At 41.5% G+C, this 72089-nt stretch overlaps 1 protein-coding gene across 2 annotated transcripts; it reads left to right on the top strand.

Annotated features, from left to right (window-relative positions):
* The first annotated feature begins 2386 nt into the window (after nt 1-2386).
* olfm1b (olfactomedin 1b) lies at nt 2387-29327 on the top strand. 2 transcript variants are annotated; one of them, XM_049560015.1, is made up of 6 exons: nt 2387-2910; nt 9343-9492; nt 11080-11235; nt 14847-15066; nt 23191-23297; nt 28454-29327. In XM_049560015.1, exons 1-6 carry the CDS (start codon nt 2845-2847, stop codon nt 29126-29128), a joined length of 1374 nt encoding a protein of 457 aa, XP_049415972.1. In that variant the 5' UTR covers nt 2387-2844; the 3' UTR covers nt 29129-29327. The 2 variants fall into 2 exon arrangements, with proteins under 2 accessions (XP_049415972.1, XP_049415971.1); XM_049560014.1 differs by lacking the exon at nt 2387-2910 and adding an exon at nt 7294-7945.
* Nucleotides 29328-72089: the final 42762 nt, after the last annotated feature.

Below are 72089 nucleotides of genomic sequence, written 5' to 3' on the forward strand. Positions count from 1 at the left end.
ATGATTGGCTAGACTGTGAAATGTTGTTCATCCAATCATAGCAAAGAAACGTTTGGAGAGCAGGGACACAAAGTCCCTGACAAAAAATGACAAAGTCCACAGTTCCACATCCAAAGGTATGTGGGCATTGGAGGAAAGCCGATAGAGGGCCCTTGGAGGTGGGCATGGATTTCGCCAAACTCTTGGCCGCCCTCTGGTTTTCTGGCAGAGGAGCAGAGCACAGCCTGGGTCAGTGGGAATGCTGGAGGCTGCTTAGGGGCTGTGGGATTGAGCCAGGCGGCTGAGAGTCAAGTCAGGGCCCCCGGAGCATGCTAGAGAAACAGAGAGTGGGTAGAAAGTCCACTGGATTTGGGCCCACTGCGGAGAACCACTGTCCGCTCTCCTCCAGTGTCCACACAACTCTGGATGTAGAGCCTCCAACATGCTCTGTGGGCCCAGGGCCTCCTCTCATTTGCTATGACAGCGTCTCCAGCGCTGGTCAAGCCTATAGATCTTTACAAACAAAACATATATGAAGACAAATTAAACTAACCGTGATGATAGCAGGAAAAGCTTAGTGGCTTTGGTCAAAATCATCCCTTATGCATTTTTGACTTTGGGGTGAATGTCCCTTTAAGTACATTGTGCTGTCACTACTTTTGTACATAAGTAAAACTTATGAATGCATGAATTTTACCAGTAATGGATTGATTTAATGGTGTTGTATTACTATTTTACTTAAATAGAAGATGGAAATACTTCTGCCACCACTGCTGATTTTAGCACTTTGTCAAACTAACTCCAACTCCAAGCATAGGTGTAGATTATATTTAGAACATGTGCACTTTTCACCATCAATAAAATCATTTAAGTAGCAGAGGAGTTTTAATTTGACAAAATGTAAGACATTTCTACTATAAATGATTGCATAAAATGCACAAATTGGTGCAAAACCATTAACCAGAGTGCAGAAAATTAAGTGTCTACTATTAGAAATAATCTAGCGGAGGACCCCCAAACCCCCTGTTTCATATGTCTTCCCCCCACAAGTTGACACAAAACCTTCGTACCTCCTTGACTCCACCCACCCAGCACCCAATGTGAAATTCTGTTTGGAACAAAAATTGGTCTGACGATATTTTAAATGCCTAACAAAATTAGAATTTGATGTGTGGATGTAAACATTATGACATTTTGCAGACATTGGGATTTGTTGTCTACACCTTACGACTAAATGTTGTTATTCTACGTCAAGATTATGTTGGCATGAGACGCTTGGAAGATGTTGGATTTTAGATACTTAGTAAACACAACAAAATATCAATGTCATCTGTTGACAGTATTCTGTGTCAAATTGACGTTGACATTGGCAATTGTGGTCATCTGACCTCTCAACTGATATTCAACCAAATATTAATGTCTAATGACGTTGGTGGCCAGCTGGGCTATGCACTGTATAAATAATGGACATAACTAGAATGATGTCACCTATTGGTTTGTGGACTTCCTTTTGAAGCTTTGAGTTTGGGATTTCAGCCATCGTCATCTTGGTTTTTGGAGCCGGAAGTGACCATATTTGGATGAGAGGCTGGTGTTTTGGTGGAGCGAGGGGTGGATCTGACTGCAGGAACCATTAGACAGCCTGTCAATCAAGGGCCCCACATTTAAATATGAGTAACTTTGGGCCTTAAAAAAATGTAAACATGTGAGTTATTAAAAAAAAAGAAAAAAAAAAGACCCTTGTACAGTTGTCATGAATTTTGAAATTAGCTAAAGGACTGAAACTGTTTTGTTGTTGTTGTTGTTGTTGTTTTGTAATATCAGGCTTTAAACATGTTAATTTCTGCTGTAAAGTTTGGCATTTTAACATGGGAGTCCATGGGGATTTGCTTTGTTGTGGAGCCAGCCTCAAGTTTTTGGCACTTCCACAATGGCTTCATCTCTCAGCCTCAGAGGTTGCCGCTTGGGCAAGCCCTCAAAATCACAGCAGTGGACTTTGAAAAATTTTGTTTAAGAGTTGTAACTACTGCAGATTATACCATTTTTCTCTTTATATTTCTTTTTTTTCCCATATAAAGATGAATTTCTTTTGAAGGGAAGTATACTGCATTTTTTTTTTTTTACACAAATACATGAGCCACTTAAGATTTACCATGTGTACATACACTGTACATTGCTTTATTTTTGTATTTTTACGCAGCCAAAAAGTAAAGTAGTTTATTTTTTGTCATTAAATTGTTTTCTAAGATCAGCTGCCATGAATTAAAGTGAAATGCAAAGCTCAGGGGAATAAATGCTGATTAGGAAACTTTTGTTCATGATGGACTAACTCACAGCAAATCCTGTTGGAAAGGTTTCTCCCTCCTGTCTGCCTGCCAATTTAAATCTCCCTCTCTTGGCGATGCTACTTCCGTTTTCAGCACCATGTACAGCGCCGTCACTCTCATTTTTTCATCGAGAGCTTATACGGCAGCTTGAGGCGGGGAGGTAAACTTTTGGCAATATCAGAGAGAAGGTTTATAGCAGTGTATACGACAGTGTTTGCGCGTCTTCAGCCCAATGTTCATCACAGTCCGTCGCAGCGATAAATAAGTGCGGCCACGAAGACCAGAGGGGAGAGGCAACCGAAGATAGGCTCCCGATATGAAATGAATATGCACAGAGACGAGTCCGCCAAACAGATCTATCGCTTTCTGCTACTGGGTTGCTGAGGGATAAAATAATAATAATCATAAGAAAAGAGAGAGAATCGAGCGACTTGCAACGCGAAAGAGAGCCGGGGAGGAGAGGACTGCTGTGCGGGGGGACGCAAAGGGACTCGATCTGCATGTGAGACCGCTGGTCCACACACACCGGAGGCAAGAGATGCAGCCTGCGAGCAAGCTCCTGACTCTGATTCTCCTCATCTTCATGGGCACAGAACTCACCCAAGTAGGTCTTTAACGCCATTTTCCACCTCCTGTATTTAAAGAAAAAGCTAAAAAAGCAGCGGTTAATTGGCTTCGGATCCACCGAGAGATTACCCGTTTACCTCGCATAAAGAGCCCCCGTGAATTAGCCCTCTACCCCCGTTTAAACAGATTAACGGGTGGGATTACATGATGTGAATACATTGTGCTTGACGGGCGCGGATAGATCCAGCAGAGCCCTGCTCAGTATCCCCACCGCCGGGGATGACAAACCGGCCAGATACAGGGGAATTATTGCATGATGTGTCAGTTTCCTCATTAGCAAATGGTCACATTAATCAACTGCAGGGCTTTTCTGATACACCATGTTGCCCGTGGCTTTCTCTCAAAAGGCCATTGTTGAATTATGGGCTGCTGCTCTTAAATCAGGGCTCCACAATCAAATGCAGTGTCTCAAAGAAGGTGTTTTGAGCATGCTCAATGACCACAGTGTGACTTACTGTTGCCTCTGTGAGGGGGGGTTGTGGAGGGGAGGGGAAGGGGGGGGACATTTAGTCCAACAATGTAAAGCCACCTAGCTCAGCAGTAGTAAACAAATTTACAGATCAATAAAATGCATCTCTGTGATCCTTTAGTGGATCTAGTAATTACTTCCTGCTATCTAAAAAGGCCATTTGCAGCAATACATATAATAGTTACTGTTGCATTAAAGTGTCGCCTTTATAAATTCTCACAGCCAGTGTCATGGTGGAGGAGAGGGAGCGAGGGAGGGAGTTTATTTATTACTAGGCCCTGCCACCACTGGATTGAGGAATTTGATGATTTAATTGCCCTTCCTCGAGCAGAGAGTCATATTTCATGGACTTGTGTGAATCCAATTGTGGGAGGTAATTGGAGCGTCAAAAAAAAAAATCAAATGTGCCACAGAGATGTTATCAATAAATTAATCCCTGTGTATCTGTAATATACTCCTCTCCAAGTGACTAACTCAATACAATGTGTTGGAAGTAGGTTGCTGCAACCCCTGCTGGCCCTGATAACTAATGTGTTAGAACAATATTGATGTAATAGCCTATTGCCTTGACACAAATATGCCAGCGATGGATTTGAGTGAAATTTATGAGAAATGTCAGCGTGCTGTGCGCAGGACATTTTTTATTCATAGAGCAACAACATTGATGTGGAATTACACTCAGTTATTGCTGGATTTTTTATCTCCTTATGTTAAAGCATCAAATGTGTAAGCCTGTAATCTCAACTGGACATAGAGTGCAAGCAGCAGAGTGCACAAAAAATGCTGACACAATGGAACAATGGGGCTATTTGCACTGATTGATGGAAGCCATCAGTCAGAGAGGAGGAAGGAAAAGAGAGTGTGTTTCACTTTGGGTTTCATGACAGTCGGGTTCTGGTCTTGCGCGTGCGGGTCAGGGGCCCCGCGTTACAGTGGCAGTGTTTCAGTGATGGCCTGAGAGTGCGTGTCATCTGCTTGAAGGTAAGTCGATATAAGTGCACAGCCTCGCCTGTCTGCTCCCTTCCAGGAGAATAGAAAAGCAAGAGACACTGACAGGCTGTATTTACACAGCCTCTGCTATAGAAACCTACATTTCACTGTGGGAAGGCCAGGCCTCGCCACATCTCATCTCTGTTTGAAGATATAAAAAAGTGAGTGGTGTATCCAGAGATAGAGAGCCTTTTATTGCAAGATCACTCAGGAAAAAGAAAGAGCCATGCGGGCAGTATGGCCTCGACCTTTGGTGCTGAACAATGACGCTCTCTTAATGACCACATTAACCACCTTGCTTCAAAAGTCTCACACAGTTTTCAGACGGTGTGGGGGCAGCTGCGGCTCTTTTCTTAACATCTGGCCGAGGGAGCGAGGAGGCGCCTGATTAGTAGCACACTCTCCTCTTTAATTCCGCTCGCGTTTATTCACCTCTATCCCCTCGGCTGAGGGATTTGGCTACTGCTTGGTGTTCACACAGAGAAGAATAGCAAGCAGCCAGAGCGGCATCTGTTCCTCACCTAGTGGCTCCCCCATGGCTTCAGGCCCACATCCTAAAGCATCTCACAGACACCTGACAACACAGATGGCACTGCTTATAGCCGCCCCTGTGACACCCTGCAACCCACATGCCATAGCTCATCCTACAAACAACCACCATGCAAAGGATTACTGTAAACACTTGCACATGTCAGGGACTTAGATTGCATGCATAATTACAAAACAGCTTTGATTTCACATAAAGAAAATAAATCTACTTTGCTCACACATCCACGTCTCAAGCTGAGACTACAAGGGTTCCAGTAAGGGGACATTCTTGAAACGGTTCAGGGTTTTTAATGTATAAAACCAGCAGAATCAATCCGGTTTTATGTGAGAAACTGAGACGGAGTTGAGCTGAATTGCAATACGCGTGGTGTGATTGGCAGCCGGGGTTGAAGCTATTTATTATTCAGTATGGTTGGTGGAGCGACGAAGCAAGCGGGGGGAGAGAGAGAAAGCGAGCAGAAGAGGAGTAGGTGGAGATACGGTGCATTTTGTAGTTCACTCGCAGGCTGGGAATGTGATTTTTCGCTACTTTATGAGTATTTATTACAGTGGAGACTGAGTGTGTCAATGTGGTTAACCTACTGTATATATACAATCCAAACACCTGTTCACTAGAATGCAATACAGTATGATAGCCCCGTCAGAAATACTACTTTCATGAAGCTTCATTTCATTATTATATTGCATCATATTTTAAGATGTGCTTGCTCGTTTGTCCCTCCATGCACGTCTACACCTTTCACCTTCAATCATAATGTGTCTTTAAGGCTGTTGTAAAGTGAAAATAACTTAAAAGGCACACGCTACATTCTCTTAAGGTTACCATATAATTTGATCAACACCTCTCTTACACACTAATGTATGCAGGGCAATTATATCTGCCTGCGTGACCAATCACTGTGCATGCTTTTATGGTGTTTGCACATTTGAGAGCTTGTATACAGAATTAAAAACCAATCCCTCTGCAATAAGTGTTGTACTGCAATTCTAATGAGTGGTTTAAATTGACAAATCTCTCTATAAATCACTCCTGATGACTCACCTGTCTGATTGATTCATCAATTTTTTTCAGAGTCCAGTGTCTTTTATCAGTCTGGCATTCCCCCTGGTGCTGCTGTGTTAAATACTGACTTTATAGCAGAGGTGGGACCTTAACATTTGATTTGTTTCATCCCCGTTAAAACCCCAAATTGGATCCACACCTGTGAAGCTTAGAGAACTAACTCTACTATTGAAAGCTGTGTCATTAGAGGCCGCTGCGTCGCACTGAACTGCACCATATTACACAAGACCAGACAGGACCCTGGACAGCAGCGCACAGCGGTGAGCTGACCCCTGCCGATACTTCACAGTAATCCGCGGAGCCATCACTACTGTGGGCTCTCACCTCAAAGGTCATAAAGAAGTGGGAGAGATAAGAGAGGCGAGAGAGAGGAAAGGAGAGGGGAGAGATATGTAGGTGCACTGAGTGCAAACTTCCCCTCCATCTTTCAGTTTACCAGAAAAATGCATTATGAAGCTGACAGAAATAGCTGTGGCCACAGAGCCACTCATGATGTTCTGGGGTCCTCATGTATCATGCAGTGCTGCAATTTGGGCCATCGTCTGGAGCATTAGCCTTTCGGCCTGTTGGTGAATTAGTTTCTGGGAATGAATAAACAGCATTTGAAACAAAATGCACCACCTCACTGCACCTAATGCCCCCAAAGTTTTGAGTCTAATAACCATGCATTCAGTGCATCAACGTGACATTTATTTAATGTAAAATCAATAGAAATGGACTAGTTGCCTTCTTAATTATGATGGGTTTTGTTTAGATTTAAAATCTCTACATAGCTGCATATGTTGTGTAGCTTCATAGCATGTTCCAAGCACGTCCCTTTTGATTTCAGCAACGCCCAAATCAGCTACACGATGGCGCCAGAGTCACACAAATTAAAAGCTCACCCTGTGTTTGAGCCCAAGGCATCCCATCAATAAAACATACTCTGAGCCCTCACACCCCTCTGTCATTGAAATGCGCCATTCTGCATAAGAGTTTGGTGCGTATTTTGACATGTGGGCCGTGCAGTCATACATCGCAGTGATTAGGCTATTTTTTAGTTTGAATGAGCTTTACCATGCATGATCCGGAGCAGGCTCGACCATATGATAGAGAGCCCTCTTGTCCTTACGGGGCAGTGGAGAAAGACATGTCACTGTCCGTTATAAATAATCCTTCAACATCAGTGTCGGCCGACCTCAGCCGCACTGCTCATTGTCATTCCCCCTGGGGGCCGTCAGTGTCGGGCTGCTATGGGCGAATCAGGCGCAATCGCCAGATATTACCATGAACGGACCCCAACCTGGCTGACATCATTGCGTCTGGCGATATAGATAGATCCGTAGTACCTCCTCCTTCCTCCTCTCATCCATTTGGAGCAGCCTGTGTGTGTAGTCAGTGGCACTTAATCACAGAGCGCACCAAGGCAGGAGGCGGACCGTCGGGCGTGAACGAAATAGTAACGGTGATCCGGAGAGGCAGCAGTGTGCGGGACAACGCAGGCAGAGGAGCTATCCAGAGGACGTTTCCTGCAGCCGCTCTCGGGTTTTCCACATCTTTATCCAGCACTGGAGCAAGTGTTGCAGTTTTTATCTCCGTCCAGACCATCCCGTTCAGGTCTTCTCTGCCGCGTCCGACTCGTTCGCAGCCAGTGCTTCGTTGGAGATGTCCAAAAAAAGACCAGCCGAGCCGGAGTCCCGGGTGAAACAGCAAGCCGCACTGGGCAACATGACTCGCCAGCCTTGCTTCTCACCGGAGTCTGTAGAATGAAGACGGCTTAAAAAAAAAAAAAAGTCCAAGCAGCGCGCAAAGATGTCGGTGCCTTTGCTGAAGATCGGCGTCGTGCTCAGCACCATGGCGATGATTACCAACTGGATGTCGCAGACCCTCCCCTCTCTGGTGGGGCTCAATACTACCAAGCTCACGGCGGCACAGGGAGGGTACCCAGATCGGAGCACAGGAGTAAGTGCGCAAGTTTCGCATATTTCCTGCGGCTGTTTTTTTTCTGAATGAATGTTGCAATTTAATCCCAAACCACAGATGCGCAACATATGTGCGCCTTGGCTCATAAATAACAGAAGGAATCCTGTTAGGCGCTCGCAAGGCGCATGCAAAAGTAAAAAAGACTTGGAGAGACATCATAGATCTGGTCCTCCTGCGTTTGATGCTGCTCCAGCTGCCACTGGGCTGCTGTCCCTGTCGGTATGAGTAGTTTGCACTAAGTGGAAAGTTATCCATCGGTTCTCTTTTTCTCGTGCATTGATAAAAATAAGAGATCCAAGGTGGAAAATTAGGCGTTTGACGTGACAAATTTCAAGGCAGTGTTTTTTTCCCCCACCCCGTCTGAAACAGCGGGAGTCCTCATTCTTCCTTTCACAGTCTGTGTGAATGAGAGAGGCGTTCAAAGCCAGTGCACTGTTGTAGAGTCAAGACGAAGCGTTTCTTTGTTTCTCTGTCAGGATTTTGGCAGATTCTGAGCTGTCTCTGTGCCAGGATAATAATGTGAGCGCTCTGTCAAGTGGAGGCTCTGCACTGAAATTTAGAACAATGGATGTTGAAGGCAGAGAAATGGATAAATAGTAAAACGCAGTGAAGTGGTCTTTCCTCACTTATCCTCAATGTGATATGTTTGTTTCATGATTTTGAGAAGACTGAAGCGTTTTTACATGATATTTGATTTGATCAAGGTTTGTCAGTGAGCGGTGTGAGTACTGACTGAGTAGATACACACTGAGATACCAAGGCAGGTGCACCATATTTTCTTTGTCTTGTCAGCACATCCTTTGGCAGAGAGCAGTGCAGCTGACTGTCAGTCGCTCCTTTTGGATTTTGTGAAGTCTCACCTTCTCACTAATTGACTCAATCAGCAGATCTGTCCAGTCAAATTTTTTTTTATCGCTGATGCAGTGATGAATATCCTTTTCAAAGTCACTCATTCTCATCTGATCAGCAGGTTACTCTATCTCTGAAAAAAAAAACCAACTTTCTGACGTCACACACATCACACTTTACACTCTGAGCTTTCACACACCCAGCCCACTGAATAATGTGAGTAGCTTGAGCTGTCTTGATTGGCTGCATCCTCCCTTTGTGTGGCTTTAGAATATAATGTATGATGGTGCAAAACGGGTGGAGCCTGGTGGTTTAGATGATGATAAATGCAGCTTTAGCATCAAACAGACACACTTAATGGGCAAATAGCAGCAAAGTGACCTTTATTATTTTATAGACAAGGATGTGGCTTTGCAACGTCCTTTTTCTGTTTTAGTCTGAGCTGTTTGTATTTTCCTGCTCCCCTCTCACCCAGCATCACCATTCAGCTTCTCTCCTTCTCTATTCATCTGCTCCTTTGTCCTCAGGTGTTGCCAGCGAACCCAGAGGAGTCGTGGCAGGTGTACAGTTCAGCCCAGGATAGTGAGGGGAGGTGTGTCTGCACTGTGGTGGCGCCCCAGCAGTCCATGTGTTCACGGGATGCCCGCACCAAACAACTGAGGCAGCTGTTAGAGAAGGTAATTACCGCTTAACTCCTTGGCAACTCAAAAACCATAGCAATCAAAGTCATACAATACCCAGAGTGACCGGCGTTGCATATTTCACCTACCGTACTTCACGCACAAAGACATGTGTGGGCATATAGGCTCACCCGTGTTTGCGGTCTGCCCATCAGACAAGAATAGGAATCATGCTCTAATGAGCTCCCTGGAAACCCAACAGGCGTCATGGGAGGCAGCCATACACTTACACTCTGTGAGTTTCTATTGTGCTGCACACATCCGAAGCAACACATCGAATGATGCAACCCGGCTCAATACACATAGACCGGATGATAAGGCTGCCCCATTTACACAAAAGGGACATTTAAAGCTACAGTAGGTTACTTTTTAGCAAATATGACAACTGTCACTAATTCCTGACAGTAGTGCATGAGGCAGATAATATGTGAAAAAAATCATGCTCCTCTGCCTCCTCCTATTGCTCCTAATGGCATTTGGAAGAATCCAGAAAAAACCCAATCAGAGCTGAGGAATCCCTGACGCAGCTGTCATTCATGTCAGTCACGGCTCAGCTGCAGTCAGACTCAAACTAGGCAACAGTGATTAAATATGAATCAAGATCCTGTTACTGTATTGCTTATATTTCACGTCAGATGTTATCAGAAACATATTTTAGTGCACTGTTTAGCTGTAAAATATGAAAGTTTGCTCCAGCTGGTGGGTGGTGCTTCATTTTGGCTTGACTATTTTCAACATGGGTCACAAACTTTCTCATTTACAGCTAAACAGTACACTAAAATATGTTTCTGAAAATATCTGAGGTGAGAAGTAGGCAGTGCAGTAACAGAAACTTTATTGCCTAGTTTGACTGTTTGATCGCAGTTTACAAGCAGTGTCTGCAAGCAAGTACTGACAACTTTTCGGCTCTTATTGTGTGTTTTTGTGATTCTTGCAAATGCCATTAAGAGCACTAGGAGGAGGCAGAGAAACCTGTTGTTTTTTTGTTTTTTTGCTTTATGTGCTACTTTCAGGATATATTGAGAGTCTAAAGTCTGAAAACAGAGCCAAGCAGAGGTGCAGAAGGCTGGTGTTCCCTTAGACCACTTGAACTGCAATATGCTCAATGGTTATTTTGGGAGTTTTGCCTAATGACGCCAGAATTAAAATGCCTACCTGAGCTTTAAGAACATTTATGAAAAAGAAAATAACTTTATAACTTTTAAGATTTTTCAAAGATTTAGAGAAAAAGAAAGAGTTAATCCCCAAATAATGAAGAGTTGCTGATTCACACAAAAAATTGAGACATCAACAGATCTCTCCTGATTTAAGAAGATGTGCCAAGTTTATGGAGTTTTCTGCACCACAGTATTGGAGAAACCAAATGTCTTAACAGTATGTATTCTACACTTCCACCATGTGTCTGAGGCCCCTGACTAGTTGGCCTGATGTCAGAGTTTGTGAGTCATTGCAGCAAGAAAGCCAAGCGAAAGCAACATATTGAAAGTCTGTTGCATCCTGTCTCCATCTCATCGCTCTAATAAGACTGTAATAAATAGAGATTTATTCCATGACTCAGTCTGATGTGTCCATATGGCGTCTCAGGTCCAGAACATGACCCAGTCCATCCAGGTCCTGGACCAGCGAACCCAGAGGGACCTGCAGTATGTGGAGAAGATGGAGGTCCAGCTCCGTGGTCTGGAGACCAAGTTCAGGCAGGTGGAGGAGAACCACAAGCAGAACATCGCCAAGCAATACAAGGTACAGAGCCAGATCTCCAGCCATCGACCCAACCGCCATTCTGTCACAGCTGCTCTGTAGCCCATTATACACATTCTGTGTTTGTGTGTTCCCACTGTGAAGATGTTTGAGGACTGACTTAACCACCATACCGCATATCAAGAAATCCATAATGCATGAATGATCAAAGAAGTTTAGTAACTGGATACATAAACTCAGCTGCAAGAATTCATATCCTTATTTCACACCAACTCACTTTATAAAACATGTGATGGAATCCTAAATTAACTTGAAAATAAAGTTATAATAAAACATTTTATATTTATCGCCATTATGGTGCAATGTGGCACAACCAAGATATCTGCACATGGGACACACATCCATAATCTAACCTGATAAAAGACGAGACACTAAATCTTTGTTACTTCAAAGGTTTACTGTCCAATCAAAATAGACTAAAGCTATTTTGAATTACTGTTTTGCAGGTAGGGTGGGGTATCATTTAAAATATCTTGAAACTATAGTGCTGATATACCTGTTTTTCCACAGATACCAAAGTGATCCTTTTTTTCTTTAGAAATATTTTTTCTGGACCACAAATATATATATATATTCATTTTTTCGTAACCAATATGCTGATTGTTGGCTTAGGTCACTGATTAACTGTTTGACTTATAAGATAGTGAGAAATACCAATCACATTTTTTCAATGACCAATTTGACATCAGCTGATGACTAAGTTGTCCGACAGTCAAAGACAGAGAAAAGCAGCAAAGCAAAAAGCAATTTAACTTAATTTAACTCAAAGAATGAACCATTTTTCAAAATAGTTGGCAGTTATTTTGCTGCTGATAGACTAATTGCATATTCAACTAATTATTTCAGGTCTCAATTTAACAAAATACTAAAAGTTATCTGAACAGAAGCAGCCGTACGAGAACTTCAAAGGTCCAGTGTGTAGGATTCAGGGGTATATAGTGGCAGAAATGAAATATAATATTCATAACTATGTTAGTATGGATTTATAATCACCTGGAACTAGGAATGGTTGTGTTTTTGTTCCCTTAGAATGAGCTGTTTATATCTACATACAGAGTGGGTCCTCTCCCACTGAGTCCACCATGTTGTTTCTACAGTAGCCCAAAATGGACACATCAAACACTAGCCCTAGACTGGGCCATTTCCATTTTTGTGTTGGCCACCGTAGTTTTCTAAAAGGCTTGGCACATAGGAAAAGTTTCAGCTGCTTGCAATCTGCAACTTTATTGCTAGATCCCACTAAATCCTAAACGTTAGACCTTTAAAGAACACACAATAAGTAAACAGGATTACGTATTTCTTGAGACATTCAGTGCTACCTATTAGTACCTAAAGGTGTACTATACAGGATTGCTTGCAAAAATAAAAGTGAAAGCCACTCCCAGATTTGCTCTTGTTCTGAAAAAGTTTTGCCACTTACCTTTTCACCTAATTTGCAGGTTTCTTTTTATGTGCTGTGTTCCAGATTTTTGTAGCTTCCAGTTGGATGCATGCTGTGCACGGTCTGGCGCCTGTTTGCTACCTTTTTATAAAGTCCTAACCATACCTGTGCGCTGTGCCCAAAAACATCATGAACATACCAAAATAAGAGTAAAACTAGAAAAGCACTCGGAGAGCACAGACCTCCACCAAGCAGCTCAGATTTCCCGACATTTTATTATTTTATCTACTTCACTTCAACCGATCATCACCAAAATTTACCATCTGTTCCTTGTCCCATTATCAACCTTTCCTGAAAATTTCATCAAAATACGTTCAGAACTTTTTGAGTTATTTTGCAGACAAACAAACAGACCAACGCTGGCAAAAACATAACCTCCTTGGTGGAGGTAATAAGAAAATACAGAGCAGGAACACTGCTCAGCCTTGCTTCTTATTATTCCCAGTGGCCATTCACAGTATTGCAGTGAAAACAATCCCATGCTGCCCAAAAAGCATTTTCCCATAGACCACCACTGTAAAAGAGACATTTGTAAAACTGTTGACAGGAGACCTCAAACTGCAAACTAGGTCAATAATGCCTATGACTCATTGTATTATTTGTAAAACTTTCCTCGAGCTGAGAAAAGCGATTTAAAAATCTGTGACATCATCTTGATGTTAATTCTATGAGCCCAGTGGGAGAAACACTGCTCAGCATATTCAGTGGGCAGCATACCCTGGAAGTACCACTGGAAGCTAGAAACTCTTTTGGCGTATGCGCCAGGCAAACCAGTCTCACTGGACTGAATAGGCACCATATTGGGGTCTGGTATCCAGATCTAATTATACATTCAGAGGGCAGAGTCTCTGCAGGAAAATACACTTCCACACACTTCTAATGGGTCGTAAGTGATGATTGAGAGGTAGTACTTTTATATGTGTCTGTACATTATTTTTAAGGAAAATCCTGTATAGTATACCTTTAAGTTTGGTTTTATTCCCTCCTACAAACACCCTCGAGATAGCACCAAAAAAGCCTTTAGGTCTGATACCCAGCCCTATTTGCAGTTACTCACACAAATGCATTGCCTCAGCCTACCTGTATCCTTACCTTTAGTACACTTCAGTGTTTGTGTCATCGTACCTGCACCAATACATTTGTGTGATCCTGCCAACGATGCATGTTCAAACCCCCATGCACCCAACCAACGCCACATTCAGTGCATGTCTGCAAATTTCTGTAACATGTCTCAAGTGCAAATACTAAGTGTGTGTGTGCGTTTGTTTGTGTGTCTTGTTAGCTAGGTTAGCAAGCTGTAGCCCCTGTCAACAGTTTGTCATTTTCTTGCTTGCAGGGCTAACTTTAAGACATGTAAAGAGAGCCACAGGGAAGAAGAGGCAGGTCAATTCCAGATTCCCCTGAACTGGGCCACAGTACTGAGAGCATTTGGGCGTCAAACAGTTAATTTACCTTTAGCACCATTAAGACTAAGAAACCCCACCCTTCTCCCAAACCAACCCACCACTGATCTCTTCCTGCATGTTACTGCTGTCAAAGTTTTCCATTTAAAAGCTTTTTTCAAACGTAAATACATTTATTATTATTATTATTACTATTATTATTATTACTATTATTATTATTATTATTATTATTAATTGTTGTTATTCATTTTCTTTTTCTTTTGGCTTTTGTCTATGCATATTTGGTTACTCAACAAATCTCTACGTAAAAACTATAGACGTAAAATTCGAGACACTTTGTTGTGTGTGACATGTAAAAGCATGTAACCCTTAATACGATGTTGCATTTTAAACGATGATGACCAATAAAGAGCTTTCCCAATTGTTGTCGGTGTACCGAGGGCTTGCTTTTTAACGGCTGGTCACTGCCAGGGACGGAGCCACCTGCTCTGCTCGTCCAGCGGGGCGGAGAATAAAATCTGGGTTTGTTTGCTCACACACCTGCACAGACAAAAACACAGCTGCTCACACAAAAACACTGAACACAGACACAAACAGGGGCTCATCGTGTCAGTGGAGAGGCAGGATAGAGTCAGAGTAGTCAGGTTCAGACAGGTGTTTTTCTTTTTTTTTTTCTTTTCTTTTTCTTTTATGGACAGTCTCCTTTTGTCGCGCATGACACTCAACCGAGCTTATTCTAATCCTTTCAGGCCATAAAAGCGAAAATGGAGGAGCTTAGACCGTTGATACCAGTGTTGGAGGAGTACAAAGCCGATGCCAAATTGGTATTGCAGTTTAAGGAGGAGGTCCAGAATCTGACGTCAGTTCTAAGCGAACTTCAGGAGGAGATGGGGGCCTATGACTACGAGGAGCTCCACAACAGAGTGTCAAATCTTGAGGAGAGACTCCGAGCATGCATGCAAAAATTAGGTAGGCACAGAAAGTTGTTGGCACACACTTTCCTTCAAACATGTGCATGCACAAACACCCCCACTAACATATAGTGTTTGAGAGTGGCCAGACAGAGATCCTTAGGCATATTCACACAATTCAGAACATCACAGGAACATTATGTGTGGCCGAGATACTCCAGCACTCAAACGCCTTTTGCACAGACTTACAACACACTTGCCATTCACACATTATGGTTGTGTTATGTATGTGCTGGCCCTCTAATGGACTTTACTAAAGGTATACTCTTACACAATCAAGGTAAACTGATGCTAAAGTCAATTAGAGGGCTACATGTACTCATAGAACTGGAGTTACATCCATGTAGCTTCTATAGGGGAGACCAGGTATGGGTGTAACAAAGGGGTGGTTGTAACAGCACCACTTTTACCAAGAAGGCATGACCTATGAGTTGTGTAATACATTTATTGTATGGAAACTGCCTTCCTGACCTTGCATGTGAAACTTTGTAGCTGTGTGAAGAAGTGTGCAGATTTTACAGCCAAACTACAGAGTTTCGGGTATGAAAGACATTTTTGGACCACATCTTTTGATTAGCACTGATACTGTTAAAAATAGAAAAGTTTAACTCAGATTAGAGAGTAGTGTCTCAGGTAAATTATGAAGCATTTTGTCTTTGCTCATTTCAAAACACCACACAGCTACAGCTAGCTAAACACTGGCTGACAGCTGTGGGAACTAACCCCAAAACAACTGAAGAGATTTTACCTATGTATAGTACTCTCTTTTTCAGCATGCCAAGACAGTTGGTGGGAAAACTGATAGGGGTGTGCTTGCACATGTACTAAAGTGCACATCAGGTGAGGTGAGGCAGGGAAAGACAGTAAGGTCTGTCCCCAAGGAATACTCTATCTGCCATGTGACATTAAGCAGATACTGCAAGAAATTACAAAACCTCAGAGAAAGAGGATCAACACAGCTGCCCAGGGTTGGCTTCGTATTTTTTCCTGATTCTATATTATTTCAATTCTATGGACAACAATACAATATTTGCCTTTATTACAAAGTTTGCCAAAATGGACCATGGCCCCTGAATTGAATCAAATATCATTTTGATTCAATTCAGGGGCCTGCGATCGATATGAGACAATATCATGCTATCAAGCTGCCACCCCTTTCTTTTGTGCTTTTGGCCATTCAAGAAAAAAAAAACAACACATAATTCATTTTAAGTAATTGTAACCGATTAAGTTTTCCTGCCAAACCATGATCTTCTTCCTAAAGCCCAGTTCAGACCAAAGATTCCCAACGAGACAAGTTGAAAGAGGCAGCTACTTGCAATGCGCCGCTCTGCAACGTTTCGAAAAACCTGCAAGTTCACAATAGTGGAACTAGATGAGACGGTGTATCATCTCTATGCAACAACTCGCTGTAATTCTATTCTGATTTCCAGCTTTTCAGGCCTATTTTGTAGCTGAGTATAATTTGTAGCTTCTTAAAATATGAATGAGGATAGTGATAGTGAGATACTGGCTACAGGTGCATTTGTAGTAGTGATGACACGCTGAAAAACATGAATAAAACAAGCATCAGATGGACTGTATTCATGATGAATACGCCACAATAACATAAACTAGCAGCAATTAATCAGTCAAAGACAATGTATGTGTGGGGGACATAAGCACATACAGCTAGCGGCAGCAGTGACCTATGGGGACACAGGTCTTTCCTGGGACGGAACACCTGCTGCAACAAGCGAACATGCCGTCTGCGGTCAATTTGAATTGACCAGCAGACTTTACTACAAGCTGATTGGCTGTAGAAACAGGTGACGTGCTTTACGTTCTAATAACACCATCAGCCAGCTTGAGTCAAGCTCAGACCGGCCAGCTCACACAGCTGCAACTTTTCTCTGTAACATTCTGAAACAGTTTAATCTCGTTGCGAATATTTGGTCTGAACTGGGCTTAAAACTTTAGTTATGTGGGTTAAAGGTTTGAAGGCAGACTTCTCCCAACAGCCATTGAACACAGATTAACAAGATTTAACAAAATTATTAAAATTAAGTATAAAATTCAGCTCAATAATAACTGTCAAAGTTCATGGACGAAACAGTTGTTTTTGCTAGTCAACCATTATTAGCTTCAGCACTTTAACAGCGGCTAGCAGACTTTTCCTCTACTCATAGCTAAACAAATTACATCTATTATTTCTACTTTTTTCTTAATCATCATTGATTTAAGTCACTGCATCAGCACAGTTGGATTTTAGCCAGCATGCATGTTTTTTTAGCCTAACATTGTTGGAACAGAACAGCTGATGTTGCCATAGAGAGACAATGGTAAAGTGAGATGCCAGCCAGGCAGGTACGTCATGTTTCTCAAGTATTTGATCTCATAACAGCATGTGGTTTGTTTGTTGACCTGTGTTTTCTCCAAAATCCAAAATATTCTCACACTGCTGCTTTATTCCTGAGAAAAAAAAAATCATCTTGCTCTTGGCAGCTTGCCATTATCTGCCTGACGCCATTTGATGGTGACACAAAATTTTAAAATAATCCTAAAGATGATGATAGGGACTGATGTTTTCACTTTGCATTGATGATATTGGATCATTTATCTTATACTGTAACTGCAGACAAAAAAGCTTTAATGCGCAGCACGAGAATATCCTGACTGGTTACTTGTCTGAGGCAGCAGACTTGTATTTTGGATCCACTCCATACAAATTTTTATTCCTTCACATTTATTCTTACAACTTACCCCAGGCTGAGTTACAACTCAGAGCGGTTATGGGGCAGGTTGTAACAATGGAACTCTTTGTATTTGACATCAGTTAATGAATTCTGTTATATAGCTGGAGAAGTTTGATACACTGGTATTTGTAGTAGACCAGTAAAAGTATTTTGTGTCAAAATCTTGGAGCTCTAACACAAAAATTCAGTGAGTTACTGGTACTGGGACAAAAAGTCTTACATACCACACCTGGTCTGTCCTGTCTCCTATACTATTTCCTGCAAAGAAAACCCATTAGTCAGAAAATGAACACACATTTTAATATATTCCAGCCTCTCACATTTGGGGATGTGTTGCTTTTCTTGGTTTTATGTAATCGCAAATTGAACATTATTGGGTCTTGGTCCATTTATTGAACAAAACAAATAATTTTAAGACGCCACTCTGGGTTGTGGAAAATTGCAATAGACTTTCTCCACTGTTTTATGACATTTCATCGAATAAAACATTTATCAACACTGAAAATGGTGGCAGTCAAGGGCCACCTTTTTACTTGTAATTTCAACACTTGGGCAAATTTCATTCTGTAGAATTCTGTATGAATCTATGGGAGCACCCACAAAACTGGCTTCCTGTGATGAAATAGATGGGATGTTTAAATACATGATGAGGCATGAGGTGTTTTACACAGTTTCACAGATACACACACACACACACACCAATGAATAGCATACAGAGAGAGGAGAGCTGCTGACAGCAACAGTCTTATCTTTGCTTTTAGCCCCTGTCTCAGTCTCTTCACACCTCTGTCACAGCCCACAGTGCTAATAGATGCACACCCACGCTACAGTGACTAAGATATATTACAAGAGCAGAGACACTTACACGCCGCACATCACGGGTATATTGTGTCCCTGTTTCGAATTATTCACAGTGCAAGATGACAGAAAGAAATTGGGAGTAAAAAAAAACTTTTGGTTACAATGCCTACTGTTCGTTTTGGACAGCTCGTAGAGAACCAGTGATTGTGTTTAAATTGAACATGTCGAGCACAAAAAGCAGACGCCTAATCTCAGCTCCACAGCTACTTCCTCTGTCATTATTTCTCTTTATCTTTGCGCACACAGTTTTTTTTTCACTGGCCACATCTGCTGTCACTACCCACCGGACTGGAGTTTTGTCCGTGTTTTTACTCTCAGTTCAATACACATGCCGCAGCTCACATCTGTGGTCAGACTGACAAAGACAGGAGAGCGGGGAACTGCGGGAGTTACTCCAGTGTGTGTGCGCGCGAGATCAGATGAGATAAAGGCGAGGTCACCCAGCGAGGGACTGGCTCAGGCAGAACAGAGGGTGGCGATTCCTTTCATCTTCACACGATTGCAGAGGCACTCATGCACAGTGCACACAAATACACTCCACTACACTCCCGTTATTGAGATTAAACTTGGGAAGGTCACTAGACAAATTTGCATTAGCAGATCAACAACAGGGGAAAAAAAAAAAAGAAAAATAAAGAGGGCTTGAGAAATTTGAGTATTGAATAATAGATAGGAGGAATTGATAGAAGGTGGTGAGGGGGAAGGAGAAAGAGTGATAAAGTGAAGGCGAGCTGGGAAAGTGAAAGAGAGTAACTGGGGTCCCTGCAGAGCTGTCCTTCAAGCTGTTTTGTGCCGGGGAGACTAACAGGCTGGCGGCTGCTGGGACACAATGGCCATCGATCAAGGGGACATGCCAGCTTGCTGGGCAATAATCAAATAAATAAATCACCCTGTGTCGTGCCCCAGCAACGTGGAGGCACAGAGAGCTTCAGGCAAATCCAGTCCCCTCACACCGAAACACTGATGAATGGAGCAAGAAAGTCATACTAGCACATAAATCCCTCTGCTGAGTGCTTTGCAACCATTGTTCTCACCTTCCATTTCCTCCGTAGAGAATAAAATTATAAGGCATAATGTTATAGCCAGGTTTACATGAGACAGAATCAATACTTCTCTCATCACAAATAACCTCAACATACCTCTTTGCTAATGAATTTTCCCTCTCTCACTCTCATCTTTATTTAAGAATAATTGGTTTATTGTAGTGAATGTTTGCAGTTTGGGCTATTGTTCCTTCTCAATTGCTGAGATCTGGGAACATGAGAACATCACTTCATAAAAGTCACACAATGTCACAGTGGTGACACTATATATCACTCTAATTCAAATGTTGCTAAATTGGTGCAAAGATGTATGTGACATCAGCTTTTCCCAGTGAAGCCACACCCACTTCAAAGCGGTGAGAAAAGCACATAGAAGCCTCATCTGAGCCAAGAAAATTGTTTTCACTTTGGCAGAAAAATAGCGTGATTATGTAGGACCCCGTCACTCACAGTAAGAGGCTGATTGACAAAATAAGTTGTCAGGGCCTTTAAACTAAGCTGTGGGTCAGGCAGACTTATTCTAAGGAAAAAAAGCTAAACAGTAAAATTATCACACAACTGCCAGTTCTAAAGTTCCACCACAGTTTTTAGATAAGCGTCCTGGTTTAATGTACGTACGTACGGCGTCATCAACAGCTCCTCTCACAAGTCTTCAACAGCCCCTCCCATTGTGGAAGGCTGCCTCGGTCTGTTTAAACGAAAAAGGTTCCGCCAATATGACTACCCTACGAGGCGGAAAATTGGGCACCTCGGATCAACTCGCCAATCCGGCTCTGAAAATTCGCGGAAAATCTGGCAGTGTAAAAGGGGCTTTAGTGTCTGACAACTTAGGGAAAGGATCCCTACAGAGATAGACATTTTTGTTAAAGAGTACGATCCCTCTTTGTTTAACCAGAAACCGCCCAGAAATCACTAGCACCATTTTCATTAACACTAATTTTAGCGTGTAAGCCTATTTTCACATTTAACTGGGTGAATTAAGGGTTGGAGACCAGACTTGGAAAGAAAACCAAGACAGTTTTTGTGAGTTTTAATTTGTTCAAATTAAATGTTTTTATGATGATGAAACTGATAAATTCATTTCAGAAATGATAAGTTTAAACAGTTATAGATAAATGTGATGGATAAATGATTAAAAAGTAGCTACAAATAATAAATGTATACAGTTCAAAAGCATCACGTTAGTTCATGCAAGACAGGGAAGTCACCCGCCCCAGCTGTAATGAGCTGACAGCCTACTAATTGAATCATCGTTTCTAATCAGTCACACACCAATCACAGCCCATTCTCACAACAAGAAGGTCCATTGACTTCCTGCGCATTGCTCCCTGCTACATCAGTGTTGTCACACACTGCTGCCGCGGGTGCTTCTGCTGCTGGCAAAGCTTCCTCCACCCAGCCTCCATCTTTGTAGCTCAGAGTCCTAACATGTTTAAAGGTCAAAATGGTATTTAATGGCTTGTATTGCACCTACTCTTGTATACCCGTGAGGGTAGGGGAGGTTCTGCATTGCGCTCTCTGTTTTTGCTTAGCATGCTGCTCATGTAACCCAGGGAGCATCTTAAGAGCGACGCCATCAGCGCCAAGCATAACTGTATTTCCATTTGTTGTTATAAATGGTTAAATCTATGATGACAGTGTTCCTAACTGAATTAAAAGTAATGGATATGCAATTGAAATAGCTTAAAGTAATGGCTAAATGGTTGAAATAGGTGGTCGTCCAGCTTCTGCCAGTGGTAATACAAACGCAAACTCGACCAGACTAACAGAAATAACAGTTTAATTGTATGAAAAAAATACGGTAACAATATTGTAAAATATTGTAAAAACTGAATGAAAAAACACTGTGATGATGAATTCAAATGAGCACATTTGAAACGGGTGGTGTTAATGAAGGGGTACTTGAGCACATCTGACAGGAGTGTGGGGATACGTCTCAAAGAAAAGCCTGGGAAACTCTGACTAAGATAATTACAAGCTGTCTGATTATCTCACCACTCCTGTTTCTTGCCCTGTTGAACTTTGGCCTCGCCATGACAGCATTGTTGCAGCGTTCCCAAATCTCACCAGTTATTTTGGTGAATTCAATGTTATCAAAACCGATTAAAGAATTATAACTACAAAAAAGACTCAGGTTGGAATGAAGCAAAATTATCCTTAAAAAAAAAAAAACCCTGAATATTCCTCCTCCTCGTGAATTGAGTGTCCATACTATATTATCTAAATCCTCACATTTCGGGGTAGAGGCTGATGATTTTCTTGTTACATCAGCTCCAGTTCCCATTAGGTTTTTCCATTCGCTCTGCCCTCTGCTCCGGCCCTGGCAAATTCAGGCCAAAAGGGGATTAGACCCTGTGTGCATCTCCAGAATGCAGATCCATCAGCGGGCTCCCCAGTAGTAGTGTCATCTAAAGATAGAGGGCATGATTAGAGAACAGAAAAAAATAAATAAATCAATGGCCAGTGTATTACTGTGGGCTCTAATCCCACTGAGAGTTACATAAGGGACTCAACCCCCACGAGAAATAGTAGATGCTGCTCATGTGACCATGTGTTTGTCTCTCAGCCCAGCGAGGTGTGATGCCCACACATATTCATTGGCACGACATATGTTGCACACACAAACACTCATTATACACAATTATCATTATGTAAGAAAGAAATTTCACCAGATGAGACAATGTCGGAGACAGATAACTGAATGAGACAAGCAGAGGAAGTCAAATGTGAATTTTATGACTTCAAGGGAAGACGATATTTTGCAACAATTAAGAGTAAGAGAGATGATATAAAGAAAGAGAGATGATAAAGGGTTAATGGATGCAATGCTTCACAGAGAAAGATGTTAATGAAAACCTAAAATGAGCCAGCGTCACAGTCCTACACTTTAAATTAGCACATCAGAGCGACTCATTACATTCATGGGATAAAATTAACTCATCAAAATCATCTAATTGACTTTTGTCTCATCGAAGCATCAGCCGAAAAATGACCTAAATGAATGCATGTGCTGCAGTGGGGCTTATGTGTTAAAGTCTCTCATTGTGTGCGCTCATTTGAAAGGGTACATCAATCTGACCAGCTCTCAGTCAGAGGAGGGGCCCAGAACCCAGTGTTAGTTTTGTCAAATTCACATTAACACCTCAATCAACACTAATTAACACTACAGCAGCTTACAAGCGACACGCTGGAGCAGAATACACAGGGACTCACCCTTTTCTATTCCCTCTTCCTCTCACTTTCTCACACATCCACACAGAGAGAGTAAAAAAGGCATTAGCATGTGTGAACGGAATAATAAGCACCTCGTGTTACAGTACATCACGCAAAGAGAGAGGCATTGCAACGAACCGGACATCCACTCCCTCAATCTTCAGGCAAACTCATTTGGATTTAAAGTAAATCCTTGTAATAGATTTTGAATTAACACCTTAACGGGTGTTGCGCTGGATGTTCCCATCTCACTTTTTTCCCCCCTTGCAGCATGCGGCAAGCTGACGGGCATCAGTGATCCCATCACCATCAAGACGTCTGGATCCAGGTTCGGCTCCTGGATGACTGACCCTCTGGCACCTGAGGGAGATACACGGGTATGTACCGCTGCACACACTCTGTCACACAGCATGGATGGGAGTCATCTCCTAATATGATGTTGAATTAGTAGCATAAGCTGATGTGGAATGAGTCTCTTATTCTGTTGAGGCAAAGTTTTTGCATAGCTGCTTGTGTTTGGACAGCATTTAACACCTGAGGTTTGGTGTCCTTTGAGAAAAGAAGAAAAAGGTTTTGTGGAAAAAAACATGAAAATAATGGGTGTAGACACCATGATATCACCCACTGGTTTGGGGAATCCTGTTCTGAAGCCTTGAGTCTGGCATTTTGCCCATCCCCATCTTGGATTTTTAGAGACAGAAGTGACCATATTTGGAAGAAAGGGTGACATAACCCGAACGTTAGTTGCTAGGTTGGTTAGCACAGTGCATTTACAGTCTATGGTTAACTGTGACAATGCTAATATGCTAATGCTAATTTTTGTGAGTGAAAAACAGGCATAAAACCATAAAAACAAAATTACTTACTGGAAAAACTTAACAGCTGACTTCTCCGAGACTTTTAGCACAACCAAAGGCTGAACAAAACTTTTTGTAACAATTAACTCCCATTAACTGAAAACATAATGAAACAGGGACAGCTACGCCTATACTCTGTAAATCTGGGTTTATACCATGGTTATGTTACCTAACCAATGTTGTCGCCGTGGTAGCCACATTTGATTTGATTTGATGTCAACGGACGACACTCACTTTTCACTCAAAGCAGCCACACCCTTAATTATGCATCACTTTAAGCCTTAATAACATTTAAACAGGTGAGTTATATAAAAATTCACCCCCGTACAGTTGTCAAGAAGGGGGAAATTAGCTATACACACCAAGACTTTTTTTTGTACCAGGCTTTAAACATCTTTATTTCTGCTTTAAAGTTGGGCAGTTTGGGGACTGACTCTCTTTTGGAGCAAGTCTCAAGCAGCCATTCAAGGAAGGAATTCAAGTTTTTGGCACTTCCACCTAGGCTTCATTATTCAGCCCTGGAGGTTGCCCTTTGGGAAAAACATGTTCATTTTCTCAAAGTAAGGTAGCAAAAAATCTTAACCTACTCTTAGAGCTGCTAAAATCAGTATTTTCATTTACTCAAATGACCATGTGAAATGTGAAAGTGGTTCCCCTCAGCTATATGGAGCATTTTAGTGTCTTTGAGCTCTTTGTTTTGATTTTACGCCACAAAACCAGGTTTTACAGCACAATCTAACCTGCATCAAATGGCAAACAAAATTAGTAACTGGCTGGTGAACACAGTGGAGCATTTAGCCTCTAAAAAGCATGCCATTTCCCAGTCCAGGGGTCTTATTTAGAAAACAGTGTGTAGGATCCATACTAAAAATGTATGTAGGGACAAAATCCAAAAATAGCATGTGCCAAAACATAATCCACAATGTCTACAATCAGGCTTCCACCTCACCATCTGCGTCGCCAATTTCTCATCTCCAAAATGTTGGTAAGCATGGGTCAAAGTTTCCCCCATCAAGTTTGTTTTTATAGACCACAACTTTTGCCTGGGAAGTGGCATACACCTCTTTCAGACCTCATTTTGTGCATTCACATTGTTTATAAATGAGACCCCAGGTCTGAATTACAGAGAGCAGAGTACATATTTCTTTCAACAGGTGGCCAGAAAAAATAATTCCAAACAAATGCTAATGTCTCTGTCTGCTGGATTTATTAATAGGCAACTGTTTGCTGACTTGTTTGCCATATTAGCTTTATAAAGTGTATATATATATATATATATATATATATATACACACACACTGAACAAAAATATAAACGCAACACTTTTGTTTTTGCTCCCATGTTAGTGAGCACTTCTCCTTTGCCAAGATAATCCATCCCACCTCACAGGTGTGGCATATCAAGATGCTGATTAGACAGCATGAATATTGCACAGGTGTGCCTTAGGCTGGCCACAATAAAAGGACACTCTGAAATGTGCAGTTTTGCTTTATTGGGGGGGTCTAGGGGGGTCAGAAAACCAGTCAGTATCTGGTGTGACCACCATTTGTCTCACACACTGCAACACATCTCCTTCGCATAGAGTTGATCAGGTTGTTGATTGTGGCCTGTGGAATGTTGGTCCACTCCTCTTCAATGGCTGTGCGAAGTTGCTGGATATTGGCAGGAACTGGAACACGCTGTCATATACGCCGATCCAGAGCATCCCAAACATGCTCAATGGGTGACATGTCCGGTGAGTATGCTGGCCATGCAAGAACTGGGATGTTTTCAGCTTCCAGGAATTGTGTACAGATCCTTGCAACATGGGGCCGTGCATTATCACGCTGCAACATGAGGTGATGGTCATGGATGAATGGCACAACAATGGGCCTCAGGATCTCGTCACGGTATCTCTGTGCAGTCAAAATGCCGTCAATAAAATGCACCTGTGTTCGTTGTCCATAACATACACCTGCCCATACCATAACCCCAGCGCCACCATGGGCCACTCGATCCACAACGCTGACATCAGCAAACCGCTCACCCACACGACGCCACACACACTGTCTGCCATCTGCCCTGAACAGTGAAAACTGGGATTCATCTGTGAAGAGAACACCTCTCCAACGTGCCAGATGCCATCGAATGTGAGCATTAGCCCACTCAAGTCGGTTCCGACGTCGAACTGCAGTCAGGTCGAGACCCCGATGAGGACGACGAGCATGCAGATGAGCTTCCCTGAGACGGTTTCTGACAGTTTGTGCAGAAATTCTTTGGTTATGCAAACCAATTGTTGCAGCAGCTGTCTGGGTGGCTTGTCTCAGACGATCTTGGAGGTGGACATGCTGGATGTGGAGGTCCTGGGCTGGTGCGGTTACACGTGGTCTGCGGTTGTGAGGCCGGTTGGATGTACTACCAAATTGTCTGAAACGCCTTTGGAGACGGCTTATGGTAGAGAAATGAACATTCAGTTCACGGGCAACAGCTCTGGTGGACATTCCTGCAGTCAGCATGCCAATTGCACGCTCCCTCAAAACTTGCGACATCTGTGGCATTGTGCTGTGTGATAAAACTGCACATTTCAGAGTGGCCTTTTATTGTGGCCAGCCTAAGGCACACCTGTGCAATAATCATGCTGTCTAATCAGCATCTTGATATGCCACACCTGTGAGGTGGGATGGATTATCTCGGCAAAGGAGAAGTGCTCACTAACACAGATTTTAGACAGATTTGTGAACAATATTTGTGAGAAATGGTCTTTTGTGTGTATAGAAAAAGTTTTGGATCTTTGAGTTCAGCTCATGAAAAATGGGAGCAAAAACAAAAGTGTTGCGTTTATATTTTTGTTCAGTGTATATATATACATACATATATGTCAGTGTCTTTCCAAGTGGCCACAAAAGTCAATTAATAAAAGTTTAAGATTTAAATGATAACAATATTGTAATATTTAGATTAGATTCTTTTTATTTCTAATTTAATTTCATTTTCAGTTTTTTTGTACGTGTGTTTTTTTCCAAAAAGTTTGATTCAGACTTCTTAACCTTTTTTCCGACTTTCCAATTTTGAAAATCCAAAATAGCAGCAGACAGGAACAGAATCTGGTTTATTGTCGTCCTCTGTGTTTGGTTGTGCTTCATTTTAACATTGGGGGCCTACGGGGAGTGACTTGTTTTTGAAGCCAGCCTCAAGTGGCCATCGGAGGAACACCAGATTTTGGCACTTTCGTCTTGGCTTCATTTTTCACCCCCTGAGGTTGCTGCTTGGTTTTAAACTGTTGCTCAAACAACACAAGCATTTTAAATATGTCAGTGTGGGCTTGGGAAATTGTGATAGTCTACAAATGAATCTTTAATGAAAACAATTGTTAGTTGCAGCTCCAAAATATTTGACATGCACACACTGAGAAAACGAACACAGTCGCACTGGCTGTAAACACTTAATGCTGATATTGTCTTTGTTCAAGAGACAAACACCTGAACATTTGCAACACAAACATTTGTCCTGACTCTAAAGTCAGAGTTGGCCTTGATCATAGGCGAAGGTCAACTCTCACTATGAAATTTAATAATGGTCTGTTTTGATCGTTTACAGCCCTTTTATCCGCTGGTTGGATCTGATTGTGGAGCAGGGCTTCTGTTGGCTCAACTTTCATTACTAAAACACATTCAAATGAAATGCCAAGGATAAATCTATAAGGTCTTAATGGGAAGCCACCCAGTGCATAAGGACGGTAGGGAGCTGGAAATAAAGAAAGTTTATTTGTCGGCCACATGCTCTTTGGGCGCCAGCTTTATGAGACACATTAATAAGAGGCACAGCTCTCAATGTCACATGGGAGGAAAAGGGCTAAAAACTGGAGAAGCACCAGCAGCGTACAGTACAGTAGCTGTGTAAATTCACAGTTTGCTTCCTGAAGGCTAATTGTCATGACAACACAGGCTGCATAATGTGTATATTTTAAAAGATTCAGCTTACTGCTGACTAAGATTATATTTAGCATACTGTAAGGCAACTTTTTTAGTAGAAACTAATACATTTTGAACAGAGCACATGAAAGATGTGCTGTGTTATCAAAGGGCAAGAAAAGAAGAATGAGTGTAATTGATGGGAGCAGACAGTTATGCTCCATTTCTTTTTATCTCTCGGTTTCCATACCTTGGTTTTTTTTTTCCCGGGCCCTTGGAGACCTGCTTCCTTGATATGAATCATTTTTTAAGTCAATCACAGCAGCGCATGGAAGCAGGTAGGGGATGGGCTTCGGGTGTCTCAGTCCCTCTGAGACTAAGGAAGTGTTTGAGCCTCTAGCAGCTCTGGAGCGAAAGCTCTCTGCCCACCACCGCAGGGGCCAGCAGGAAGCTGGGTCGAAGCAGCTGAGACAGGGCTTTTATCTGGAATGATGGGCATTATCCCTGCGGGGCCCGGCTCATGCCACCCTGCGGCTGTCATGCTGACTGTTTGTATTCAGGAGCTGCCGGATCTCAGCTTCGTCTGCTCCTTGAGGAAGTCTCAGTGCTAACTTAATTGGGATGCTTGTTGAGGGTGTGATTTGATTTATTCTGTGTGTGATCTGCATGGAAGATTCAGATATTTTAGGCACACTGGCAGAGGATGAGGATAGGGGTTTCTATCTCTGAAGTGCTGCTGTGCTTGATCCTAATTCTTTCTCTCTCCCTCTTGTTATAATGTTTAAGGTCTGGTACATGGATGGTTACCACAACAACCGCTTCGTGAGGGAGTACAAGTCGATGCAGGACTTTATGACGTCAGACAACTTCACATCCCACCGCCTGCCGCATCCGTGGTCAGGAACAGGTCAGGTTGTCTACAACGGCTCTATCTACTTCAACAAATTCCAGAGCCATGTCATTATCAAGTTCGACTTCCGCACCTCTTCTATCAGCAAGTCCCGGCAGCTCGACTATGCCGGCTTCAACAATGCGTATCACTATGCCTGGGGCGGCCACTCTGACATCGACCTGATGGTGGACGAGGGAGGCCTGTGGGCCGTCTACGCCACCAACCAGAACGCCGGCAACATTGTTATCAGCAAGCTGAACCCCAACACACTGCAGATCATCAAGAGCTGGACCACCAACCACCCCAAAAGGAGTGCCGGGGAGTCTTTTATGATCTGCGGCACACTCTACGTTACCAATGGCTACTCAGGAGGCACCAAGGTGTACTATGCGTACTCCACCAACTCCTCTACCTACGAGTACATTGACATTGCCTTCCAGAATAAGTACTCACATATCTCCATGCTGGACTACAACCCGCGTGACCGAGCCCTCTATGCCTGGAACAATGGCCACCAGGTCCTCTACAATGTCACACTGTTCCACGTGATCCGCTCAGAAGAACTGTAACCACGGAAAAATGGATTACATACATAAATTCATATTGTCTGTGTAGAGATCTCCCTATATACAAAAATATATCAGCGAAAGAAAAAGACTCTATGGCAAGACCATTCTATTTATAATATCAGATACTGAGAGACTGCATCAACAGGGAATGCAAAGTGGATTGAATGTGCATATACATGACTGAAAAAAAAATCTAAAATTAAAGAGTTTCATTCCAAAATGTGATATATTTGTTACAGGAAAAAAAAAAGCTTTATCAGTTAATATCACAGATGATTGTTAATAAAACAGAACTGTTTTGTAAATAAAGGTCTTTAATAGTTACCCATAGTAGACTTTATTTTAATAGCTGCCATCATTTTGTTAGAGGTTTTTTATTTTGGAATGAAACTCTTTAATTGTTTGCCGCATAGAAAATGATTGTAAAAGTAGACAAATATATCAAAAGAATAAGAACAGATGCCAAAAAAAAAGAATCATCACGCCTTTTTTTATATTAAGGGATATCAACCTAAGCTCATTCCTGTGGCTCCGGTTCTTCTGTAGAAATCCTCCCATCTGAACTTTTCTTTTGGTCATTGGGGGTCCTGACACAAAGACTGTTGGTAATAAACTGTTGGATCCCCAGGTCCAATGGACAGATAGAAAAGTGGGAGGTCACTCTAGTCAGAAGACTTGATAGCCTATAATGGGTGTCATATCGTTTTTATCAAGTACAGTAGCAAATCAAAAGTCTGTAGAGAAACAGCAAACAACAATAACAACATCCACTAAAAGACCTGAAGGCACTGACTGTTGACAGCGCTGTTGTTTGAGATGATTTTTCCCGTGTTAGTGACTATGTGTGAAAAAGGCTTTCTTTGCATGAGTGTTTTCTATCACTCCGGTCTGCTCTTCTGAATGTCTTTTTGCTGTATGATACTTAAAAAAAAAAAAAAAAGGAGGGAGGGAGGGAGGGGGAACAAGGTGGAATACCTTTGGGATTTGAGGAAAGATATTTACTTTTTTTTCCTGCTTCTTTCTATTTAGTTCATGTTTTGTTGATTTATCTTTTTCTTTGCAATCATTTTATTTTTCAAATGTTCTTGTATCACTGTAACTGTTGGCACCGGTTTGCCTCTCTGTATTTGTTTATTTGGACTGCGTGGGATGAATCTATCTAGCTCACATCTCTACGAAGAAAAAAAAAAAAAAAACCAGAATGTATCGAGTCTTGTATCCTGGGAACCCGGTCCTCCCATCTTCGATTCACATCATGCGCCTGTAGTAGGGAGAGTTTTTTTTATTATTTTTTTTTTTTATACAGGATAAACTTGTCTCATGTCATGTTTCCCCACCCCACTGCTAGTGAAGGATAATGCTGTTTAAATGTATACCCTTGCAGAGGACAAAAGCTTTTCACTCTTTTTGCGCTTTGCTGGACATGTGTTGTATCTGAGATGAGATAGTTAATGATTCGTGTCAATAAAACAGAGAAATCTGACACTGGGATTGTTGCCTTAAGAAGCTGCAAGCTGCCATGTGGGTGAGCACACATAGTGCATAACTGTTCATGTTGACATCAGAACTAATGCTCTTATTTCCTGCCTTTTGGATTGTCTTGTCATTAAGATTGCAGAGCGGTCACTCTGTTCTTTTGTTGGGTTCCTGGAAAAGAGTATTTAGCATTTACAGACCCTGTCATATTATTTAAAGTTTCAGAGGGAGGCTATGTAGCTTTTGAGAGAGGAAATATTCTTCCTCTGACAGATGAGAAGTTGAATTCATGAGCAATAACATGCACTGTTGCTCACTTCAGTGCACTCAGGGGTTTTGCTGCTAAAGCCCTACTTAGTCTGGTGTTACTAGTAGCTTATAGAGGCTAATGTTAGCAACAGTTAGCTTGATTGCCACTTGGGCCACACTGCTGTTCAGCAGATGTTACACAGGCTTGGTTTAAAGTGACAGTTCACCCCCCAGTTAAAATGCACAGCTTTGTCTTACCTGTATAGTAGTAGTAGTGCTATTGATCAGTTTAGATTGTTGAGATGTGAGCTGCTGAGTGTTGCAGATATCAGCCGTGGAGATGTCTGCCTATTCTTGAATATAATAGAACAAGATGGCACTCAGCTTGTGGGACTCAAAGCTTTAAGAAATGCATTTGAAAAAATCAACAGTATTGTCTCTTTCCAGAAATCATGACCCAGCTACTCAAGATAATCCACAGACCTTGTTGTGAGCAGTTTCATGTAGGAACTATTTTCTTTCTGCTGAACTACACCTGCTAATAGAATCACCACGGAGAGGGAAGCATCCATCAACTCTTAAGGGTGTAGGTTTGCATAATATGGACAGTTGGGACATGTCCCTACCAATATTTTAGCAAACTTGTTTGCATTATCCTCATTCTAACAGTTCTGCATACAGTAATAAGAGACAATGAGGTTTTGTATTGATTCCGTCAGAGGCAGTGCATTATATTTTCAGACGGGATCATTCTGTACTATGTCTGATCAGAAGTGTTTTTAGTTAGTTTCCGTATTTCACTGCTTAAACTGTGCCTAGAGAGCGGAGTTTTCCCTCACAGCACTAAAGTGCAGAGTGACTTATTCAGACTTGTACAGACTACTTTGGTCTAATTTAAGTTTTAGTCAGTGACTTTGGATGGAATATTGCTCTGTGTCTCCCCTTTCATCCTGCGCTGTGCTTTTATTATTATCAGGGGTGGATTTAGTGATTTGAGGCCCCAGACAAACTGCCTTCCTTTATTTTCCGTTTCTCTAGCTGGAAATGTCGGTACTCAGAAGTACTCAAAACTTTTAAAAGTAAAACTATTCATCGCCCCAAGCAAGTTAAAGTTACATTCCTGCATTCAGGAGAGGAATTATTGGCACAATGTATATAAATTTACTTAAAATTTGTTGCAGGTGGAGCTTTCAATTCATATACAGTGCTAGGTAGTTGAATAAACAATAATGCATCATATTTTAATTGCTATATTTGTGAGTAAAAATATGAATCTGCATTATAACCAGTAACATGTATCTGTAGGGTAAATGTAATGCACAATGTTCTCCCCTATAGTATAGGGTTGCGGATTCAGTTGCGGTATACAGTTGCGGATATGTGAGAGGTGTCTTGAATGTGCAGAGAGTAGAAATCTTGCTAAAAAACATTTTAGTTATTCAAGTCTGGGGTTTATGAATGAATTAAAATCAGTTAATTTATCATTGATGTAAATAGGTGCACTTGCACATTTAAAGAGGAAATCCCCTTAACAAAAGACACAGAAAAAAATGACATTTCTATCATGAATCGGTGTGTAAAACTGAATGGAAGTGCAGTGTTTGATGCCAAATTTTCCTGGGGTAGGACCCCTCCACCTACACTTTATTATATATGTCCCCACAAATGTTGAAATTAAACCCACAAGATGTAAGCATTAATAGCGTCCTCCTCAGCTGAGCGAGCTAGCTCACCGGTGCTAGGTGAGCTGACAGCAGAGGCACGCTTCCTTCTGCGTGGTGATACCTTTGGCGGGTGTAGCTCAGTGGGAAGAAAATAGTACCTACATAAAATTGCTCATAACCAGGTCTGTGGATTATTGAATAACCAGGTCAGGACTTCAACAGCTACACCAACTATATCATCGCACAGAAGAAGGTTTGCATCTCCTGTTAGCTCACCTAGCACCACTGAGCTAGCTAACGTTACAGCTTAGTCAAGGAGGAATGTTTACATCTCGTGCTGTCACAAGTTAGAGCCTCTCATCTTTGAGAAGGTGCACGCTTCCTTCTGCTCAGTGATGGTGGGTGCAGTTCAGCAGAAAGAGAAAGAAAATAGTTCCTACCCATAGGCTGGGGTCATGATTTCTAGAAGGAAACATTACTGCTGAGATTTTAGAATGTTTATTTATCTATTTATTCATTTTCCTGGTGCTTTGAGCACCACAAATCGAGCTCCATCTAGTTCCATTATAATAGAGAGAAGACAGACATCTCTGCAACAACATATTTATTTTTGATCTGGGGGTGAACTGTCCCTTTAAGGCTTTAAAAATACATAAATCATCCGACAAAACACCGTTTTGGAGCTTTTAGAGGTTTTTCTTGCTATTTGCTTCTGTCACCTTGATACCAACTATATCAAATACTTCTAGGTTTATTGGTTGCTAAGCATTTCTTTTAAATCACAAGCGTTTTACCTGTCACCATCTAACAGTGTTACAGCTGGAATAACCCCTATTTGTATTTCCATCACTTGACATTTCTTTTGTACACTGTGATGTCTATTAAGGCAAAACTGTCCACTTTTTGTTCACTCAACAGTTTCCTCTCCCTGTCTGTTCTCCACTCCTTTTCACTTAGCCCCGCCACCGCCCTTTTTTCCCTCCCTTATCCTCCAGCCAGTCTATCTTTCCCGCTCTTTGTTGCTCTCACTCCCTCACTGCCTCTTAGTCCTCTGATGTTTCAATCGATGAATAAATGATTGCTTCTATTTTCACTCCGAGTGCTTGGCCAACACAAGCTGCTTTGCTCCCCAGAAAGAGTTAGAGATAGGATTTGGGAGACAGACAGAGAAAAAAACACAGAGAGAAACATGTTTGGCGGAAGGTCTCCCAGCGTATGGCACGATGAGCTGTCAGTCAGGAGCTGAATATATTTGCATCTTTAAGCAGTGATTGGCGCATCAAGAGACATAGCAGCACTCCCTCTAGTCCCCGTCAACCCCTCAACCCCAACCCCCAATACACACACACACACACACACACACACACACACACACACACACACGCCTGTGAACCTGACAGTTGCATTTCATTTCATCATTTTGAACGTTGGCTCTCTCTTTTCATTTCTGCACCGATGCCTGTTTACCCCAGACTTAAATAGGTGTACTCGGCTAATTATCTTGTGCATATTTGCCCTCTAAATGCCACGGCTACTGCAGCAGCACTTCTGGGAGTAAAGGACGGACACAGTGAGAGGTTTGACCTTGCTTTGGCCAGCTGTAAGGTGCATCATTCCCCCAAGGACAAAACCACTTATCGGTGATAGAAAGCTATGTGCCAGCTAGAGGGTTGCAAAAAAATGTTGCAGAGCACTGCAGTTTACACTTTATATTGCTGGGAAAAAAAGAAAAAAGTGATGGCACGGTGTCATGACTGTAGACTTTTCCTGACGCCGTGTTACATAATTTACCTTTGATACCGACTCTCAGGCTGAAATCTCTGTGGCCTCTTTGTATACTTGAAGGTTGAGTTATGTATCCTTGAAAACCGACTGTCAGTCTATTAAAGCTGACACAAACTGCTAATTGACATTCAACTTATCGTGACTCATTTGTGCAGCTGCGTTTGCACGAAACAAGTGAGAGAAGTTGCTACAAATTTATGTAAAATTATGTAATGCAGCGCTGGGAAATGTCTGAAAAATCACGACCACAGACACCAAAAACAGCAAGACGAACAGTGATAATAAATACACTTGGCATGACATTTGACTGACAACATGTGAAGCAGAGCCTTAGTTCAAGTAGAGCACTGAAGTTGTGATTGCATTAGCTGATTAATTGGCACCAGCTGCTTCATTCATCAGCTGCATAACTACTAGCTGACTAGTGACAACCAATATTATTCACACAGGTGTGCAACCTGTATGAGTATAACCTGACACTTTCTGTATTTCTGAAACCTCCATGCAAATGCTGTTTGCTGTTTGCTGCTGCAAATCCCTCCACCAACCCAGCATCTTTTGATATTATTGACTTTACTAAGATCTAAAAATTCATATACATATATGTGTGTGTGAGTGTGTATGTGTGTTTTGTTAAAGGGGGATTAGCTCTTTCAGCATAATCCTTGTTGCTGCTCAGATTTCTTAAGAGCTCTCTTAAAGAGCAGAGCAGTTTTTGCTAAATTTAACATCCTCTGACTGAATTAATGCGCCCAACATTAGCACTGTAATGAATTAACACTCTGACTATCTCAAAAAAATACTGACCACTATGAGCTACGCTGGACCGGTTAGTTCTAACAAGCACAGGCACACACATGAATGCAAATACCCCACCATGTTTTTCAGCAGGTCAGATTAAGTGAAGATTTAATTCATGAGAATTCAGAGTTGGAACCAGCTAACTGTGACCTGAATGGTTTATTCAGAGATGCAGCTGTAATCACTGCAGATCACAACCTGCATTTAGATGTTGGTGCCAAGTACTTGACTTGAAAAGGTCAGACTAATCCGCAAATTGCAGAATTTCAATGACACTACTGCAATATTAAAGCTATCCCTGGCTTTCAGCTATGATTATTCCAACAAAAGAGTGTAATGTTATTTCATTTTGGTTGTGTTGAACCAGAAGTTTCAGACATTTTGGCTTCTCCCTTAAGTTCTGCAATGTACCAAATAGTTCAAGTTTCATTTAAAGAGACAGTACACTTCATGCACACTTTTCCTCTTTCCTGTAGTGCGGTTTATCAATCTAGATTGTTTGGTGTAAGTTCCCAAGTGTTGGAGACATCAAATGCACTCAACAACTCAACAGCAATGTCTCTTTTCAGAAATCATGAACCAGTTACTCAAGATAATCCACAGAGCCTGTTGTCAGCAGTTTCATGTAGGAACTTTTTTCTTTCTACCCAACTACACCCACCAACCATATCACTGTGCAGAAGGAAGCAGGCATCTACTCATGGATGAGAGGCTCGTGCTCGTGACAGCCTGAGATGTAAACATTAATCGCACCCTCCTTGGCTGTACTGTAACATTAGCTAGCTCAGTGGTGCTAGGTGAGCTAGCAGTTAGTTAGTAGTTCAGTAGTCATGATTTCTGGAAAGAGGAAATGCTGCTGAGTTCAACATGTTCTCACTCCGAACTCATCACATACTGTGGCTTTGTCAGTGGACTTTCATGTCCACATATGACATGCTAGGTATCCTGGGGTGTCTTTTGTTAGCATTCTGGGATGCCTGTTAGATGCATTGTGCATCTTCAAAATATACTTTCATTTCCACAAGAAATGTACAGTTTCTGCTCATTAGATGCATATAGTCTTTTTCAAAATAAACTTACATCAGTAAAAACCTTTTATTTAGGTTTATTTCCTTGTGCAAAAAAAAGCATGAGGCTAGGTGCTGAAAAAAACATCATGGTTTGGCTCAACATTCATATGGGAAGTGAACACGGGCTCCTGGGTGAAAGTCCAGTGTTTGTTGGAACTATCCACCACCACTCCTGCCTGCCCTATAGGGACTCTCCAGATCCTTAAATTACGTTTTTGTCTGGCTTTGTTTCAAACTGACGTTGTCCAGCAGTGTATCATACCACAGCAAAAGACTGCCTTTTTTCACCTGTGTATGACGCGGAAATCATTGACCATGCGGGGTATTTGATGACTTTGAAATGAGAATGGGATGTTTTTCAAATGTATTTTTTGGCACTTTGATGCACAATCCATCTAGTTCCATTATATTTGTGAGAAGGCAGACATCTCTATGGCCAATATCTCAGACACTCTGCAAACCACACCAAAACACTCTAGATTGATAACAGCACAACAGGTAAGAGGACAGACATGTATTCATGATTTTGGGGAGAACTGTCCCTTTAAGATATTAAAACATGATTAATCTCTAACTGTCAAGAGAACCAAGGCAGTGATAACATTTCCACGGCCTAGGACCTGCCCCGCACTCAAGCAATTACTGTGAGCCCTTTCAAATTTAATGCAAGGTGACACATAACGACAGTTTCTCAAACACACTCTTTCTTTTACTATTCCATTATGAATTTTTCCATTCAGATTCATCACACTGGCAGGGGGAACAAAACAGAAATAAACCCTAGGTCTCACGTTTTCATTGTAGCTGGGAGCAATCTCCAAGCTAAAACTATTACAAGCCCAGTGTGGGTTGGAATAACAGCCAATAATAAATCAATAGAACCATAAAGAATATGACTGAGGGCGAAAAACAACAGCAATAAAGACAATTCATTTTAATTATGGCGCAATAAAAAAGGCAAAGTAAAAAGAACTCAGATGTCCTGTTTGTGATTCTCAGTGCACTGGTTTCATTTACAATTGTGTCCCTGTCAGCAATTCAACACCTGCTCTGTAACAAAATGTCTCCTTAATTAGCATTTTCGTAAATGCACTGTGATCGCAAGGGTGGGTGCATGCATACACATACAGCTGTGTGTACCACATATAGATACCACACCAAACTTAATCTTTGTACCATGCACAGAGTGAGATCACAGTCCCATTTCCGGCAAAATTAATGTACTAGCATGCTTTGCCAAAAAATTTTAAAGAAAAGGTAAATGCTACAAGGATACAACATGTTTGTCCAATATTTATATAACACAGAAGTTGTACAGAGGCAATTAGGGTGGATGGTTGGGCATACAAAGCACATACTTTGACACCAGAGATGAGGTTTGTGTCCCCATATTAGGATTAGGACACTTGGTTATAGAAAAATAATGGTTTCAGTTGAATATTGAAAATGTCAGCATGTGCTGCTTATATTTGAAGTCAGTGTTTGCAGCCTATTTAATATTTACGCCTGTCTTTTTGGTCACTTGGGGGCAGCAAAAACAAGCGGTACACACACCACTGACATATTATCACCTAACTTCATATAGCCAACTTGTTAGCGAACAGCTGCTTATTTACACACCCAGCAGACAAGCAGCAACATTAATATTAATTTGTAGTCATGTTCCAGTCCATGTGATGAATGTAAATATAGTATGCACTCTCTGCTTTGGTCTCCATCAACTCCTCAGGGAACTACGTGGCTGCTTAGCTAATAAATGCTTCAGTGTTAGCTAGTTGCTAACTTTATCTTTTTGCTGTTTGATGCTATACAGGAAGTGTACAGTGGGTTTTAGTTGCCTGCTGCATCTTAAAATGACCCTGATGAGGGTGGTGACACTGGACCAATACAGAGAAAGTTGGGGAAAACCAAATCATTGACCTGAAAGATGCTTCAACACCCCTTGGAGCTTGGGAAAACAGCAGAGTCAAGTGATAATTTGTGGGTTCATTGCTGCAAGCTACCATGTGCACATGAAGTACTTTCTTAATCCATCGTTAATATACAAAAATTTTGAATATAGCAGCTTTAATAAAGGCCTGTCTTTCCCTTGCTGATCTAGATTGCCCTGACACAGCCATGAAAATGCTGATTGTGCTTTAGCCCCCAGGAGCTGTTTGTATAGAAATAATTTAAACACATTCAATTTCAATTTCAATTTTACTAATAAAGCCCAATATCACAAATCACAATTTGCCTCAGAGGGCTTTACAGTATACAACATCCCTCTGTCCTCACATTGACAGTGAACATTTTGCAGACAAATTCAGCATGAACATTTCTTAGGTCTATCAAAATGTAATCTATAAAGCCATATATTTCTTAGAAAACAGATTTGATAATGCAAATGAGTTGCACATTAATGTAATTTTTTTCAATAAGCAAGGTTGACGATATATACTTAAGTTCTAGCAAAGGTAAAATGACACTCTTACACTTTTTTCACATTTTGTTATGTTGAAGCCTTATACTGAAATCTATTTAATTTTTCCCCTCATCAATCTACACTCAAATTCATTGAAAAGACATAACCTGAAATGTGGCATCAACTTAAGTATTCACATGCTTTTGCTATGACACTTGAAATTTAGCTCAGGTGCTTTCTATTTCTCTTGAGAGTCTTTGAGATGTTTCTGCGCCTTGATTGGAGTCCACCTGTGGTAAATTCAACTGATTGGACCTGATTAGGAGAGGCATACGCCTGTCTATATAAGGCCTCACTGACGATGCACATCAGAGCACAAACTGAGCCATGAGGTCAAAGGAACTTCCTGCAGAGATCAGAGACAGGATTGTGTCTAGGCACAGACCTGGGGGAGTGGAAAACGGATGAAAGCCTGAAGTTTGAAAAAAGAAAAAAAAAGCACCTAAAGGACTCTCAGATTGTGAGGAACAATATTCTTTGGTCTGATGAAACCATGGTTGAACTGTTTGGCCTCAAAGCTTCATGTCTGAAAAAAAACAAACAAACAAAAAAAAACAGGCACAGCTTCAGTACTTGCACAACACCATCCTAACAGTGATGCATGGTGGTGGCAGGGTCATGCTGTGGGGTGGGGGGTTCAGTGACAGGGACTAGGAGACTGGACAGAGTTTAGGGAACAGGAAAATCACACAGCCAGGACAAAGCAGGAGTGTTTTAGGGACAACTCTGTGAATGTCCTTCAGTGAACCAGCCAGAGCCTGGACTTAAACCCAATCAAACATCTCTGGAGAGACCTGAAAATTTCTATCCACTGCCAGTCCCCATCCAACCTATAACAACTTAATCCAGTGGTCCAAGAAAACTTGAGGCTCTAATTACTACCAGAGGTGCTTCAAGAACTGAGTTAGGGGTCTGAATACTTATGTTAAAGTGACTTCACTTTTTTTTCTTTTTAATAAACTTAAAAAGTTTGACAATCCTATGTTCACTTTGTCACTCTGGGGCACTGAGTTTAGACTGATAAAGGAGAAAATATTTTAAAGAGGGCCTACTATGCTCATTGTGTGGACATGTTCTACGCTTGTGCACACCCTCTGTCTGAAATGCTCAATTTTAGCAGCTGCCTTTTTAAGCCCCCCTTCTGAATAAGCCTGGTCTGCTGTAATTGGTCAGCGTTTCTTGGGTCTTCCACATCTTGGTGTCCCATTCAGTTATTGTAGATAGGGGAATGAGGCTAACAGAAGATAGTGTCACTTTCTACCAGAGGTCGCGTTAACCGGATATTCTCGGTCATTGACCGGTTTTTTACAACAATGACCGGAAAATCTGAAGGCGTCGGTCATTTTGACCGGTTGCAATTACCACCCCTGTCCACTTGGCGGCAGAGTGAACAGTCAGTGGTTTAAGTGGCTGCTGTTTTCACACCGCAGAGAAAAAGTCATTCATCTGCTTCATGTAGCGTTGTTGACATAACACCCTGGACACAACGGACGCGGAACCGAAGCACGGCGCCCAGCAGCGGAGGCAGTTTTCAATCGGCGCCCATGTTAACCTATCTGACTGTCCACACAGGCTGCGGAAGCAGCGCTTCAGTTCAGCGTCTGGTCTATTTTTCACGTGAGCTGCGAGCGCTTCTGTCAAGCTGGATAGAGCGGATCGTACCAAACAGGAAGTCAGACACAGAAAAGACGAGAGAATCCGGCCAATTTTCAAATTTTTCATCATTCAGACATCCACACACCCGTCGTGTGTGGATGTCTGAATGATGATGAAAATGATGTCTGTTCATCTTTTTGTTCATGTCCTTATTAATGCACACTTTATAACTTGCTTGTTGGATTTATTAAAAACGAACGAATGAAAACTAAATGTCTTTGAATATCTTTATTATCATTTAAAAACGAAAATTAAAATGACCGGTAAAAATAGATTATGACCGGATTTTTATGACCCTGTCGGTCAAAATGACCGGCGACAAAAGTCTAGCGCAACGTCTGCTTTCTACCACCAAAAATTACCAATAAAAGTTTCTTAAAACAAACTGACATGTTCCAGCAGGGATATGATCCAAAATCTGGGAGAAATCAACAACATCAGCAACCAAGATTATATGTTTCTCTCACGTTAGCAGGTAGCTACATGTATGTTAGTGTTGAAGAAAGAGTCTTATGACAAAGGATCGATCTTCCAGCCTTGCAGGATTTTATTGAACACACAGATACAAACATCACATACTGCAACAACGAGACAGCTCCGTAGAGCAGTTCACACAGTACACTCTTATACTCTTCCTCAGAAGCATCATACCTAACTTTCCACGTGTGTGTGTGTGTGTGTGTGTGTGTGTGTGAGAGATTTCCTGCCATTTCCTAGAACTCGTTAATATGGTTGTCTCACTTGGCATTCCACCACACTTTGTTCTGCCAACGACATAATTTTTCAAACCAAAATGTTTTCCATTGCAATGTTTGCCAGGTCACTCTGTTCTAAGACTTCTCCCCAGAGTGAGACCATTCAGGGTTGCTCAGTTTCTGATAAACATGTTCTGCCTCATACTTGACCGTAAGGGCCAAGTATTTCTGGGCTTCATTCTGGGCCTTTTCGCCACCACATTAGCACTGTACTTGCAGCAGGGGAAAGACTGTAACCGAGGATAACGGCACTTTCTTTCCAGCAGTGTATAATCTGGGATCAGGCAAATTTACACTCACTATGACATCATATTATAGCCAGAGTAGAAAAAGCTATTGGAAACAGAGTATTCAGAATGGTCAGAAGCTTAAGGGAGTGATCTCACCGAGATGAAACGCCAGAAACACAACGCCAGTAAAACCATTGTTTTCCTATGACACGGTGCGTCTGACCGGCATTCAAGCGTCTGTTTAGATGGGCGTTTTTCCGGCGTCTTTTTAGACACACGTTTTTGTAGACACTTCTTTTTAGACGTGCATAGACGCTGAAAAGTTAAAAATATTTTCAACTTTTTGAGTGTCAGATGCCAGTAGCTAGCTCACACTGAATAAGCGCTTCCAGCGTTTCAGGCGTCTCTGAAGCGTCCGCGTCTCTAGCGTCTCATTTCTGTGTGATCGCCCCCTTAGGTTTTTTCTCACAAGAATTACTTTTACATTTACATACACTTCTACATTATTTGAAACTTTAGTTGTGCTTAATATGAACATCCTTTACTGTAACACTACAGCCTATATAATTAACAAAATAAGGAAAATCATAATAGGTCCCAAATTTATTGCTGCTGGCAAATCATTTTTCCTAGATTCAAAGAAATGAGATCTAAGATGATGTCAAACTCTCCATGCAAATATGTTCCAAAACTCAGGGAGAAATATCAAGTTCAGCAACCAGGATTACATGTTTCCCTGACGTCAGCATGTAGCTACATGTAGCGGTGTACTTGCAGTCAGTGAATGACTGTAACAGAGTAAAGCAGGACTTCCTCCTGTTCAAAATCACAAATAAAAGCCTCTTAACACAACTGGACATGTTTCGACAAGAATATGATCCGAAATCACAGCGAAAGTTTACATGTTTCCCTAATGTTAGCATGTAGCTACATGTAGCATTGCAGGCTAGTGCTGCATGGAGCAGATGAACATGTAAAGAAATTTGTCCTGAGCTGACATCAGCTTGTGGCCAAAGTAGGAATAGTGTTATAAACAAAGTATTCCGAAAGGCCTGAAGCCTGAGGTTTTTGCTCTCCGTTACATATTTTGACTTCATTGACTGAAACCTTGGTTAAGCTTAATATGAACATCCAACACTGTAAAATTATATGTGACAGCAAATAAGGAAAAGCATAATAGGTCCCATTTAAACAATTTTAGCAAAAGGCTGCAACATAACAAAATGTTAAAAAAAAAAAAAAAAAAAAGCAAAGGGATCTGAATACTTTCTGAACGCTCAGCACATGAACAGAAATCACTCTTTTCACATCAGGTTATTTTGGATCTAATTCTATCAGACCAGAACAGCATCTGCTTTGAACCTTTAAACCCCTGACTGCCTGAGGGCTTACTGAGGACTAATGAGCAAAGCACTGTTCATATTTCCCACCATTTCTATATCTCAAAAGTCAAAAGGCTTTTAGGCAATCTGTATTTGTGTCTTTATGGGCGCATAATTAGTGTGTGTATAGATGCGTGAATGTTGTCTTATCCTCATTACCCAGAACTGTGTCCCACAAAGCATACACTTGCTTTCACACTTAAGTGGCCACATGTAGTGATGACAGTTGTGCCGCATGCAGCACACACATTTTGGCCACATGGGTGGTCTTTTGCCAGGGGTCAAGCCTCGTGCGTGTTCCCATGTACTTGCACATGGGTGCGTATTTGCGTGCGGGTATGTATTACTAACAAGCTGTGGTGACAAAATGTGTGCCATCTGTGCACACAGGAGATTTCACACTCTTGTTCATGTTTGAGTTGTGCCAGTATTCTCTTTGGGGACACTGGCCAATCATCACAGGGAAGCAAAGAGCAACAAGCTCCAGCCTGTTAGCCAGTCACATGTTCACCGCACTGATTTTCAATAATATATGGTCTCCACATGGGCAGAATGTGTTTATGAATGATCCTTGTTTGTGTTAGATTTTTACAAAAATCCATAGGACATTGATTTTTCAAGCCTGAAAATGTTCTTTCAGTTAAACAAAAGCTGTTTTATTTTTCATCTCAGGAAATGTCTTTCTTTAGCATGAAAGTCAATAAAAGTGTACAAAAATCTTGTGTAAGAAGATAAGGTGTGTCATTCAGATACCTCTTTTGTAACAAAATATGTGAGCAGTGACTAAAATTCTTGAGATTAGGATCTTCAGTGACTTTAAATTAGTCTTTGGTGAGTGGTGACTCATGGGTTCTGATTCAGTGCAGGCATTTCTAATCCGCGCTTCCAGATGATTTGAGGACAGGCTGTGACAGAACAATGAATTATTCAGTATCGGCTGTTCACCTGGAATGATACCAAGGGGACAAAATCAAAATGATGTGGGTGATTGAAATTAAAGAGTGGCACTGACAAAGAACTCCCATCCTAACTTGTTTCGGACTATCACAGAGACTTGCATGTTTTCAAAATCGCCACCTGCCGCTGATAAGAGACTTCAAACGGAGCCACACAGATCCCTTACCTGTGGAGAGAGTCATTACAGCAGTGCAGGTTTTAGTATCTTCGCTGATTTGTGACTGCCTGGCGACGCCACCATAAGATGTCAATATCACAATTACTTTAATACCGTAAGGGCTGGCTCACACAGAATGCCAGGCTATTGTCAAATATCTTCAATTTGGAAACTCATTTGGCGCTGTGTTCATCCATTTTACTCAGCTGCTGTTCTGCAGGAATCCTGTCAGGGCAGTCTGATTACTCAGTTTCACCTGACACCACAAGTCCCGACAGAAGCAGTGAGAACAGCATTTGATGTAACCGGATCGATAGCTTCAGGCAATTTGCCCCCTTTCCACCATCAACGCATAATTATGTGCTCAACCTCTCCACCTCAATCACGCGTACAATCCCTGTCCTGCACTCTTAAAAAGGTTACATCACGCGCATAAACACCACGCGCGCCTCTTTCTCATCTCCTCATGGAATCATGCTGCTTGTCTCCGACACCGACTCCCTGCCACGTTTTATCCCTCGCCGTCTCTGCCTCAGTCATCAAGAATGCAAATTGGGAGTGACAGAGCAATCGTGGATTCCATCACAGAGAGATGGAGTGAAACAGCTCGGCCAAGGTCTGTGGGAGAAAGTCGACGAGTGTTAGTGATTGAACTCTTTGGTGTCATTTTGTTTGCATGTCTGTTGATGCATCTATACATCTCTAAACTTGGGGTATAAATCACAGATTAGCCTCAAAATCATGACGAACATCAGTCCTTATACTAACATTATGATACATCATGCATATTAAATCGACCTGAACTCAGACATACAGACGCATGCAGGTTAATACTTATCTACTGATGCCTGAACACCAATCGGCAGCAAGCTGATGACTAATCCTAAACCAATTTCACATTCCAGTCTAAACCCCGCTGATCCCTGTACGTATGTCTGTGCAAATGCACATGCATAAATTGGAACATCCACATTTGTGTGCTGCGTTTAGAGATACCATGATACAGTTTGAAAACCCCTGCAACATCCACACACAGCCCCATGCAGCTCTCCCCACCCCCATCTCTGCCCCTAGGTGCACTGAGGCAGAGAGCAGAATGGAGCAGAGCCGTGTGCGGTGACAGTGACATCCATCGCATGCAATGAATAATCAATGAACACCATCTGGTGCATACAACAGGGGAGCACAGCTCCAATCGCTTACTCCAGAATGTCTCTCTCTCTGTCCCCCACTCTGTTTCACTTTTTCACCATCTCACTCACCTGTTCCCTCACCCTCCCTTTCACACTTTTCCCACATGTTAGTACCACTACGCAGCCGCTGTCTCACATTCTCTCATCATCTCTCCATCTTTTCCCTCAATCTACATCTCTATGCCCTGCTCTGCCCCACCACCACTCCCTATGCTCCTCCAGTGGCCTCTATGACAGGCTGGTCATGGTATCCCTCATTCTAATTCAGCAGTACAATTCCCAGGCAGCTAATAAGGTGACCTGTTGCCCTTTAAAGGACGTCCGGCTTTATGATTTATAGTAACTGAATAGCTTATTAGAGTGGTATAAAAGTACTGTAAAAGCACGCCAATTATATAATCTAAAGGACAACTGGCTTAGGAAAATTATTTCTTACACAGAACTTAAAGGTCTGACTACAAGAGTTATCTTTTTATCCTTCATTCCCCTTTTCTTCACTTTACAGGCTTTTTTTATGGCTTCAGAAATTAAGCAATAATACCGGTGCTAGCAGCCTTCAGTGATCAGGTAGATTTGCATTTTCCATCTGCATCGGATGCTGTCTGACCTCAGACTTATGTGCGGCTGCTGGATCCAGAGTAGCTGTCGGAGCAGGTCTATAACTCCTCTCTGGCTTGGCTTGCCACTCCATTTAGCCCCCTGTATTTCATCCAGAACTGCTGTCTTGACTTGCAGTCAGCTTCCCTAAATGCTACAATGTCACCCATCACTTTCATTTCCTCTCTGTGGAAGCCTCTATCAAACTCAAGAAGCAGAGGTTCAAGATCTGGCACATACAGTACAGCCCCTATCATCAAGCTCATGGATGTCTAAAGAATTTTAAGCACAGAAGTTAGTTTGAAAAGGACACAATGTGCTGTCATTATGTAACAATGAAACAACAGTAGGGATCAGTTGTTTTTGCTGAAACAGAAAACTAACAAGACTTTCTGGAGGTGGGCGTTTTTAAATCTACAGACAATCAAATGGCTGCTTTAAGATGTCCAAAGTCTTGTTATGCTAAATAATAGTAGGCCTAACAAAGGTTCAGCAGGGAGTACTGAATGGTCAGTTGATAATGTAATGCCAAACAAATCAAATCAGTCCTTACAGTCTTGCCCAACACATACCCTAGGTGGGTTGCACATTGCAGAAAATGCTCTCAATTCTCTGCCGTGTGACTAGACTGTCAACACCATGCTCCAGAAAATATATACAACCCCGATTCCGAAAAAGTTGGGAGGCTGTGTAAAACAGAAAACAAATTAGTCTGCACACCAAGCAGCTTCCGTTTAGAGGGATTTTAATGCAGAGTGATCGTTCAAGCCCACGGCTCTTCCTCAGACTTCTGATATATGACAGAAAGTTGCCAACTTAAGTACCCATAGTGCCTGAGCCAGAATGTACATGTGTACCCCAATATCATACCGGAGATACTTTTGATAAATACATAATGGGAAAATGTCGTCATGTACACATTTTTTATCCCACATGTAAATAATGTTACAAAATTATCCAGTTATGTGGCGGTCACACATACATCTAAAAAACACACTGTGATATGTCACAGTTGCAGTATAGTGTGATAAAAAAACAGAATGCAATAATTTGCAAACCTTATTTGACTTTTATCCCACTGAATACAGTACAAACACAAGATATTAAATGCTCCAACTGATTAACTGTATCGCTTGTTGTAAATATGCACTCATTCTGAATTTGTTGCCTGTAACACTATCCAAAAAAGTTGGTACAGAGGCAACAGAAGACTGTGAAAGTTGTGGGATGCTTAAAAACACCTTTGTGGAACATTCCACAGTTAAACAGATTAACTGGTAACAGATTTAATGACTGGATATGAAAGAGGCATCCTCAAACGGCTCAGTTAGTTAGATGCAAGAGTGCTCACTTTGTGAAATCAGACAAATGTTATGAGAACAACATTTCTCAACAAACAACTACAAGGAAGTTAAGATTTCACCATCTGCAATCAATAATGTCATTAAAAGATTCAGCGAGTCTGGAAAACAAAATCTGCACATCAGGGGTAAGGCTGAAAACCAACACTGAATGGATGTGACCTTTGACTCCTCAGGCAGCACTACATTAAAAACAACATGGTTGTATAAAGGATATTACTACATGGGCTTGGGAACACTTCAAAAAAGGATTGACAGTGAACACAGTTTGTCGCTGCATCTACAAATGCAAGTTAAGACTCTACCATTCAAAGTTAAAGCCATATATCAACAACATCCAGAAACACCACCAACTTCTCTGGACTCATCTGAGATGGACTGACCCGAAGTGAAATACTAATTGTGAAACAAGTAATGTCATCTAAGTTAACACCGCTTAGGTAATGTAGCTAACGATAGTGGACTAACGTTATTGTCTAGGGGCTGTGATTGTCCTAAAGAATGAATTAACTAACTGTGGCATTATTGTGACATATAATGTTAATTGCTCTGACTCAGGCACTGACCACAAAATAAATCAGTATCAAACTTTATTTATATAGCACCTTTCATATATCAAAAATGCATAACTTGGTGATGGTAGCTGTTAAACACCCACAGACCATGTACGTTGACATGCAAAAGTTTGGGCATCCCTTGTCAAAATTTTGTTTACTGTCAATAGTTAAGTAAGTAGAAGGTGAACTGATATCCAAAAGGCATGAAGTTAAAGATGACACATTTTAAGCAAGATAAGTGGTTTATTTTTGTCTTGTACAATTTTAGAGTTAAAAAAGGAAAGCAGCTTCAAGCAAAAGTCTAGATGACATTTGAGCTCTCGGACAACTTTAACCAGGGTCTCAGACCATAATTAGCTTGTTAGGGCTCTGGCTTGTTCACCATCATCATTGGGAAAGACCAGGAGATGTAAAGTTCAAAGCTTTATAAATATTCTGACTCCTGGCACCTTGTCCTATCAATCAGCAGCCATGAGCTCATCCAAAAAGCTGCCTAGCACTCTGAAAACTAAAATAACTAATGCCCACAAAGCAGGAAAAGACTAAGAAGATAGCAAAGTGTTTTCAAGTAGCTGTTTCTTCAGTTCCTAATGTAATTGAGGAATTGCAGTTAACAGGAACTGTGAAGGTCAGGCTGAGGTCTGGAAGACCAAGAAAACTTTCCGAAAGAGCTGTTTCTAGGATTGTTTGAAAGACAAATCAAAATTCCTGTTTGACTGCAAAAGACCTGCAGAAAGATTTAGCAGACTCTGGGGTAATGGTGCACTGTTCTACTGTGCAGTGACACCTGTAAAAATATGACCTTCACGGCAGAGTCATCAGAAGAAAACCATATAGTTGATCTTATCACAGCTACAGAATCAGCTATAAGGTAAAACAATTTGACAGAAACCGAAGCCGAGCAGCTTAGGTTGAAAGTGTCAGCAGCTCTGTCCAATGCTAAGCCCCCACCCTCTAATCTCACTACTGAGGAAAGGAAAGCCGTGACATCCCTGAGCAAGGATTCAATCATTACCATTCTTCCAGCTTTGGGGTTGCATTTTTGATGTATGAAAGGCGCTATATAAATAAAATTTGATTGACTAATTGATTGATAAAGGGAGATGTATGGTAGTTCTCAATACATACCACAATATTGTCTCTACACTACTCAGTGATACTAACACCTATGAATCGCTGAAATGAGACCTAACCAGTGGTTACAAGAAAAACACAATAGAATGCCTACAAAAACTACAGAAAGAGGGCACCATTGATCGCCTACAATATCACCGTCTGTACCCCCAAGATGCCATCCCGTGCATATATGGGCTCCCCAAGATTCACAAAGAAGGGGCCCCCCTCAGACCCATTGTCAGCAGCATTAACTCGGTCATGTATAACATTGCCAAACATTTAGCCAACATCCTGGCTCCCTTGGTGGGCAATACGCCCCACCATATCCAGAACTCCATAGACTTTGTGAACAAAGTAAGAGGTTTAAAAATGGATACAGATGATACCATGGTATCCTATGATGTGACCTCCCTGTTCACTTGCATTCCAACCATGGAGGCGGTGGAAACAGTCAGGCAACGGTTAATACATGACAACACCCTCCACAACAGAACCAAGCTCAGTCCAGACCAGATATGCCAACTACTAGATCTCTGCCTGAGCACTACCTATTTCAAATACAATGGCAAATTTTACAGACAGAAACCTGGCTGTGCCATGGGCTCACCGGTATCACCCATTGTGGCTAACCTGTACATGGAGGATGTAGAATACAGAGCCTTGAACTCCTTTGAGGGAACAGCACCGAGCCACTGGTTCAGATATGTTGATGACACATGGGTTAAAATCAAAACTCAAGAGGTACAAGCTTTCGCTGAACACATCAATTCAGTGGACAGAAACATCAAGTTCACAAGAGAAGATGTTAAGGAGAACAGTTTGCCCTTCTTGGATTGTGACATGCACATTACAGAGGACAGAGGCCTCCACACTGGGGTATACAGGAAACCCACTCACACAGACCAATACTTACTGTCCGATTCTCACCACCCACTGGAACACAAACTAGGTGTTATCAGGACCCTACAACACATCTTACCTTCCAGCACTCAGGCCCAAGGGAAGGAGCATGAACATCTGAGGGAGGCTCTAAAAACTTGTGGTTACCCCAGTTGGACCTTTGTGAAAACAGCAGCCTGTTCCAGAAAGAACAAGGTGAGTGATGAAGAAAAGAGCAAGCTCAATAACATTGTCATCCCCTATGTGTCTGGGGTATCGGAAAAACTCAGGAGGATTTTCAGCAAACACCGCATCCCTGTGTATTTCAAACCCAGTAACACACAGACAAAGGCTGGCACACCCAAAAGACCGTACACCACACACTCAGAAGAACAACCTAGTGTACGCTGTCCAGTGCAGTGAGGAATGCCCAGACTTGTACATTGGTGAAACAAAACAACCACTAAACAAACGCATGGGCCATCACAGAAGGGCTAACTCGTCAGGGCAAGACTCAGCTGTCTATTTACACCTCAAGGAGAAAGTACACTCCTTTGAAGACAGCAATGTGCACATTTTGGACAGGGAAGACAGATGGTTTGAAAGAGGTGCAAAAGAAGCCATCTATGTGAAATTGGAAAAGCCATCTCTCAATAGAGGAGGAGGTCTACGACACCACCTATCCCCCACCTATAATGCTGTCCTTTCATCCTTGCCCAGAAGGTTTAAAAACTTAACCTCTAAAAACAATGGTCGTTCACAAATGGCCCCATGACAACCGTTGCAGCAGTTTCAACGACCATCATTGACACACCACTGAAGCACTAACAAACCAGTGACATCATTGGCCTTGTGAAGACCTACCCAGAGTTTAAATACCTGGGTTGTTTCCGCACCAGTTTGTCAGACTAGTTCCAGCCTAGTCTACACACTACAAAGACTACATCCGACGGCCAACTAGCACGTACATTGTGCGCCTGCGTGAGAGGAAATAACTTGGGAATGCGTGAGATAAACAAAGTAGCTAGCGGTTGCCTAGCATTTTCACACCACTCTCGCTCGCCACAGACCATTTGGTATAGCTACTAAAATGTCTGATTGCAAATGGCACTGACATTGTCAGCCCTTGGTCTTTTGCTTGTGGAAGAAGAAAGGAAGAGGTGGAGAGGAAAAGTAAGGAGAAACTGCACAAAATGGGTGAAATCAATCTACAGCAACAGGCTCAAGGGACTTTCCCGAACCTGTGTCAAGAGCTGGAGACAAAAGAAACCTCCAATTTTAAAGATTTCGCTCGACTTGTCAGTCCAACCATCCAGAGGCAAAAGACTAACTACCGGGATTGTATCTCTGTTGGGGAATGACTGATGACTAAACTGCGCTTCTTTGCAACATGTAGGCAAGCTAAAGGTGTCGCTATTAACAATGAACAATATATGTGTGTGTGTGTGTGTGTGTGTGTGTGTGTGTGTGTGTGTGTGTGTGTGTGTGTACTGTATACATATATACACATATGTATATATATATATATATATATATATATGTGTATATATATATATATATATATATATATATATATATATATATATATATATATATATATATATATATATATATATATATATATATATATATATATACTCAGATGTACGTCGCTTTGGATAAAAGCATCTTCTAAATGAAAAATGTAAATATGTATATTATGCTCTAATTTAATGTGACGAATAAGTGCAATAATCAGTAACATTATATAGTGTATGTACTGTATATAAATATATAATTTACCTTAGCTGTAAGGTGCTGGAAAAGCTTGAAAATGCACCCTGAAATGCCTGAAAAGTACATAATTTGACCTTGGAAAAGGTGTAGGAATCCTGTAGTATAGATAACTGAGTTATGTGCTTGTTAATATTTACAGGGGAAAGCTTCAAGAGCCTTTCTTACCAGTTCCGAGTGGGAGTATCAACAAATCGGCAATTGGTTCCTGAAACCTGTACAGCAATCTACCAGGTTTTAAAAGAGAAATATTTGAAGGTATGTGTGATATGAGGTTTATAGTGCTGTCTGTAGGCATTTGGACAGTGACACATGGCCACATGACTACGAGTTATCAGGGGTCTGACATATGAAACTAGCCATCATGGGTTTTATTTTCTTGTTTTTCAATGCCCAGACACAATTGAAGAGTGGCAGCAAGTAGCCGATGGATTCCAGGTTCAGTGGAACTTTCCAAACTGTCTAGGTGCTCTGGATGGGAAACACAACAACATTCGCCCCCCACCAGGAACTGGATCAACATTCTACAACTACAAGCATACATTTTCCATAGTCCTAATGGCACTGGTTGACAGCAAATACAAGTTCCTTTATGGAGATATTGGTTGCAATGGGCGGATTTCTGATGGCGGAGTGTTTGATGGATGCTCACTGCAGGATGCTCTGGAGAAGAGAACATCCAACATCCCTGTCCCTGCATCACTTCCTGCTTCTGACCAGCTGGTTCGTTATTGCACTGTGGCAGATTAGGCAATTCCCTTGAAGGAATACCTCATGAAGCCATATCCGAACCGCAGGCTATCTGTAGAGCAACGCATCTTCAATTACAGGCTGTCACAAGCTCGGAGGGTGGTAGAAAATGCTTTTGGAATCCTAGCCAATCGTTTTCAGGTCTTTCTAACCACCATTAACATTCAAGACACTGCCAAAGTGGAGGACATTGTTTTGGCTTGCTGTGCTCTGCACAACTTCCTGCGGACCGATAGCTGTGACCAATACATGGCAGGGATTGTTGACCAGGAAGGACTGAATAATGACACTGTCCCAGGAAGATGGAGACAAGACCCTGACCTACAGCAGGCTTCCCTGCCACACACAACCAATGCTACCACACGAGCCAAGCAGCACAGGGATGAACTATGCCATTACTTCATGTCTGATATCAGTACAGTGCCTTTTCAGTGGGACAAAATATAGGAAATGTGTATGCCTATCCTGTTTCCTGTAATGGATATTGTAGTGTCTGACTGACAAGAACACTACTTGTGCGTGTGTGTGCTGTGGTTTCAGGTCTATGGCTGTAGTCTAAAAATACAAAATAAAGTTATTTTGCATGATACTATTTTGTCTGGAGTTCAATCTGTTGAAAGTACACTCTCTCAAAGTCATTGAAAGTACACTCTGAAGTCAAAGTGTTTTATTGCCAAATGTGCAGGACAATGGAACAATGAAATTCTTATAAATGTAACAATCAACTGCATAGCACAGCTTTAAAAGGAATTATTTACATCTGCTACAACTTTGTTGCCACATCCAACATTACAGATAACTGAACTGTCTGTCAGAGGTTTCTGATGCCAGGCTCTGGTCCACCGAATATTTGAAGAGGCAGTTGTCCACCTTGTGCTGGAAATATGGCAGTAAATGTGGGGGCAACTTCCGCATTCTGTGCTCAGTGTTTTTGCAGTAGGCATGGATGGCATCATTGCTCTCTTCCTGAGAAGCTAACTTTTCCCGGTGCGCATCAAGTTTGATGACTCCTCATTGATGGACTCGTCCAGCATCTTCCTGCTGTGCTTCACCCGAGGCCTCGGAGTGCTTGACTGGCTGGAGGTGCTTGGCAGTGGCTCCTCTCTGGTGAGTGTAGGTGTGGACTCTGCTCGACAGATGGTGGATTCCGCTAGGGGAGTGCTGGGTCTTTGTTCAGCCTCAAAGAAGCAGGGCTCCTCTGAGGAGCTGGTCCAGTTATGACTGCTGGTGCCATCTGAGGGTGACAAAATAAATTCACAATTGTGGAAGATAATGGGAGAGTGAAACCAAGTTAATGTACCAAAGGATACATGTGAAAAGAGGGCGTGGGTGAGCTAGCAAACAATTACGAACAGTTCCTGCTAAAGAGCTCAATCGTCAAAAAGAAAGTCTTACCCAATATAACAAGCTTATTTTCAGTCTCACGCCAGAGTTGTCTTTTCATTACTCAGTTGGCATAATGTTTTCTGTGATGTCGTACAGAGCTGGCCTCTCCTGAATCATTGTGATCAGCTGGTCTTCAGTGTCTTCGTTCCAGATGGCCATGGCGTTGTGAAAATATTCGCGGAAGTTCAGATGAGATGCAGATCAAAAATTTGCATTCTGTGTGTGCCCTCTTGACTTTATCATTTATTTTCTTTCGTCACTTCCGTTTCTCTTCTCATGCACTGATTTGCTAAGCTGAACAGCCAATCAGAGTGATCTCTCTCACAGCTCCGTCGCCAATTCAACATGCTCAATCAGCGGAAAAGCCGCCGACGCTGAAGTGCCAACGGTGCAGGACACACCGCAAAAACTAGGGTGACAGACTCTCGCTGACGGCCCGACATTGGTCGACGGCCGACCATCGGCTTGGTGTGTCAGCACCTTAATACTGTCTTCATTTATGCCAAAGTTTGTCATCAATTACCTGAGATAATTTAGAAAATTGACAACCTTTGCTGCCTTCACTTTCAGCAGGCAGCAGCAGACACTGAATATCCACTGCAGTAACGTATCTGTGTATAGCATCAAATGTAATTTCTGTCATTTCATTAAGCTCAGTATTGTCTAATTGTTGACTGGCAAGTGTTAATTGGTATTGATTTAATTTTCTCTGCAGTTTCTGTTCACTTTGTGAGGCTGTTCTGATTAAAGCTACAAGTGCTCTCTTAACAAAAGATGCTGCTGAGTGATGTTACTTTTGTAAGATATCCTACGATAAACACTTGTGCTCCTTTGAGTGATACATCCCCTCCTTCAGCAATAGTTGTGGGCACCTCAAGATTGCAATAATAGTTGTTATTTTGTTGGACAAGCTGTTCTACAAGGAGCCATTTATATTTGTTAAGGCTTTGTACACACAAGAAAAGCTCCAAAGCAGTAGAAAGAGGAGCATTTAGGAAAGGTGCATATGCATACAAATAAGAAAAAAGAGAATTAGGGGTTGGCCAGAGATATCAGACCAGTTGGAATGATCAGTCTCCCAAATTGAAAGATGTGCAATATGTGGGAAGGCAAGCAAAGGCTTCATTAGCCCCAGGGCTGAGGGGAAAACTCTGCCAGCTTCAGGAAAGTGCACTGAGGATTGTGTGAAAGCTCATCAAGTCAGCATGCATAGAAATGGCTTTCATTTCATTTTGGTCCAGAACAGGTGTAATTTTAATTTGCATTATGAAAAATCAATGTTTTGGGCTTGTTAATGAAGAGAAGAGGGACTTAGGGTGGAAAATTGCAGCACAATTGAGATTTGACATGTAGGCCGTTTAATGTTAGTTTTAGCCCTTTTATTATGACAAATATTGATTAAAAAAAAAAACTATTCAGATGCAGCTTCTTCTCCAGTGTTTTCCACTTGTGAACCAACAACCATAGATGCAAGGATAAACTGCATTTGGACTGACAGAAAGATAGATCTGCTTGCGTCGATGATGGGAAAGTCTGCAAGCTGTAGATATTCTGTACCCCTGAAAAAGTTGACATTTCCACAGGAATAGTCACAATAAAAATAAATGGTCCATTATGCACCCATTTAGTAATAGCAAACAAATCCAATCACATTAAGCCTACTTTGGGCAAAACATTTCCTACAATACATCTAGACTTATGTTGAAAAAAGGAAAGAAAACTAACTTTTAATGGAAGCACACTTATTTTTAACAACCTCGTTCTCCTGCACTCCTTCCAGATGAAATTGCCTTTCTCTATTCATCCTGCTAGTTTATACTTAAATGATCCCTATCTGCATTATGTTCCAACCCACACCATTTTTCACCAGTAAATACATCAGATAAAGGAAGTAAAATGGTGACAAAATGTAATATTTTGCGCTGGGTGTGTCCCATTATACAAGACATGTTTCCCCCTTTTCTTCACTTCCCTCTTCCTTCTTTCATGATTCAGGAACTGATGTGACCGTCTTGCTGAAAACAAACAACTTTACTAACTCCCTTGTATCAGGATAGAGTAGACATTATGTTACTCTATCAGAATGTATCTTCATGACAAGTTGCTAGATCTGAATCAGTGTTGAGGTGACACATTAGCAACAATGAATGACAAGCATATTTCTCTCACAGTAATGATGCAGGGTTGACGGCTCCGGCTGATAGGCTGAATGATGGAGCTAAAATGTGGACTCATGTCTATAGTATGTACAGCTGCTTACTTTAGGTGTTCTGTTGTGGAATAAAGAGACTCAAATCACAGGATTGGACAGTTGAGGGATTATTCGTGAGAAAGCCAAAGAATTGGTAAATCGTGCCAATTTATAGTGTCTGACACACAAGCAGTATCAGCTGACACACCTGAAAGCTTTCCAGTTAACATTAAAAGGTGTCTCTTGTGATTCTGATAACCATTTCTGGGAGCAATTGCTTCTCCTCACCCACACAGATTTGGTCAGAGTCATGTGGCTGAAGTCATGTCTCTATAGTTCCTACTCTATAAATTAAAGATGTAGAAAACAGAATATGTTAAACCATGGTCTATGTTGCAGCTCAATAAATAGTTAATTCTGCAACTGGCTTCAGAGATTGAAGTTTGGCCTGTAAACTTGGTCTGTCACTGATACAAAGTCATATTATGATGACAGAAGGGTGCAACTTTACTGTCTGTTCATATTTTATGAGAAGCAAGAAAAACAGAGTGGAGTTCAACATTAACAGCAGCTGTCACAGTTCTTTAGCTTAAAAACTGGATAATGAAATGATCATAAATTCTGTCAAAGTCACATTAAAAGAAGAAACCCATCCCTCCACTGAACGAAAAATCGAAAACTAAGAAAATTCTTGGGTTAAGGTCATAGAAGGCTGCGTTCAGCAACAGCAAAACTATGTCAAAACATCGATTAACAAACTTGCACACAACTTGCCCAGTCATCTGGCAAGTATTTTCCAAACTTACAGCCCTTTTGGACGGGGAACTGATCTAACAGTAAAATTATCAGTGCTCTCTTCAATGCCAGACTCCACTGACAAAAACAGTCATTTTACTTTGCTGAACATGGTAGTTGTTGGTCTACCACTGCCTCAATCAGTAGATTGTTTTTGTTGTTGTGTGACTTTTCTGATCCAAGTTAACTCTTAAACACTGAAGTCACACAAAAACACAAACTAACTGATGGAGGCAGTGGAACACCAGCAGCTCCCATGTTCACCAAAGTAAAAATACTGTTTTTCAATGGAGTGTCAATGGAGTCTGGCTTTGAATAGTATAGATACGTTTAACTTTTAGCTCAGCTCCCCATCATAAAGGGCTGTCTGTTTGGGAAGTACTGATCATCCGACTGGATAACTGAGATTTGGATTATACTGTACAAATTGTGTGAGAGTTTGTAAACTGATGTTTTGATATAGTTCTGCTGTTGTTTAATTTGTACCCCTACAAAGTTGATCAAAAATTTCCTCAATTTTTGGATTCTTTATTTACTGCAGACATGCGAGAAAAGCAAAGGTTTTTTTTCATGAACTCAACGTAACATGGCCTGAGTACCAAATGATCATTTGGAAGGGGGAAGTATTCCGTTAGTATGATGTGCTTGCCAACACAAATCAATGCAAATGCACACTTTGCTGTGTCCAAATCTGGCTGATTGTCACTTACACTTTATGTTCATTTTTTTCTGCATCATGAACACTATTTAATACAATGTATTTCCTTATTTTGGACTGACGTTTTATAGGGATTCAACCATTTACATATTTTACCATTTTTCACTTTGAAACAAGAGTGACAGGTTTTAATAATTCTCTATATGACTTACAACAAATAGGCGGGCTCACAGGAGCGCTTGAGAGTGTAATACACATGACAAAGCTGTCCCTTTGTTTTCTGAACAGCAGCTACTGCGTGCTGGTTCTCTGCTGAGTGCCAGGTACTCTCCCAGTGAGACAAGGCTTTGCCTTTAATTAATTTCCTGAATGATTGAGCACAGTTTAATAGTCATTTCCTCGCTGTCCAGTGGTGATAACGATGAAAGCAGCCAAATGGAAGGGAAAGGCTATTTCTATAAAAACTGTCCTATAAATTAACCTTGACTCTATCAGCTTGGTTAGGTTTTTGTAAACACCACAATGTAAAAAGGGGATACATTTGAGTAGACAAGCTTAGGATAAAAAAAGTTACACAGGGTGATCAGTTGTTAAAATGGAAAATAGAATATAAAATTTATAGCAAATGTCAGCACATCCAAATGCGTGACTTTACTGCAAATGTAGCTAACTGTAAAAGACAGAGCATATCTTTACTGCCACTGAGGAACTATGAGTGTCGCCCTCTGTGACCTGCTGCTTCTCCTTTGTAAGGCAGAACTCCAGAAAACACCAGGAGGGACTTGTCTTGCCCCAAAATTCACTTGGGCGAACTGCTGAGTTGTGCCTTCATTGGCCTGTGCAGACTGATCTGGCATGCAGCCCCTCAGTGACTGGCACACGCAAACCAGATATGGCTGGAAGACAGGAGAAGAAAAACAGTCCTTTGTGTTTTAGTTAATCCCAAATGTCCCATTGGTCTGAAATGATTTCAGCTTGTGGTTCTTGGCCTGAGATTACGAGGGGAGGATTTCCAAGCTCCCTCACCATCTGATTGCTTATGTTCTCCATGGAATGAAGTGATGCAGATGCCACCAGCTTTACAAACACTACATCACAATAGGCCATTAATTACAACCACACAACGTGCTATCTAGACAATGAGATTTTTACTTTAAGTCGCAGAAACCTTAAATGGCTTAAAAACCAAAACAGACCAACCATTTCTTTCCATTCACCATAAAATGAAGGTATACAGTGTCTTTCAACTTCCTGTTGCGAACTCCCTCTCAGTTGGTGCACTTTTATCCTTGTTTAATTAAGGCGAGTTAAGGGACACCCCCCACTGCTCCCTGGGCTGAGAGCTGCCTCTGCTGCCGACCTCTCTGCATAAGGAGGAAACGGATGGCGACAGGGTGATAGGTTGGTTTTAATTAGCTGGGTAGCACGAGGAGTCAATTATTTTTTTTCTGTAAATGTCTACTTTTCAAACTCAAGGCTGAACCCCTCTCTGTCCCAGTGTACCTGGGATTCTTGTTTTAAAACTACAATGTTAACTAAAGCAAAGCAGTCAGTGCCACCAAATGCTGTATTTTGACAAACAAGCAGGGAAAGCAGACATTATGTTTGCAATTAAAAATGGACCGATATGTTTTAAACTGCACCATCCTGCTGTCCAGTTGTATGGTACAAATTTGCCTTCTGCTACAATAAAACAGTATCTTTTGTTATGTAACAAAAAGATATGAAAGGCTAAAGTAGCCAGTTGCATGTTTGACATTAGGTTGTTGTGTTTCCTTGTGAATTAATTCCCCTCGCCTTGAGGGAACAAAATTGACCCAGTCACCCACACAACACAAAATCCTCACAGGGCTGGTTTAAAAGCCATTGCTTGGACGCCCTCTTCTGTCTTTGGTCAGCTCACTCATCCAGCCTGTTCTTGCCTGCAACTTTGTCAGTGGTGTTAGCGTAGGGCACCAACTTGAAGAGGCACCTTTCTTGGCAGTATGCATTGCATCAGTTTTAGAGGCAGCCAGCCAAGTTGACAGATACTGCCGCTTTGTCAGTGAAAGTCAGTGACATGGATGCACAGAGGCACTTTTTGCAGTGCAGTGGTATGCACCAGGCGGCGGCAGTTTGTAATGCTGCCAGGAACTGCCGTGATATGAAGGAAGTTGCGGGAAGGAAGGTGGTTGGGTCAAACAAACCCCTGACTTTCACCTGGGAGCCCACTGTTTCTTTCCCATTACATGTGAATTTTAAGCCAAACCATGATTTTTTCTAAACCTAATCATTAGTGATGGTGAAATCAAAGCTCCATGAAGCATAAACCCTGACCCTATTTTATAGGCCTCTGCTCGAAAATTGCATACCCATAATGAAATGAATATATCTCTGCAACCACAAGGTCTATTTGAATGCTTTTGGTGTCATGGTAAAGGGAACACTTGTGAGATTTGTTAAGATGTGTAAATATCAGTATATGTGTTATATGTGAAGAGTAAATGAAGATGGCACACAGCACAAATAAAACATTTTGAGGTTCGGCTAAAAAAAAAAAGCATTTTAGGATGAGTATCCTTTTGGAATGATGCAGCAGCAGCTCTAAACCTCTATCACATCATAGTACAATATGTGAACATTAATGGCGCTGTATGTATGGTTACTGCACTCAAATTCAAAATATTGCCGCGAGTCATGTCCGCCCCCCCCTCCCCTACAGATTCAAGGTTGCTGGACAGCGGCATGCTGGAGACTGATTTCTTTGCCCACAGGCGGCTGCCGTGGCAGGGCTGCGTCGCCACATCCTTGATCTTCGGTTTTCCAGCAGACCATTTGAGCAAGTTCGGCTTCTCTGCTGCTAACGCTGCTCCCGGGATACAGCTGAGGGGGAGGCGGCTGCTAATGCTATGTACTGGGACACTGCTAACGCAGCTGCCAGGATACAGCTGCGTTAGCAGTGTCCCAGTACATAGCTAACGCAGCTGCCGGGATACAGCTGAGGAGGAGCCGGCTGCTAATGCTATGTACCAGGAAACTGCTAGCGCTGCTGCCAGGATACAGTGGTGGAGGAGCCGGCTGCTAATGCTATGTACCAGGACACTGCTAAAGCAGCTGCCGGGATACAGATGAGGAGGAGCCGGCTGCTAATGCTATGTACTGGGACACTGCTAACGCTGCTGCCGGGATACAGCTGAGGAGGAGCCGGCTGCTAATGCTATGTACCGGGACACTGCTAACGCTGCTTGCCATGCTGCTGTAGCTCAGTCGTAACTGTAACTAATGCTGAGACTCTACTGACTGTGTGACTGGTAGACGGCGGTGGGTGGCGCAACAGGCCAAAACACAAAGTCAAAACATAAACATGATTTGCAGACTGCAAAAATGTTTTTTAGATGCAAATATTCTGGCTGTACTATTGTTGTCGGTGAGATTATATGAACATTATTCCTTAGTCTCTGTGACATATTAGGAGGATTTTACAACTATTTGCTTTAGATTTCTTACATATAGCTCTTTTAATTCTGCAAAGGTTGATTGTGATAAAGTGAAGCAGAACAATATAAGAGAGGTTTTAGTACAGAAAATTCATGCGAGCTCTCCAAAATTGTACCAGGTTTGCATGTGATTTTTGTCATGGACAATCCTGTATCTTTCATTTTTTGTTTCTGTAAAACCCTACTGATGTTTAGGGTATACACATACAACTGTCCGTTTCATTTTTTTTCCCACTCCAAACTGACCAATATGCACCTACTACATTTGAACCTGAGTTTCTATTCTGAGCTTTGGAGGCCTGTATCTCCACGACGGCTTGGCTGATTTGAGTGAATGACACCTCGTTTGATTCATTAGAGCCAATAGAATGACGCTATACCCACCAAAACGAGATTGACAGCACTGTAAGCCAATCAGAGTCAGCAGAACGTGTTGTGGGGAGATGTCGGCTGCTGTGAGTGGTCATTGTTTTTGTTCCCCCGGAACCTTTTTTTCTGCCTGGATTCATTTGAATGACAGACAACTTCCGGTAGTACGCAAACGGAGCGTGAATGAACAGCAGAATGCGCATTTTACGGTGAAATTAATAAGGTAAGAGCCATATTACAAATATATTTTGGCAAAGAGATTTCTGTTGTTGTTGTTCTTTGGGCTGTAGCTCTGTGATAGTTAAAGGGAGAGTGATTTGGAGTGGAGTCTCAGCTTTCATTTGAGATGAACGGTGTGTGTTTTGAATAATGTGTGGTCGAGTTAGAGCCCGAAATATACTGAGTGGGTTGGGATATCGGTGCTGTTTGGAGTTGTTGGAGTTAGTTGTTGTTGTTGTTTATTTAGTTGATGTTAAAAATGAGTTTGGGGCATGTAAAAAGTTTTTTTACAGCCTTGTAGCTGAGGTTCTGCTGTTAAATTTGATGGGCAACATCACAATATTTTTCTGATCAGTGTATTGATACACACTAGGCCTTTATTAACAGCTCTAGAGGTCCTCCAGTTGGGGGACTTTAGGGTTCAATAGGTTTTAAACCACTTTGATACACCTGCTTCAAGAATGACGCACTGCTTCGAAGCATTTCATACAGTCAGAACAGTGACATCTGCTGGCTGTGTGTCAGAACTGCATCTAAGTGGAAGACCTGGAAAAGCCTCAAGACTGCCTTTAACGAGGCCTCGCTCCTGGTAGTCACGTGATTGTGGGCGTGCCGAAGCAGGGATCGAAACACTGCCTCGTAACATTTGCGCTTCAAAAGATCGACACTGTGTTGAGTAAACTGGCTCGAGCGTAACATCACTACTAATCACAGACTTTTGTTGCCTAAACAGAAGGAAATAAGTGTTTTACCTTTGTTGTACGTTTATTTTGAAAAAAAAAAACAACTGCATGTCAGAAGCAGAAACTCTACATTTCCTGTAAAGAAAAAAAAAACTAAACAGGAAGTGTATTTTGAAAAGACGCAATGCATGTTACAAGCGTATATTGACACGCTGCCCCTGATTGTCCAAACAGACAATGGAGATTACCTAGCGTGTTATATTTAGACGTGTAAGCCCACTGACAAAGCGGCGGTGTTCGACAAATTGGGATGAGAACATGTTGGCTCATCTTACTGCATAAAGCTCTGATTCAGGGTTGGTTAGTTTTAGCCACAGAAACTGTTTAAAGCTTGTTGTATGGCTCGAAAACAGTGTCTGACAATATAACACTTTATATCCAAAAGATTTGGTTAACATGCTGCCTCCTTTGTTTTGTTTGCTTTTTCACTTCTTAATGCTTAACCCCCTAGTTGGAAGCAGCTATTGACAGATGTCGATACAGTGAGTTACCACTGAAGATGTTACACAGATATAGTAGGCAGTGTAATGGGAAGCATAAAGCTAGGTTTATGCTCACCATAGTGTTCCCCACGTGAGGTTTGCCTGCCATGAAATGATGTCATCACATCTTTCATATTGAGCTAAAAGGCTCTGAAAGTTGTTGCGATGCTTAGTCATGCTGCTTTGAATTTTTGAGCTAGGAGTCTCCTGCTTTTGCTGTGCTTTTCAGTCCAGCATGGCTGAGCAGGTTCACCTGTAAAGCCATCTCTTTGACTTGTCATTGAGAAACCACAGGGACAGACAAATGGCCTTAAATTCTTGGAAAATGACTACACTGGAGAAAGAAACTGCTTTTTGCTGCAGGGTGTGGAAACACGTTAGATATTGGTATCGATGAAAAATGGTCTGCGGACAGAGTGGCAACCCAGGGGGAAACTATGCGGTGTAAAACTTCAACTTGGAGGTCAGCGACAGCAATAATTAGAGTACACAAATGCAATTGTTGCCAGCACGTCTGTGTGTGCTATTGTTGCCAAGCAGCCTGCTTTTCCATTTCTTCTGATAACACTTGTTGTCTCCTTGCTCATCCACAAAATAATCATTTTTTGGCCTACCGTACACACTAAGCCAGTGTTTTCCTTTTGTCTGTCTTGTCAATACTCGTCATGTAGCCTGGGCCTAGAACAGTTCAGACATCATCTGTGTGTCCTGTGTTTCCAAGCCAGTGATCAAAACTCAACTGAAATCTCACTGACATCTGACATGAGAGACATGGATAACCAAACATGGCTTATGATTGTTATTCTCTTATTTACCAGTAGGAAAAATGAAGCCATGAAATCAAGTAATCCTCAATTCCTCTTGAGCAGCAAAGCAAAGGAGAGAGTGCACCAAAGATGCCTGTCCATGCTCTGTACTCCACTGCTAGTTTGGTGGTTACTGCAACTTGCTACTACTTGGTTTATACAGAAGTTCATAGAGAAGTTAGCCCATTACAACTCTGGAACGCAAATTTGTTTTTCCTAGAATAGCAAAGGCATGACCCATCCTACTCTCCCGATGACTGGCCAGTGCTCGTTGCCTTCATTGGTTGGGTTGGCTAGGTTTAGGCAAAAGGAGTGAAACTGGTAAGGGTTAGGGTGAGAATATCAGGGTAAACCAATCAGAGGCAGGGTCATGCCTTCAGGAAATGCAAATTCGCCAAAGCGCACATAAAAACGGCCGCCACTCTGACCATTCTGCCATGTTGATTTGAATGGGAATGTCTGTTCTACTCTCATTCTGTTTCCATGCAGGTGACCTATAGCACAGTGTGCTTACTGCTGTGAAAGAAACAAGAAAGAATACAGCCTCGGGAGCAAATCAATAACACTGGGGAAAAAAAGCAGTGAAAGCTAGATGTTATAGGGTTGTTAAAATCCAATGATATGACACTTTTTCTCTAATAATTAAAATAACAGTTGACTTGCATCAGTGTGCTGTAAAGGGCAGGTCATATATTTGTATCCTGTGTGCGTGTGTGTGTGTGTGTGTGTGTGTGTGTGTGTGTGTGTAGATTTTTCTTTGTATTCATCTACAGACTTAATTCTCTGCAATTCTGAGATGCAATTAATACAATATATTTGTTGTATTTCTAATAAAATACATTATTTAAGGATTCACTAGTACAGGTGCCTCAGATTAATAATTTACAATGATTTTCAGGGTTAGATTTTAGGAACATATGCCTGTTTACAAAGTACCACAGCCACAGTGGAAAGAAAGAGAAGCAATAGTAAGCGTAGAGAGCTGCAGACTGATGTGTGAAAACTGAGACAACCCTCAGAGGACACCCACAGGAAATGAGCTGATGGGATGTACTATAACGTTTGGCTGCTTTTTGATTAGTTCCCACTTTCCATGAATGCTACAGTGCAAATTTAATTCTCGAAGAATGAGGGGTTTAGGGTTACATGGGCACCAGAGCATGAGTATTGTTTGGTAGGTTTTTAGCTTTCATCTCAACACCTTTAATCAGTGATTTACATTTGCCCTTCTTTTGTGCTCTGTGTGGTACCGGGGGCAAAAACTGGTCTTATCTCGAAGAAAGAAGTGAATTAATGTGCAACATAGCTCTGAGCCAAGGTCTCCACTAAAACCTCCAACGACCCCTGACAGGAAATTGGCAGAACCTTTTTATGGCCTCATCTAGATCGGGCTTTAAACCAATGGCAGTATACTCAGAACATTCTCAAAAAAAATCTTGTAAAGCAGCCACTGAATTTAATTGAAACAGGTTTCTTCCACAAGTTAAGATGATGAGATCACATTCAATATACCTGCAAAAACAGTGCAAGCTGTTTGAAAAGACAACTCTGCAGTATAAAGTAGAGTTTTAAAAACACAGGTGCAGGCTTACTGACTTTGTTGACTCCACAGACATGCATGAATTATACTTGTAGCATCTTAGCACCATTCAAAGGCTAACAAGGCAGAATGAGCACGAAAGGCTTTATTTTTCTTTTCCACAATCAGGCTTATGCAAAGTAGAACAATCATAATTCCCTCTTTTTGCCTCATTTCTTCCTTTCATTTCGTCCTCTTTTATCAGCAACACGGAAATCCTGGAATCTCCATTTCATCTTCCCGTTAATAGACGCCAGCTCTGCTCTAGTATGCAAATTCCTAACAAAGAGCTGTGGATAATCTAAATTGCCCGTTTATTATGAGATTTCTCACATGATATGCGGAGAATTGTTCGAATTGTGAAACAGAGCAGCAGATGCAAAAAGTTTTAGCATTTCATTTTCCAACTATCTGAGCAGTGCTTATTGGGAAAAAAAAAATGTTTTTAGACTTGACAACATGTGATGACAAATCTTCAGAATGACAGAAATCAAGCCTCACTAGTTCTTTTATTCTCTGTGGAGTCATATCGCTGTCAGCTGCAGCATCAGGGTATGGATTTCTGAGTCAGGGACCTGGAACGGCATAATGATATATACACAAGGCAGCTGACAAACAGAGAGTGATGGCGAGACAAGGTCATGTTTTCTATCCCGAAATAGGACATCTCTGTCTCTTTACACAGGGAAAAGGAGTCCTGGACACGCTCAGTTATACTGATTGTCTGTCGTGTATAGCCTGAAGCCGAACTAAGGGTGCACTTTATGATGCATTATTAACACTTTTATGGTGATATTAATCAAAGACAGATAAGTGATGAATGTCAAATTTGTTGAAAGAGTAAAGCTGATCAAAGTAGGTCGTCACAGCAAAGAACAACTCCAGTAATTTTTGTCTTTGTATGAACCATTCCTTCCCTTTCGTCTTACCTTAAAGCTCCCAAAGAATTGACTTCAAATCTTATTAAATATTCATATCTAAATAGGCAACCAAAGTTTAAAAGATAAAAGTAAAGAAAAGCTTCTGAGCATATGTTTTAAACTCTTTTTTCTCAAGTACATTAAAAATGTATGATTAATGATGCAGTGATCAAAGATAAGGTTGTGAAGAAGATGTCCTTCAGTATTATTCATTATGAGTCATTTATCAAATTATCAAATTTATTATTTATTTATTTATTTAGTTAATTATCACATTTATCAAAAAACTCTTATGTGTGTCGTCAGGACTTTGTGTGTGTTGTTCAATGAGATTTAATTGACACTGGCCGCGCAACATGAGCTAACAACCCCAGTACTGCTAAGTTACTGCTACCCATAAAGCTCAGTACCAGAACCGACCCGTTACTAGTCATTATGTCTAAGTCAAAATCACGCCCAAAATTACCAAATGTCCTATGACCCAACCCGCACCCGTGATTAAACACACACAGGCTACATTCACTCACATTCAGCTGGGTTCTCTGTTATTAAGTTACCAATCCGTTGGAGGTCTCTTTCACTGGCTGCTTTCAATGCCAGGATGGCGAAAATATTCCACGCAATCACTGCCAGGTTCCGAAAATTTTTAGCATACTCCTTCCACCACCATAAAATCTCAAAAAGGTCCTCTTTGAACTCGATGTAGGCTGCCACCTCATCCTCGGGCTGTAAAATTTTGTGGCAGGAGTCCACCACGTCTGTGACAAATGTCGACAGGGTCAAAGGTTCAACTAGTGTCATTGATTTTCAAAATAAAAGCAACTGTGGCTTGATAATAGTGATTTTAATGTCAACATTTTGCAAATATACTGCACATCTTTTGTATTTGTTTTATTCTGAAAAATAAAATATACATTTTTTTTAAGATTATTTTTTGGGCTTTTTGCCTTTAATGAACAGGACAGAGTGAAATGGCGTGAGAGAGAGAGTGAGTGTGGGGGTTGACATGCAGCAAAGGGTTACAAGTTGAAGTCGAACCTGCGACCACTGCAGCGAGGCATTGCCTCTATACATGGGGCGCCGGCACTATCCACTACACTACTGATGCCCCAATTCACACATATTTTTACCCGTTATACAGCTTTTTGAGGGTTACTCCAGTGTGGTGCAGGACTCTCGAGGGCACTTTCCCAGCAGCAAATGCACAAAGTCTCTGCAAAGGCAACAATGTGTGAACTGTTTTTTTCGCTCAACTATTGCAGCAGAAAACGCAGCAACACTTGATAAAATACAAACACATTTCAAGCTCTCTTGGGAAGTTACAATATCTCTACAAAAAACAACCACTGCTAGTGGCTAAAAAGCTGCTGGAAAAGCAACAATGACTCATTAAATCACAACTTATTTTGTTGTGTTGTGGTCTGCAGCTTGGCAGGCGTCTTGCCTAGCGGTAACGCCATCCACCCACCCACCCCTCCACCTCTAGATGACAAAGTCAGTTCCGGTATTACATCAGTTTATAAATGTTGATATGACATGTATGAAACATGCAACTGTAATGTATTCTTGGTTTGCAGAAACGTACAGTGTCATCATTTTCCTCTGGCGACTGGGCTAGCAGCTCAAGGCTACATTCGCCGCTTCAAGCATAACACACCGAAGTCCCTGACCAAACTGTCCACAGTTGAGTTGCATTTTGGGTAATGTACTGTATGTGCCAGACTTTGACAAAGAAGAAGAAAAATGTGTGGAATAAAAAAATGTCCACAGTGAGTCCGACAATGTTATTAGAGTTCAGTGATAAATCAGTGTAGTACTCTTTAAACAGAAATGCCCCTGACAAATGACTTGTTTGTTTTCTTGGAAAAGGAGCTGCAAAGTCACTGCAGACAAGCAGATACTGTTGGCTCCTTTAATTTTCTCCATGTCAAATCAGTGATAAATCCAGAATTCATTTAAATAAAGTAGCAAAATAGAAAAGTAGGCGTAATTATCATAATGTGGCTGATATTTCCTGGGCTGAGGTTGATGCATAACAATGGTGATCTACATGTGAGCTTGCATATGTGCAAATGTACATGCAAAATGAAGTGGAAAAGTACAGGAAATAAATATGCTTTCACCTTCTGCACACATCCAAGGAGGATCATCCATCTTCTATGTTATCACACACTGCTCCCTCCCACTACTTCTCTGTCTTCATCTCCTCCCCTCTGAGCTCTCACCATATCCACTAATTAATCAGGTCATACATTTTATCCCAGAATCATGAATTATGAAATTCTTTCTTTCCTCTCGTGCAACAAAACACGCTCTTTTTCCACACACACCAAACACACTCTGCGTGCAAGGAGAATATCTGCCTTAACACTGTGCCTGCATCAGAAGTCAAATTTCATGGGGGATTACAAAGTGAGGTCAACACACCCAATCTCATTTGTTTGTTCTGTTTCATTTTCAGGGAGGCACAGTTTCCTCCCCACATCAGCTGGGAAATAGGAGAGAAGCAGCATGAGGAAAAGAGGAGGTGGGGGTTGGGGATCTGATCAAAAGCACGACGTCTTACAGCACATGAAGCTGTTTCATCATCTCTTGATCCTCTTCTGACATCTCATATGATGGAGTAGTTGGTTCTGGGGGAGGTGTGTGTGTGTATGTGTGTATCTACAGTTACTGGTAAATGGTTGAGATGATAATGCTGAGCCTATACAAATGTCAACTCTGTCTGTGATCTTTAGTTCCGTGGTTTCTGGCAGGCATGTCTTTCTCTTGGCGGTATTATGATGTGTTTCATATAACTGAAGTTGTCCCTCAGATTTCCATTAGAGGATGACATTATGTTACAATAAACGTTTTAAGATGTTCATGTTATTAGACCAACAGTATGAAACATGCCATTCCCACACTGGAATCAGATTTCCTTAGACTGTATAAAATAATGGATGTAGCCTAAATGACATCATCTTCCCATTTGAAGCCACGAATTTGGTATTTTGTCCTTTGCTATCTTGAATTTTTGGAGCCAGAAGTGACCATATGAAAACCAGAGGATGGAGAACCACAACACTAGCTGCTAGCCTAGCTAGCATGGTTCATTTACAGCTGTGAGTAAACGCTATTGCTTATTTTTTGCTAACAAAAACACAGACTTAAAACCATTAAAACAAAATGTGCTTACTGGAAAACTAAAAATCTGACTCCTTAGAGGGTTTTTTAGTATAACACAATCTCACTCTGACCTCGTCATATATTGACATTTGGTCACGGACTTTCCACGTCCACATACGATGTGCAAGGTATACCCTGGGTGCGTTGGTTGGTGACGTTTTAGGACACCATTTCAAGTACTGCCTGTTATAAGCACTTCCATTTTCACAGGAAGTTTAAAGTTTACTTGCAGTGTCTTTAAAAAAAAAAATGCAAAAACGCACTATGTTGGTACAACACTGCAAACTGACTTTTTTTCCCCTTTAACAACAAACACATATGGTTAGGTTTAGGCAACAAAAACTCGTGGTTAGGTTTCGGAAAAAAGAACAGGGTTTGGCTTCAGTATCTTACGGACTCACAGACTCTCTTGGGTGAAAGTCGATGTTTGTTGGACCCATCCACCACCCTCCTGCACACCCCAGTCGGACTTTTGCCACCTTAACTTTTGTCCTCGTCCAACAGCGTCTACCCCTGATGCGCCGTCTTTTTTCCGTTGATTTCTGACGCTGCAAGTCACTGCCCAAGCACTGGATTTCGACAACCTTGGTTTGAGACCGGGATCTTGAGACCTGAGACTTGAGAGATCTAAGACTTTTTAAAGGCAATTAAAATGTTAGAATTAACTTTCATGAACTGAAAACACAATGAAATAGCAATAACTATGGCTATGCCTGAATCTGGGGTCATACCATGATTACGTTACCCAACCGACATTGTCACCATTCTAGCGACTTGACAACAGATGGCACCCACCTGGTCACATAAGTGGCCACACCCCATACTAAGCTATGCAGAACTTTAAATCTTAATATCATTTACACAGGTAAGTAATGAAAAAAATCATTTCTCCTACAGGCTGTGGACATGATTATTACTGCTGTTAAATTGAGCATATTAAAATGGGCGTCTGTGGGGATTGACTCGCTCTTGGAGCCAGCCTCAAGTGTCCATTGAAGGAACTGCAGTTTCACATCTGCTTTATTTTTCTACCCTAGAGGTTTCCACTTGCTTCACATGCACAAGCTGCTTGCTGGGAACAATACAGCATTACAGTTTGTAATTACACCATATAATTTTTGTATTAAGTTACTGATTCAAATGCAATCTGAACATACCCTATTACTGCAGCTTCATATTTAAAACTTTCAACTTGAAAAACACAAGTTGATTTTTCTTGTAAGGCAGTCACAGGAAATGCAGTGTGTCTGACAGTGAGGTTAGCACTGATCACGACCATGTAGGAAACAATACAGTAGTCATATTTGGCATTTTACTGACAGCGGATCAGTTTGAAATATTGCAGAGAGAAATGGAATAAGAAGGGGTGGCCACAGTGAGCTGTTACATGAAGTGCTGAAGGCGACAGGCTGCACACTTCCAAGTCCAGCTCCTTTCAGTGTGCCCTGCTGTTGGCAGACTTGTGCCATGTGCAGCATAAAATCAGATCACAGTTGCTCTCAGAATGATGGTAAAAGGCCGTCTGACTTCTGTAATAAAATAACAACAGTTCATTTGGCTGCACAGTAAACAGATAGACCAGTTACTCTTAACATTATATTTCTGACAAAGTAGCTGTTGGAGGGGTGTTTTGCTGCCTCCAATAGTATTAAACTGCACACGAGAAACCACAGGTACTACCATATCAACCAGGACTATAATTGTAATGATAATAACTTTAAAGTTGTAATCTCAGTTTTGCCCCTTTTGGCAACATCTATGGTAAGTGGTGTTCGCAGGCATGATCTCACTTCTCAGAGATCCAAAAAGCATCGCAACTGTGATATGAAGTGAAGAGCGAGTCTGTTGCATTAGCTCTGCCTACGATCTCTGGCGAACCAGTCACTGCTGGGTGATGGACAACATGTTACCAACTGTGCTCCGCTTGTGAACAGACACCCAGTTTGTAATACAAATGTAGGGGCTTTCATCAGTGGCTGCAGGCTCAACCACGATTGTGCTACCTCACTGTGAAATTAAGTCTGAATTGAATAAGAAAGAAGGTAATAAAAACAGTTTTGGGCATTAAATTGTGCAGAGAAACACGAACATAATGGGATTGCAGGTCCACAATAGAGTGAAGGATAAATATAGATAAAAATAGACCGGGGCATATAACTACAGGTGTAATCCCAATTATCAGAACTGGGCAGCCACAAAGGAGGCCTGGAAATTGGAACTTTGTTATGTGAATTATCAAGACTAAATGAGACAGGAACCCACAAAAGAGGCCAATTATCTGTTCCCAAACTGCAGGTGCTTTTGAAGGAAGACTTTGACTGGTGTACTTGTGCTGCACAGTTGAGGATTGGGCCTTCAAGTCTCACCCCTATAACCTACGCAGGACAGCTGCTGTAGTGTTAACCTACATGTAAATATGAGTCATAGGCCTACACTGCGTAATGCTTGTTATGAGCAATGTTTCTGAAGTACAGTACACGTCTTCATAATCAAAAGCAACCCACTGATGCAGTGCAACCCACTGATGCAGTTATAAGTGATATATCTGACCTTACTGTATAAGACAAACTTATGAAGTCACGATTCTTCATAAAAGAGAAAACACTTTTCATCAGCTATTTGGGGCTAAATTGATGGTGCAAGATCATTATCATCATCATTTTCACTGTAGTATTCCTTCATGCAGCACAAAATATGAATATTGGCATTTATTAATTCAATAGATGTCTAGAACTGTGTTTCACTGTTCAAACATCTGTATAAAATGGTTTGAAAATTCTCAAATTTAAATAGAACCACAGAAGTAGTACTTTAAAAATAAAACAAATACAAATGTTATCGTTTAGTTTAGGTTTTTGATTTATAAGAGGACAGTACGCAATGACAATCATTTACAAGAAATTAAAACATGACAAGATTCATCACACACAAGATTAAGCGAAATGCTAATTTCCATCTGTAGTCCTATACATAACAAGTGGATGCAATAAACAAAAATAAAATTCAAGGTGCAATGCAGACTACAGTAAATGCAGGAGCCTAACATAATAAAAACACTAAGTACACACTGCACGGACCAGAATACAATACAGAATGTACAATAACTACCCTATAAAATGACCAGGTTACTGGTGCTGACACCTTAAATAAGCTACTTAAAAAAAAAGAAAGAAAGAAAAAACAGTGAGCGAACATTGCATGGATGAAGTACTATATGAAGTACAATTACTATATTTTTGCACTACAGTCCTGTACAGTGTCTAATGCAACTCTTAGCTAAGTTTTTTAATGAGGGAG

The sequence above is a fragment of the Epinephelus fuscoguttatus genome, linkage group LG18 (genome assembly GCF_011397635.1).
Source record: "Epinephelus fuscoguttatus linkage group LG18, E.fuscoguttatus.final_Chr_v1".
Lineage (NCBI taxonomy): Eukaryota > Metazoa > Chordata > Actinopteri > Perciformes > Serranidae > Epinephelus > Epinephelus fuscoguttatus.

Bases quoted from the DNA above. Each gene is read 5' to 3' on its own strand.
- olfm1b (XM_049560014.1), top strand. From the start codon at position 7,796: ATGTCGGTGCCTTTGCTGAAGATCGGCGTCGTGCTCAGCACCATGGCG. The intron at 7,946-9,342 runs GTAAGTGCGCAA...CTTTGTCCTCAG, and splicing joins ACCCAGATCGGAGCACAGGA to GTGTTGCCAGCGAACCCAGA. The intron at 9,493-11,079 runs GTAATTACCGCT...ATGGCGTCTCAG, and splicing joins TGAGGCAGCTGTTAGAGAAG to GTCCAGAACATGACCCAGTC.